This window comes from Rhagoletis zephyria, unplaced genomic scaffold (genome assembly GCF_001687245.7).
Source record: "Rhagoletis zephyria isolate East Lansing unplaced genomic scaffold, Rhagoletis_zephyria_1.1 Rzeph_scaffold_00754, whole genome shotgun sequence".
NCBI lineage: Eukaryota > Metazoa > Arthropoda > Insecta > Diptera > Tephritidae > Rhagoletis > Rhagoletis zephyria.
The window spans coordinates 118,447-186,148 of NW_016157838.1; the positions used below are offsets into that span (position 1 = coordinate 118,447).

The 67,702-nt window shown below is 35.9% G+C and overlaps 3 protein-coding genes across 3 annotated transcripts in view; 1 reads left to right on the forward strand and 2 right to left on the reverse strand.

Annotated features, from left to right (window-relative positions):
- Positions 1 to 8,319, reverse strand: part of LOC108361392 (uncharacterized) — a 37,967-nt gene extending 29,648 nt beyond the window's left edge. The window contains exons 1-6 of the mRNA XM_017614002.1: positions 7,743 to 8,319; positions 7,556 to 7,643; positions 7,359 to 7,489; positions 7,181 to 7,291; positions 6,580 to 7,128; positions 6,335 to 6,497 (exon numbers count right to left, since the gene is read on the reverse strand). Of these exons, the coding sequence (XP_017469491.1) occupies positions 6,335 to 6,497; positions 6,580 to 7,128; positions 7,181 to 7,291; positions 7,359 to 7,489; positions 7,556 to 7,643; positions 7,743 to 7,904 (1,204 nt within the window). The 5' untranslated portion in view covers positions 7,905 to 8,319. The remainder of the gene's footprint in view (positions 1 to 6,334; positions 6,498 to 6,579; positions 7,129 to 7,180; positions 7,292 to 7,358; positions 7,490 to 7,555; positions 7,644 to 7,742) is intronic.
- A 19,155-nt stretch (positions 8,320 to 27,474) lies between these two features.
- l(2)k09022 (HEAT repeat containing 1 homolog l(2)k09022) lies at positions 27,475 to 36,419 on the forward strand. Its single transcript, XM_017613998.1, has 4 exons — positions 27,475 to 28,767; positions 28,822 to 29,069; positions 29,122 to 32,976; positions 35,254 to 36,419. Exons 1-4 carry the CDS (start codon positions 27,602 to 27,604, stop codon positions 36,402 to 36,404), a joined length of 6,420 nt encoding a protein of 2,139 aa, XP_017469487.1. The 5' UTR covers positions 27,475 to 27,601; the 3' UTR covers positions 36,405 to 36,419.
- A 210-nt stretch (positions 36,420 to 36,629) lies between these two features.
- Positions 36,630 to 58,484, reverse strand: Nha1 (Na[+]/H[+] hydrogen antiporter 1). The gene is made up of 8 exons (XM_017613999.1): positions 57,968 to 58,484; positions 57,021 to 57,392; positions 53,960 to 54,098; positions 42,703 to 42,957; positions 42,445 to 42,617; positions 38,121 to 38,888; positions 37,450 to 37,804; positions 36,630 to 37,065 (listed from the first exon to the last, which is right to left on the reverse strand). The coding sequence occupies exons 1-8, from the start codon at positions 57,989 to 57,991 to the stop codon at positions 36,914 to 36,916; spliced, it is 2,238 nt and encodes a 745-aa protein (XP_017469488.1). The 5' UTR covers positions 57,992 to 58,484; the 3' UTR covers positions 36,630 to 36,913.
- Between the last annotated feature and the right edge of the window lie 9,218 nt (positions 58,485 to 67,702).

A 67,702-nucleotide genomic window follows, 5' to 3' on the forward strand; every position in this document is an offset into this window, starting at 1 on the left:
TGTTGGAAACAAAGGCAAAAAAACAGCAAGTAAATAGGCACAATGGGAAAAGTATACAAAGACACGTGTTGATTTTCGACGCAACAAAAACAACAGCAATAAAATCAAGCAAAAACAAAAAATGAGCGAAACTTAGTGAAAGCACCAATAATAAAAAAAAAGAACCGACAATAAAAAGTCAATACCCAGGACAATGAGCGCCTATGAAGAGATGCAAGTAGATACGACAAAAGCAAGCAGAATCGAAAGCAAACACCAATAGCGATGATGACTTAATTGATTAAGAGGGTAAAAAATTACCACCACACCGCCACCATTCAAGCCAATTGAGTTATATTTCAAGAGGTTTAAGGCGTTAAGGTGTGCACCGAGCTTGTGAGTGAGTACACAATTATTGCCATCGCACGGTGGCCTAAATGACCAGTCTAGCAGAACAAAAATTAATATCGCAGTTGTCCGATATGCACCGTAGCTTCAGGAACGTTAATCTATATAAAATATAATCTTTTTATATACTTGCAATGTGTCAGATAAATCAGATCACAATATAGTATAGTTCCAGTATATAGGACCTAAACCCGATCTTATAATATTTCTGTTAATTTTGATACGATTTTCATTAAAATTGTATGGACTTTTAGTATGCCGACACGTAATTAAATATCATACATTTTTTCTACCCAAAACGCGCTCTGGTTTGGAGGATCGAATAAGAACAAACATCTGGTGAACGTTCTGCTAGAGAAGAAAACGAGAACAAAGGTTTTGAGAACTTAACGTTAAGATTGGGAGAGGCGTCTGCATGTTGAGATTTAAAATCGTTTCAATTCAGATCAGGGAAGCCAACTCCCCTGGGGCAAATTCCCCGAAAATTCTGAAAAAATTTCCCTATTCTCGATCAAATTCTCCCAATATAAATTTTACTATATATTTAAGGCACTTCATGCTCATTTTTATTAAAAAAAAAACAACAAGTGTCAGTAATTGTGATATAAGTAGATATGTAATAAGGAAAGTCTTTTTAACATTTTATATATTTATAATATAAAAGGGTTGCACAGTTACAATTTTTTTAATATCCACATGGTTGCCCGAGGCAATTACGTAATGTTTCAAACCCGTGATGCAAAATGAGAGATTGTTATCACAATTTGTAATTCATAAATGCAATTTTATCCTCAATAGGAATGTTTTAATCAAAATCGTTTATATATTGAATTCCCAAAAATTTTAAGTCACTCCCCGATTCCCCTGAGAAATTCAAATTCCACCAAAATCGGGGAATTCTCTCTCGGTTGGCATCACTGGTTCAGATCATTTATCATTAGGGCGTACTGTACATTTATGAAACAATTTTTCATTTTCTGTGCAAGAAAAGTTCGTGTCTTAAGTCTTTCGTTAATTTCATTTGCATAATTATCTTTCAATTTGTTTTTGTTTAATTTTAATACTCAAACATTTCAAACTAATGGAACGCAATGAGAAAAGTGTTTTTCTCTTTCCCATTCTTCGCAAATAGTTTAGGGAAGATTTGTTCATGTTTCGTTCTCAGCCAGAAATAGTCCTTCGAGAAAAAGTTCCTTAGACTTTTGTTCCCGTTTTGTTTTTTGCCAGAACGTTTCGGAAACTTTGCTTCCCATTTTGCGCTTTTAGAAACGTTCCCGATAGTATTATTCGCATTTTGTCCTTTTTGGGTACGTTTCACAGGGTTTTGTTCTTATATAATTCCCGTTGAGAACGTTATCGACAGTTTTGTTCTCACTTGCGTTCTTGTGAAAACATTCCCGAAGGTTTTGTTCTCATTTCGGTTTGGGTTTTTAAGCGTTCATGTGAACAAAACGACAAGAACGACATTTAGTTTCGATCATACCTTTTGTTCTCGGTCCCTAATAATAACAAGCTATTTAAAAAAATTATTTTGAATATGAGCTATATATATAAAAGACTTCTAGTGCCTGCTTGGTGAAACGGTCAATTTACAGGAATCATTTATGTAAATTAATAGCTCGGCTGTTGCTTATCCGATCGTACATATGTATATATGTATATCTGCCAAGTATAGGACAAATCGGAGCATTATATATAATATTTAGTCCCAATAAATTCGATTTTCAATAATTTGACTTTTTTACGACTTTAATTGGAATATTATTTACTTAAAATTTTTTTTTTGTATTTTCGTTTTCAAACTTTCAATGCAATCATAGTAATTAACAATGCAGCATCGATTTGATGAAGATCGCGAATTTTTCCAAATTATATTGGGTCCGAATTACATTTGCAATGGCACAATACAAGCAGTAAAAATAAATTGCCAGGACAATTGTCGAAAAAGGGGACTGCCTCGAACAAAACAGGACGAATGGTCACCGTAGGTAAAAAAATGCTATTCCAATCATCAAAATTTTTAATTAATAGCAGCTAGAATGACCATTGCACCCACTGTGCATCAGCTAGGCCGCCACCCGAGCACGGGAGCAATGTGTGTAAGCACAAATGCCAATGAAGGGGGCTGAGAAATTACAACGCACACGGTTGATAGCAATCAAGCAAGCCAAAGATAAAACATTCGATTCGACAACCGACCCGCGTTTCGTAAATTAGCGAGGGAATCGTATGCGCGCCTTGGTCCGGGCGGGGAGTCGTCGGCATTGCGTTTCGTCACTCACATCTAAAGTATCATATGGCCGTTTGGGTGTTAACGTCAATTAATGTAATATTTCTCTTTTAAATCAATAGATAAAGTTCCGCTTTTTTATGCAAGTTGTATGTATGTATGTTTGTATGTATGTATGTATGTATGTATGTATGTTTAAATTACTCACATATTTATTAAAACCTTATTTTGTACGTGTAAGTCGCATAAGTGGGCATTAATACCAATTGAGGCGCGGAGATAAATGCAAATACATACATACATACATACATACGAACATACATTGTGAAATGACGTGAATGTGAAGCAAATAAAAAACGTATGCCAACAAAAATAGAGAATTACTTACAAACACAATAGTATCATGGAAATAAGTACTCGTGGGAGCGCTGAATCGGCTATGGAATGACTAAAATAAATAGTAAATATAATTTATTACTTGACCAAATAGGCTTAAAGCGCGTAAAGCAGTTTCGGATTACTAGACGGATACTATTCCCACGTACGAAAATTACTGCAGATCAAATAAATAAAATCATTTTACTCTTCTTATTGTCAAAAAAGTCGTTGGAATGCGCTTTAGAATGTGCGACATTCATTATTTTCCTTTTTAAAAATAAACTTTGCCGTCTGTAAACTCCAAGTAAGTTCAAGTCGTTTGCTTCTATTCATTGTGGAATTTTACAAAACTAGGGGAACTTAATTAGTAAAAATATTCGGTAGGTACTCATGCAAAAAGTGTACATTTCGGCTTGTGTTATAGCACATCTTTTTCATTTTATTAGAAATTTGTTTCTGGCTTGCCAACTCTTAAAACGCCTGACTTAATAAAGCCCCATCCCATTTAGTATGCTACAAAGCAGCGCAAAATTATTTTAGCGAAACAGATATCCTATGTAGGCACATCAACGGATCATCGGTATACATATCAAGAAGAAGCGTGACGAATCAGAAAGAATATGGTAGGAATATCAATGACCTCATTTAAACAGGAAAACTCTTTCATCCTGTGGAACAGCAGGATTATAGAAGAAGATTATGCACTCTCGGCAAACCTTTGAGTACTCGCAGGTGGAAATAAGAGCTCATAGCTTCGAAGGAGACTAGTGGATATACGACACGATTGATAGAATACAAAGGTTGCGCCGATCTCGGACCGCTATTCCTCTCTTAACGAATTTGACAGAATCGTTGTTTGCATGACGTCACACTGGTGCAACTTGTTTACGTTTTCCTTGCAACATTTTTGCTTCTTCTTCCGTTCTGGCATTTCTCTCTCGCAATTGCACCAGTGTGACGTCACACAAAAGTTATTCTCAAAAATCCTCTCTGATCGGCGCAATCTTGTATTCTATCATTCTTGGATATACGATATGGTATCTCAGCGCTATTATTATTGGCCCATGAGTAAGTAAAGTTCCGCTCTTCAGTCGCTACGACATAAACTTATAATTTTTACGTTACAAACCGTTTTTGCTTTTCAAAACTATTTTTGTATTGGTCAACGCAAAAGCTCTTATCAGGCGTCGCGAAGCAAGTCGAGCGTTTGAACTAAAAGCTCGTGATTAGTGTGCCAAAATACCTTATTTGGGACCTTTTCCAAATAGATTTTCTTATTTTTAGAAAAATTGTCAGCTATCAACTGTAAAACTATAAGTTTTATGGCATATTCGGATTTAGTAAAATTATTAGAATCGTAACAGTCCTTCAAAACAGTCCTGCGTAAAACATCGCCCATCCGACCATTATGTGCCGGAAGCTTTTGAGGCCTTGAAAACTTGTATTAACTTTGGGCTAACATCGTTATTTTTTGGATAACCAGGCAAGATAAGTTGTTATCATTATGACTTACTGGTGCTCCTCACCAAAATCAGGGTAGGGGATTCAAAGGAAAAAAGATTAGATGACAATTTTCATCTGATGCGAAGAATGAATAGAACAGAAAATGTTCAATTTATATCAGGCCATTGTACGGAATGTACCCTCATGTTTCATCAATCAGATACCAAATTCAAAAGCATGGTCTTCACATGTACGTTAAGTTTTTTTTTGTAGGTTTACCACCTACTAAATTACTACACTGAACCAAAAAAATACTAAAAACCGCCGTAAAGTTAACATTTTTTGTTTACAATTTGCAACTGAAGTGAAAAAATGTTAATTTTAACATTTCGACACTATCATTTTTACGTGAAATTTATGTACATGAAACACGTAAAATTAACATGGCTATCATGTATTATTGATATGATACTCATGTATAATTAACATGATATTTATGTAATACTTACGTGACAGTAACGTTAAAACTACATTCAAAAATTGTTAATTTGAAATGATACTTACGTGACAGTAACGTTAAAACTACATTTAAAAAATGTTAATTTCAAATGATACTTACGTGAGAGTAACGTTAAAAGTACATTTAAATAATTATGATTTGAAATGAAAATCACATCAAATTGAAATTATTTTCAATAAATTTATTATTTTTTTTTAAATAAATAGGCACATATTTACATATTTTTAATATGAATAAACAGGTACTAAAAATTCTTATTTCTTATAACAGGAGTTCCTTCGTAAATGTAGTACAAATGAATAGGTGGGCTTGTGAAAAACTCAACATTTTTTAATTCAATAACATTGTTTATACAACCAACTTTGTACGATTGATAGTGCTCTAAGAAACCAATAATTTCATGTTTGTGGACTAGAAAGTAAGCCTCATTATTTAAACTTATAAGTATTTCTTTTATTTCATATAGTTCAATGACTTCGTCAGTAGTTTTTGTTAAAAAGTGGCCCTTTTTATACGTCGTTCCTTTAAAGTTTACTGATTTAACTCTTAAATTATTAGCGAACAAAGATTCAAAATCTCGAAAATTCGCGATATTGTTAAAATACCTACAATCTTTAATCCGAAAATGCTCAGTTTGTTCATATTGAGTTTGGTTTGGAAACCCATCGTTATGGACCCTTATAAATGTTGTAAACTTTAAAGATGCTTTCATGCTTAGACTATAGGTTATATTTTTTCTGGAAGTAATACTTCTTGCATACATTTTTGCTTCCTTGTGCTTAGATTCGAATCGAAAAGTCCATAAGTATTTAAGAGGGCCTGATTGTTTTATGACACGCACATAATGATTTAAAAAGTGAAATTTAGGTTTAAGGGGCTTGTGAAACAATTCCAAATACTTTTCATTGTGGGATTTTATTAAAGAATCTAACTTAATTAAATAATTTGTATCAAATGAGCTGCTATTAATCATGTCAATAATTTTGAGGAGCGTTAAAAAAAATAACCAACATTCGTCGTTGTCTGGAATGCGATCTCCTATGATTAGAGGAAGGAAATGTACAAACGTCATCATTTCTCTAGCCGACATTTTGAGATTGCAACTAGAAATGTGCGTTAATTCAAAAGGAGGTGATAAATTTCCGATTTCCGTTTCACCGTAGTTAAACATCTGCTTCCTATAGTTAAATGCTTCTAAGGAAAATAATTTCTTTTCAATTATGAAGTATTTTAGAATTTCACAAATATCATATTTACAAACTCCTTCAAACAAACATATAACAAGAAAAGTATTATTTTAGTTTAAAAAGTATCTTATTTATATGTATGAACGTGTACACATAAATATGTATGTATATAATATATATGTTACTCACTGTCGTTTACACATTCGTTGCTTACTGACCCAAAAAGATCTACATATTGTTTATCCCTCAACAAATCTTTATAAAGTTGGCCAAGTTGGTTCCGCATATCTGTCCAATTATTAATTAGGTGGAAATTTTCGTCTGGGTACATTTTTTGGAAGTCAAAATCGAGCTACATACATAAATTAAAAATAAAAATATGCGCATGTAAGTGTAACTACATTAGTGTGTTTTAAAAAAGTTTAAGTACGTACAAATTTTGGTCCTGTAGCTTGTTTGTAGAATGGCCACTCTTCCAGGATTGACGTTAGGTCTTTTAAATCACGGATATGATTAACCCGGTATTTATATGTCTCGCTCCATAAGTTAATTGCATCGCTTTCGTCACCACTCATAAAATACATTTTATTCTTAAATGAAATGTAATTAGTGGAGCATAGTGTTTCCCTCTCAGATGCATTCTGTTCCTCTGACGTGTTGCTATCAAGTCTTATGCGCTTGCGATTCAAGTTATTGAAGCGATTGTATAAAATACCAGATGCATTGGTTCTCCGTGCGTCCTTGCGAGATATGTAATAGATTTCCTTATTTTCAGTAGGAAAAATTGCTACAATTTCTTCAGCCAATTTATTCATTTCATGTGGACGCGGTATTTTGTACTTTTTCGAGTTTAAATCGAAGAAGTTTACCACAATAATGTTAAGCAATCTTTTTCTATCACCTGCATCTAACTTTTGCTTCGTTTGATATAAGCTTAATAGAGATTGGCCACTTTTCGAGTTTTTCACCATGTCAATTACACTCTACAATAAAATTAAATTTAGAAAAAAAGCACCGCTTAAAAACAATCGTTACCGTGACTTCAGACGAAGTGGAATTGGTAGCTGGCGAGTCAAGAGGTTGATTTTCAATCCAATTTTTGATATTTGAGTTCATACTTAGAGTCGAAACAGATTCTTCTGGAAACTAAAAAGAAAATAGTTAATATTCAAACAAATTATACTAGTTACAACTTTATAAATAAATATATTACGTTATTGTGCTTCCAAAGCCTTATTTTTTCCCTTAGTTCTGCTCTATAACCGATATTTTCGTTCCCTGGAAATACCAACGCCAAGTCGTCACAGTTTATGTACTTCAGCCGGTCAAATGTGATTCCAGAAGCTTTAGATGGGTCAGTAAAAACATTATCCATTATGAAAGATTTTTATTAAAAAATAAAACAATCACCATAAAACTTGTCGTAAGCGGCTTCTATATTCATCTCTTTTAATAAGTCTTTTAATCGCTGATCTCCTCCTGATTGAGTTTCGACAATCTAGGAAAACAACATCGTAGTATTATGATCAGTCAATGTCGTTACAGCTTTAAGTTATACGTGTAAAAAACATGTCTATTATAGAAAATCATTTCTTACCTGTTCTAAATTTCCACTTAATATTTCATACTGAGCAGATTGCGTTATGATTTCTCCATTTCCACCAATTTCTACAGGCGTTGCTTCCAGAACGATATGCTGCCCTGCGTCATTCATAGTCAGCGAAACATTTTCGCCAAATAATAAAGAATTATCACTCATTTTCACAATCTCTATTAACTTTCTGAGTTGTTTCTTATTAAATATTCTCACAGTTTGCACTTTAAACGACTATAAAACAATTTCAATGCGATTTTCAATAGATCTAGCGTTTTTTATTCTTTGCATGCGCGAACATGAGTGTCAACTGCTGTTGTCATTTTAATATGAGAATAATATAAAAATGTGGATTTAACAGTTTTCATATCAATTTGACGTGAAACCTATTGTTTTGACCATTTTCAATGTTAATATGACATTTTTCTCTCATTAACATGTGAAATTGATATGACAATTTAATAACTGCCAATGTTGATTTAACAGTTTTCATATCAATTTGACGTGAAACCTATTGTTTTGACCATTTTCAATGTTAATATGAAATTTTTCTCTTATTAACATGAGAAATTGATATGACAACGTAATACATGCCAATGTTGATTTAACAGTTTTCATACCAATTAAACGTGAAACCTATTGTTTTGATCATTTTCAATGTTAATATGACATTTTTTGGCGGTATGTAAAATTGATAAAGCAGAAATGTTAAATTTACATGAGACTTTTCTCTGCTGTAATATTAACATGAGAAATCGATATGACAACGTAATACATGCCAATGTTGATTTAACAGTTTTCATACCAATTAAACATGAAACCTGTTGTTTCGATCATTTTCAATGTTAATATGACATTTTTTGGCGAAATGTAAAATTGATAATGCAGAAATGTTAAATTTACATGAGACTTTTCTTTCGGTGTATTTTATCCTTACATAGTATTAAGCAAAGTCAAGAGATTTTACGTTAATATCGAAAATTACTGAATGGATTTGGACGAGATTTTGTTTAATATAACCTATATCGATAGAGGTAATACCTTTAATATATAGAATTTCTGTAGGGTTGCCAACTGTCTAAAAAATTTAAAGATCCGTTCGTTGAATTACAAAAATTGAGATGTCAAACGAAAGGGTTTGGCTTCTAGATATTCAATAACGTGTTATTTTTTGAGTAGGGTTGCCACCTTTTTAAAAATCATAAGATCTTCACCGTGCGTTGGGCTAGGCAATAAACTTTTTAAGTGGGTTTTCCACCTATGTAAAAATTACCACCTTACATATAATACGGGACGGCATTTTTTGTTAATGACATCATTTGCATAGTTCATTCAATTATAAAAATGAGGTGTGCAATGCAAGAGCTTGGCCTTCAGATGTGCAATAAGATTTTTATTTTTTCGAAGACGGTTGCCACCTGTACGAAAATTTATTAAATGTGGGTGTTCGTTGGACTAAAAAGATGAGTTGTCAAATCAAAGGCCTTAGCCAATAGGTGTGCAATAAGACTTTATTTTTTTAACAGGGTTGCTCACCTGCTTTCTCCAAATGCATATATTTACATACTTATGTAAACGAAAGCTCGCGCGTACAAGGCCGGCTAGTGTATTTATAAAGTAAGAATCATACTCCTTATCTCTTTCGGTTACTTTCATCCTTTTAATGGCTTTTACCAAGTTTTGGGTTAAACAAATAATAGAATGGAATCAACCAAGTTTTGACAGTTTTAAAGAGCAAACAACTTTTATGCATGTGTCAGCGACTAAAAATACTATGCACCGCTTCCCACTTTCATCCTTTTCATTGGCGAATCTGGGCTGTTTACAGGTTTCCTAGTCCCCATTGGTGCCCTTCTTTGCACATGCATCTCCTCGTTTGTAAATGCAAATGAGTTTTCTTGGTTGATGGCTGGCCAAAAACTATTTAAATGTCAAACTCTTCAATTATATATCTCAAAATACTCATCTTAATGCATACTTAATTACTGTTCGTCCTGTACGTGTTTTGTATTTGACATTAAACTGCTCTAAATACATTCAAATGTATGCAACGTAACTAAAGCATTTGTGTTTGTGCACTTTGAAATCTCTAAATTTTACAGCAACAAATATCAATTTGTTAACTCAATAAATGAGTTTGGTTAAACAACCAAAACAACTATAATTATACACGCACTGACTAACAAAGGACACTAAGCATAAACAAATGTCCAGTCGAACGAGAATTCTAATGCGATTTTGCTCAGCAGGGATCAAATGGCCATCATCAGTGGGTGAACCATAGTGACAAACAAAACTTTATTGCTAATACAAACATGTCGTGAATTGAATTCTCTAAATTGTGGTGAAACAATTCAACTGCCGGGTTTAATGCTTAACAACCTAACTAGTTTTGTAGTTTGAAATTCAACAATGGTTAGTTGTTTATACCCGGTAATACTGTTGCTATTCTGATGTTGGTTAGTTAAAATTTTCATAGGCTCAATGGATTTAAGTAGACACTAAATATGTAGGAAGTTAGCTGGTGTTTAATGAATTACATATACATACATACACATGTAATCTATGTATGCTAATAAATATGGCACATCCGAGGATAAGACACGGATTACAAGTTTTTTTAGTTTTCTTCAAAAAAAAAAAAAACATTAGCGCCAAAGACCTGCTTCCAACAATTTTTTTTTTTCTTTAGTTATTTATGAGGCGGGCGCCATAGCCGAGTGGTTAGAGGTTCGATCCATGGTCAGAGCAACAACCAACAAAATTTTTTTTCTAATAACGGTCGCCTCTCTGCGGGCAATGGAAAACTTCTAAGTGTACTCCAGCCATTAAAAGATCAGACACCCATATTGTGGTAAATATTTCAATTACCTATTTCGATGATACTCCTTTTAACTTATTAAGAAACGTTAATTTAACTTTCTAAACAGGTGTCAGCCCTCTTCATATCCCTCAAAAATATTCTAATTTTCAAACTAAAGATTTCTTAGCGTGCGTTTGTTTGACACACGTATTGGTATTTTATATAACTTTTGTAAAAGTAAATAAAATTCGACAACTCAAACACGTGGCAACCTTCTTCAAAATATAACTATACACCTTCGCCTCGCAGAGACGAACACGTAGGTTTCCCAACCGGATGGACGTTCTCGACATCCAACAACCTGTTCGCCTTTAAGCAGAGTTTTTTTAAACTTAAATTAAGTTAAAAAATATTTTTTTTTTAACAACAAAAACTATTAAAACTATGTTTAAAAATTTGATAAAATCTAAAAATCAAAAAAATATATATATCTAAAAGAAAAAATTAAATCAAAAACGAAGGAAATAGTCATTAAAAATTAAATAAATAAAATGAAATATTTTAAAACAAAATCTTAAAATTAAACGTAAATTATATGAAATAAAAAACTATTTTTCTTTTAAAAACTGTAAAATCTAAATCCAAAATTTAAATTATACTGAAAAAATAAAAAAAATATTTAATTAAAAATATTAGAAAATAAAATACCTCTCCAAAAATTTAATACAATTAAAAAATATATATAAATTTAAAAAATATATTAAAATATCAACAAGCAAATTGATAACGTAATATAGATAATTGATAATGTAACAAGGCCATTAAATATATCGGTAACGAAAATAATTTAACGATAATAAATCTTTCATGATATCGATAACTATACCGGTTATGATATTGATAACTATATTGAAAATATGTCGATATCGATAACGGCATCGATAAGTATGCCAAATATGAATCCGAGTATTGTACAGTTACCCATAATTATATCGAAAACGATACAAAATAGTATATCAAAACGATATCGAAAATTATATCGATAACGATATCAAACAAGGACCGAAAAATAAGCGTTAAATATCAAGATTTTTATTTTTAGATCTTTGCAAAATCGTTAATTTTTGATTTTTATTTTTACGATCAAGAATAATTGTCAAATATGCAGTTTTATTTTCTCGATCAAGTTTACTCGTGATTTTGTTATTTTCCAACAGTGTAAATAAAAACAAGAATTAGGGACGTTTTCTCGACTTCCTGTTAAATTTATCTTACCGGTAAACATCGTTATCGACGTTATCGGCTGCCTTTTATATGTATGTGACAAAAAAAGACGTCGACGCATTTACCCTGAAGATAAATTTAACAGGCATTCAAGAAAATGGGACTTTATTTTCTGAATTTTGAATTGTGTTGTTATTGCAGAGACCATCGAAATGAAATGCATAAACTCTTTTAACCGGGATTTTCCATTATCCGTTATGAGCTCGGTTCCGAACATATAAAAATCAAAAAATAACGATCAAAAATTTATCGAACAAATAAAAATCCAAAAAACGATTTTTTTGATGGAAAAAAAATTTAAGTTATAAAATAAAGTAAAAATAGAAATCCAATTTGAATAGTCAAATTATGATTTTTACTATACATAAAGATCGTAACCGTTAGGGTCTCTGATATAAAAAATGTATCGATAACGATATAAAATGTAAAATAAAATATCTATAAAAATATCGAAAAATATAGCGATAACAATACCAAATAATATATCGATAACAGTATCGATAAATAAATCGATGTCGATAACAGTATCGATAAATGAATCGATGTCGATTTAAGCAAAGGTCCACTATCTACTTACTATTGCAATGCAATACAAGTTTAACAACTTAAATTTTTTCTTTAAATACGTAATGCGCCCCTCCTTGCGAAATCATGCAATTTATAAATCTTCGAAAAATATATCTACAACAAACTATACTAAGTTCGAAAGTCCCAAACAGACTGCCCAAATTTAGTTTTATGTTTAGAAGTGCAACTAACGGGTATTTCAGTTTTCCAGCGTGTGAGAGTGTTTGTGCATAATTGAATTTGAAATTCTTGCACAGCTATGATGCAAAATTTGTTTATATCCTGTTTATTTGTTTATTTAAGTTTGACAATGTTATGCATACTTAATTGCACGTAAATGTAGTACACACATACATACATATGTATGTACATGCAAAGGTGAAAACATAAAATAAATATGTATATACATACATACGAACGCTGCAAAATGGACATTGTTCGTAACAGATACAAACATATAAGATAACTTGCAATGTCCATCTGCTACATTATTATTATGAATGTTGTCTGAACAGAGATTTTAATTTGTGTTAGCGAGCATATGTATGTGTTGGTATGAATGTACATACATACATAAAAACTCAAACAACAGAAAAACATATAAACAAGCAATTTGTCGTTTTGACTGAAAATCTGAAAATCTTGCTGACAATACCCCAACAAAGCAATTTGTAGCAAATTTGTATTTTTCCTTCGTTTTGCAACAGGCATTGCATATTTTTAACTTTAAGTTATGTACATATGTATGTGTGGTATGCACACTTTGCATTTCAAGTGCTTTATTGATGCCATCAATATGCCAAAGGGAAGTGGCATCTGTTTTTTGACTTTTACGCATCGCAAAATGTTCACTTTCAACTGCTAATTGTGTAAAAATATTTTTCGTTTACTTAAATAAGTCTTGCTATTTTTAAGAAATTGGCTTACACAGTCGAGCGTATATCTATATGTGTGCGCATACTCTTATATGTGCATATGTATTCGTGCGCTTTGCGAAAAAATCACTTTCAAATTTATGCACTTGAAAACTTTTAATTGAAAACCAAGAATGAGCGCAGTTAATGTCATTTCGCAATCGCGCAAGCAAAATTCCTATTTCAAAGTTAACTGCTGCTATTTTGGCATTGAACGGCGGCGGGTGAGGTCTTGCAATGAAGCAAACACCCCATACAAAAATTTCTGCGCAGATTCCGCTTCAATCGAAAGCACACACATACACACACCTTTGCCTACACCGACTCTGCCTTTGCCTCTGTTCGCATCTGATAAGTTTCACATTTAATTTATGGCGCTCAATTAAGCTCCCCATTGAATTTACACTTACACTTTTCACCCTCCCCTTTTCCTACTGCGCTCCTACTGTGGCATCATTGAAAGCAGCAGCAGAAATATTTGAGATTTCAGAATAATACACTACCTATCTCCACCTAATCACTCTCGACTCATTACTCTTTGTCTCACAATTATTTTGCATTTTCCGCCTACATACACAGCCTGGGCTTGCTTGGCTTGCAGCTCATTGTGTCTTCCTTCAACATTGGCGCTGTCACCTAAGGGAATTTATGTGCTTAACTCCTTTAGCACTAAGCAGCCGTCAAAGAGCAGCCAGCCACCCATGCCACCCATCGAGCGACAGTTAGTAAAAGCAACTTGTCGTCGCCGTCGTCGTTGCCACAGAATTTCAGTTGGTCTCACATATCCCGTGAAGTACTTCGAACCTTCTACTCGGGCAAGTTAGATAGGCGTGTACATATGTATGTATGTATGTCAGTATTTTATGTCTACATATTTGCGTTCAAGTGCAGTTACCTGGGCAACTTACAGCCTTATAAGCAATGTTGCCATTTGGGTAACAGAAAGGCAGCTAGGAAAATCAGTAAAGCTGAAGAAGCTTTAATGGAAATTTTTATCATATAATTATCAACATTTAAAATAAATCAATTATCGGAATAGTTATCGATTAACACATACGCAAATCGGTCAATTTGCTGCCTTTAAAGGAAGTCCATTTTTGTGCTGAAATTTGAATCGATATACATATTTATTGGCACCTTTTCCAGTATAGTTATCGATATACATATATGCACTTTTCCCGACAAATTAACGATGTAGTTATTATTATCGACATATTAAACGATATGTGCATGTGGAAAGTAACTGATTAGATTGAATTAAACTTTTAAACAGGTGCCAACCTTTTTAAAATTATTTTCAAAATAAAGCCTTCGTTTCACTGTTTCATTTATTTACTTACTTACATACTGACTAAATTTAGTCTGACTTATAAACAGGTGGCAACCCTCTTTAAAGAAGTTTTCGACTCAAAGTTTTCTTAAACCTCATTTCTTTGACACCCATCTTATAATATGTACCTAATTCAACTCATTTATAAAATTTAAATTGACTTTTTAAACAGGTGGCAACCCTCTTCAAAAAATATGTTCGAAATAAGGCCTTTTTAAACATATTTTGTTTGGCTTGATCATTTCGTAATGATTTATTTTAATTACTGACTCAATTTAGTGTGGCCTTTTAAAAGGTGGCAACCCTCTTAAAAAAATGTTTCGAAGCAAGGCTTTCTTAACCTCATTCATGTAAAATTATATTTGACTTTTGAAATACGTGGCAATCCTCTTAAAAACGTTTTCGTAATAAAGAATTTAAAATCTCGTTCGTTTGGCATCCTTATTGTACAATTTCGATAAACGTATAATTTAAAGTAGAATTTAATTCTTTAAGCAGGTGGCATCCCTTTTTAAAAAATATGCTATTAGTATACCTAATACTAACCCAGGCCATAAGCTATCTAATGCCAAAATTCATACAAAGAAAGGCAAACGAACATCCTCATACTCTCACTCAGAAACTTTCATATTTATAGCCTTAGTCAAATTTTATTTAACTTGTCAACTATATTCCTAAACTGGTGGCAACCCTTGAGCAAAAATATTTTCGAACAGATACAGATTTGGTAAATCCCCTATCGTTTTCTACCCTCATTTATATATTTTATTTAACCCGTTTAATAAATTGGTTTTGAATATATAAACAAGTGACAGCACCCTTTGAAAATATGTTTTTAAATAAACCTTTCTTGAACCTTTTTCTTTTGATAGCCATATTAAAATATTTCTTTTAACTTGTCAATTAAATTGATTACATATACATAACTTATTAATTTAAACTTTTTAAGCAGGTGGCAACTCTCTTGAATATTTTCGTAATATGTACAGCGTTCTATAACCTATTTCGTTTGACATCCACATTATTGTGACACTTTAACTTTTTAATTAATCGATTTTAACTTTTTAAAAAGGTGGCACCTCCCTTAAAATATGTTCGAAATAATTCTTTTTGGAACCCCTTTCGTTTAATATCTAAACTGTTATACTATTTTGATTAACTTATTAATCAATTGCTTTAACTTTTTAAAAGTGTGGCAACACTATTCAACAAATATCCTATAGGTTAATACAGGTTGTAATCTATCTGTATGTCAAACTTCATTGAAATAAGTCCAGCCGCTTTAGCGTAAAAGCGTAACAAATGTACATATTTTAAGCAGTTTTCTCCATCCCACAAACTAATTGTTTTCCTGCAGGGTCAAATCATGCTTTCAGACTTTTGTAAACTCGAAGCTTTTGAAAATGCTTTGAAAATCCTTTAAGCCCACTAATTACATTTCTTCTTGTATGGGATTAACTAAGAAGCAAAGCCGCCTATTAGATAGCGATAATTTAAAATTCAACACTTACACGTTGACAAAGGTATACATACATCCATACATAGTATGTGCGTATGTGCGATGAAAAATTAAATTACACCAACTTGCGTATACAGGTACTCTCAGCAGAAAAGGATAAATTTTTGTCAGATTCGCATAATTAATTGCACACCTACATACACACATATTGCAAACTCAAATAAATTTTACTTATGCAAGTTTGTAAGCACAGGAATTTGCTTGACAGTTGAAGAAAGTTTGCGCAAAAACTTTGGCCAACAAACTTTGCTTCCGTACCCACCAACCAACCACTGAATCCAGCTAAAATGCTTTGATTGGTGATTTAACGACTGCGTTGCGATGGGGAGGGGGGGTCGAATTGGGCGGCAGTGGAATGCAATAATGTTGCTCGCCATTCATTTTCATTTGCTTAACAACGGTATTGGGCACACTTCCTTCCCCTGCCCCTCCCTCACAGGCGACTCCAAACCAAACTGCGCTTACCCTTCTACACGCGGATCGAATGTAGCCAACTTCAATTTAATTCATTTGTTAGTGTTTCTGTGTGCATGTGTGTCCGCGTGTGTACGTTTACCTGCCTTTTGGCATTTGTTATGCTCTGCTCTCACTTTAATTAATTGCTTTTGTCATCACTTTGAATCTTGACATTACATCGTTACCAATTTGCTTAATAGTTGTCATTATTGTTTTTGTTGCTATTTACTTCGGTGTATACAGTTACATAGTTGTATGCTGATTTTCTCTCATTTCGTGTGAGATGATTTGTAATTTATAAAGATTAATTTATTATCTTAACTCTGCCAACGGAGATGTATTATTTATTAAACATTGATTTAAGACAGTGACAGGTTGATGAAGGGCATTAATCTTCATGAAGAAAAATACAAAATGGGAGTGACTAAGTAAATATTTGATTATTTTGAACCATAGAATTGATTCCCTCATTGAGAAGAGCGGAAAGATATTAGCGCTATTTTCTTTTAGAAAATGCAAAACTTTTACAAGTGCCTGGGCAGGATGTTGTTGTGGTTTGTCGGTCAAACAAGGGTAGGTTGCAGTGGACTTGTTAAAATGTGGTTAGCATCGTGTGGGGAATCTCCACATTCCGGACATGCATTTGGTATTTATGTCAGGGTCGAGTCTGGACGGATACGAGTTCGGACGACTGCAGTATTCAGACCTTAACTGGGTCAGAGTGCCTTGGCCGGCCTTCCGTGGATGGTGGTTCGATATTAAACATGTTTGGTTTCGGTATATAAGATATTAGCATCGATAACATAAATATATCAAAATAAATATACAAACATTGATCAATATCGATGATTACACATATAACGTAATGAATTATAGCGATAACAGCGATTGTGGTTTTACAATAATTAAAAATTTACATCGATAAATCTATCGATAACTATAATATCGATAACGGTATATCGTTAAATATCGATAACTATATCAATTAATGATTTTTGATGTTTATTATTGATAACGGTACGAATTATTATTGGATAAAAACAGCGATTATGTCATTATATCGATAAACGTATCGATAACTATATCGATTATTGATTTGAGTTTTGTATCGACACAAACATACAAATCAAATCTAAATGCTTGACGGAATTATAGGCTAAAGTATGCAGCTTGAACGCTGCAAGAACCAACAGCACCAAGGGAAAAAACCGACCTAGTGGACTGCCACTCTTTCCTAGTGAAATCGCTTACATCGGGCAAAGCGTACTGGAAACCGGGAAGAGTACGTCTCAGCTCTAACTACGTAAATACTTACCTGCAGCAAAGTAAAAAGAAAAACCAAGCGCATATGGAGTTCTATGAGGACACTGCTCCACCTCTTTACAAATATCTAGCAAAATCAAAAAATTTTTGAAGATCAAGGAACCTTAGCTCTATTTATCACCCTTTTCCAAGGAACAGTGTCTTGCCTGGCTGTCAATTCGGTATGTAGTGGCATCGTTCTAGTAGTATAAATCATCGCGAGTGGTGGCATATCTTCAGTTCTTAATGGTAATCGGACTCTAGCCAACCTCATGCAGGCAAACCTATTATTCTATTTACCAAGAGGACAGGTGGACAGAGCAGGTATGAGTAAAGTAAACTCAAACAAATTTAGTGCGTAAATACTTACATAATAAGGATGGCATAGTCGAGTGTACAAATTTCGAGAAAATATTTACCTAAAGTTGATAATCAGATAAATCGAGATCCGACGAGGACACAGGGTCAGGCTTTTACGGGCATTGTTGAACCGTGCAAGGCCCTCGGGATTGATAGTATCACTCCAGAGCTTGTGAAACAGAGCAAAGAGCTTCTACTTCCACATCTTTTCGACATCATGAGGGACAGACTAGCACTGGTCCACATTCCCGAGCTGTGGCAAAGCGCCCGAGTTATCTTTATCTCGAAGTATGTAAGAGGGATTACTCTCGCGCTAAGTTATTTAGGCCGATAAGTCTCACCTCCTTCATGGTGTACAATGGTACACAGATGGCTTTAAGACCCCTGAGGGTATTGGAGCAGGCGTATATGGTCCTAGACGGAAACGTTAAGTGTCGTAACGAATATTCTCAAGCATCTTCCAAGCGGAAGTATATGCCATTAGTCTGTGCGCAGAGACTAATCTTCGTAGGAGTTATCGTAGTGAGAGAATTCTTCTCTCTCATCCTTCAAGATCAAATCTTCATTGGTTCTGAAGTGTATTGAGAAGCTTAAAACCCTTGCTGAGGAAAATGCTATTCAATTGATATGGATACCAGGGCACATGGAAGTCAAAGTCGAAAGAAATAAGGAAGCTGATCAGTTAGCCAGAAGGTCTGATGCCTCGACCACGATAGTAACTGTACGCTTCCTTGCTTTAGTTCCTAGCACGATAAAGGACGTGCTCAGAAAGGCAAACACCAAACAAAGGGAACTGCATTGGCGAAACAACACGGATCTTCGTCAAGCAAAGAGCTTACTGGGGTGATACATCCAAAGACAAACCGCCCCAAGGTGAGGGTAAGAATTATTACAGGTTTTAGATGGGTTATTGTAGGCTAAAAGGCCTCTTCCACAAGCTATACAAATTCCGCCAAAGGGTCAACATTGTACCGCTTCCTGAAGTGTGGGGTCATTCCACGTAGAAGGGAGAGGTGCACAGCACGTCTATGACCAAGAGATGAGCACTTACACGGCCTAGCACCAGGATCTATTCTGAAATTTATAGTGTCTTAGATGAAGTGTTGTAATGAGTTGAGGATGCAATAAAGCTGCTAGTCGCATCTTCATATGACTCAATAGCACATAGGGTATGAGAATACCTTAAGGAAACACAGCTCAGTACCACTAATGTGGGTCTCGGGATATAAAGGCATAGAGTAGAATACGCAGGCAGACACAACGGTGAAAGTAGTACCGCTTACTCGGCCAATAACATCAAAACACTTCCTGATCATAGCGAAGAGTTGTAAGCAGCAGAGAATGATTCCTTAGAACAGTTATAATTCACACGGGACTAATGCACCAAAGAGAGCTGTGACAGGGGCAACAAAGACTCACTCTGCGCCATCAGTGAACTGCTTAGGATCCATTAGGGCTTAGGAAAAGGCTGGGTACCGTGATGAGTTATTGTAATGGTAAGTGTAATGATAATGGTATTGGGATTGGTAGTGGTATTTGTAGTGATTATGATAATGACAATTGTAATGGTAATGATAGTAATTGTATTGGTAATGATTATGCTAATAGTAATTATATGTAAGTCGTCATGTTGATACTAATAGGAATGGTATTGATAATGGTAATGGCAATTATAANCACAGCTCAGTACCACTAATGTGGGTCTCGGGATATAAAGGCATAGAGTAGAATACGCAGGCAGACACAACGGTGAAAGTAGTACCGCTTACTCGGCCAATAACATCAAAACACTTCCTGATCATAGCGAAGAGTTGTAAGCAGCAGAGAATGATTCCTTAGAACAGTTATAATTCACACGGGACTAATGCACCAAAGAGAGCTGTGACAGGGGCAACAAAGACTCACTCTGCGCCATCAGTGAACTGCTTAGGATCCATTAGGGCTTAGGAAAAGGCTGGGTACCGTGATGAGTTATTGTAATGGTAAGTGTAATGATAATGGTATTGGGATTGGTAGTGGTATTTGTAGTGATTATGATAATGACAATTGTAATGGTAATGATAGTAATTGTATTGATAATGATTATGCTAATAGTAATTATATGTAAGTCGTCATGTTGATACTAATAGGAATGGTATTGATAATGGTAATGGTAATTATAATTGTAATGGTAATGGATATGTGTGGTGTAATGGACTGGTAATGGCAATAGTGTTAGTAATGATTATGGTAATGATAATGTATATATTAATGGTAATGGTTTTACTAAGTACTGGTAAGCGTATTTGGAATTGAAATGGTACTGGTAATGGTACTGGTAATGGAAATTGTATTGATAATGATTATGCTTATTGTAAAGGATATGCTAACGGTATTGGTAGTACTAAGTACTGGCTAAGGTAATTGTAATGGTAATAATCTATGTAGTGATAATCAATTGCAATGGTAATTGCAATTATAATGGTGTAATAATAGTAATGCTAGTTGTAATCCAATCCTAGTGAGCAACTCCCACACTCGGTTTTTAAGTAATTTTTGATTAGACTTTGTTTTTATAAAACGTAATGGCTTTATCGCATTAGCATACATAAATCAGTTACATACATAAACGCAGTAATACTTATTTGGTGATTTAGATATCTTCATTTAAAAAAAAGCCGCACACAAGCGGAAGGGCGAACAGGATTATATAACAAATGTGAAAAGTATTTACATAAATACATATATGTATGTATGTACCGAAGTATAAATATATTCATATTTAGGAGTAGTTTAAAAAAATCAAAACAAGGGTTGCCACAATACACTGTAAATCAACTAATCAAACAGCACTCGCCCGGCCACGTGTCACACGACGCACTTCAATAATAAAGCAAAGCAAAAAGCAAAAAACCAACGCCAAAACATGAAACACAAACGGAAATCACTTAAGCATGCACTCGTTATTGTAGTTCCCATACATTTACCACCAAATGCGCGCACATCCATTCTCAACATCCACCACATTTCGAAAAAGCGGAAAAAGATTTTTAAGTGTTATTATTTTTGAACAAGTGTCAGAGGCAAAATGGACCGTGCACGAAACAGGTTGATAAGCAGGCCTATTGAACTGGTGGCATAGGAAATTGTCATGGACGGGTTGGCAGCGCGGGCATGGCTAGTAAAGACCAGTGTGATTTGTGGAACGCATGTCGAGGGATTTCGAGATTGAGTTGTAGCAAGGACAAGATGATAACGGCAATTTGCGAACGCTGCTGTACGAAAGAGTATAGAATTACAGTGATAATGCAATATTTGCAATTGATTTTCGACTTTTCTCTCATTGCTGTACGTTTTGATGCTTTTATAGATGCATGAAAATGCATGAGAGCGCGGTAAGGATTTTACGCTTTTATGCGAAAACTTTCTTATATAAACCCATTTGCAAGCGCATAAAGCATCAACCACATTTCACTGTAAGTAATATCACTAAAAACTTGTAGCTGTCATAATTAAAACTATTACTAAGCCATATTTAGAGCATGAAGGGCATAGTATATAACTTGGGTACCTAGAAATCATAAAAAGACAAAGCGAGCAAGCAATTGTCAAACGCATTGTACGCAAATTAACAAAAGTTTTAAGTATAATTGTGCTAAATTAGTTGTCAGCGTCAAAATGTGCCACCAAAGGACCAAAGTTTACACTTGAATGCCTATGTATGTATGTATGTATGTATGTATGTATGTGCGTGGCATTTACCACAGCTTTAAGTTGTAAGTTGTTTACAGTGAGGCAGCCCACTCGTCATCATCGCATTGCTCAGCAGCTGCGGCTTCCAGAAGTTGGGAGTTGTGTTATACTCTGAATGACCGGCAGGGCAGAAATTGTCGACCGAAAACACAGACCATAAAATTTAAAACAAAAGTGATGTTTTAGTATGTTAGTCGGTATGAAAGTATGTGCATATGCAGTATGTGTATAGACATACAAATGTAACCACAGTTACGTGCGTGGGAATAATTCTACAGTAATTCAAAAATGGCAATGATAATGGTGATGGTAATGGCTGGATGGAAATAATAATGGTATTTGCAATGGTTATGATAATCGTGATTACAACCATAACTTTAATGGTAATGGTAATGATTATTGTAATGGTAATGATTATTGTAATGGTAATGATTATGGTAATGGTATTCAATGTTGATCGAAATTGTAATTGAAAGGCTAATGCTATTGGCGAAGGTATGTAATGGTTAAGTAATGGTAATTGTGATGGCAATTGTAATAGTAATGGTGAAAGGAATGGTATTGGTAATGATACAGCTTGGTAATGGCAATGGTAGTGTTAATGGCGTGATAATTGTTGTAGTTTACCATTACCAAGTGGCAATAATGACGGTAATAATGATGATAATGGTACTGACAATGATAATGATAAGGGCAGTGGTTATGGCAATGGAAAGTGTTATGATAGTTGTAATGACTATAGTAGTTATATTGCTAGTAGAAATCGTATGGTTAGCGGAATGATGGTAATGGTATTAATATGTATCTATAGTATTTGAACATACAAATGTACCTATAATAATAATGGTAATGCTAATGATTATCGTAATTACCATTTTGATGGTAATGGTAATGATAATTTAGTGGTAATAATACTTAGTGATAATCGAAATGGTAATTGAAAATATATCGCTATTGGTGAAATTAATGGTCAAGTAATGGTAATTGAAGTGACAATGGTAATAGTAATGGTAAAAGGAATGGTATTGGTAATGATAAATCTAGCGATCTTAGTATTGGTAATTTCAATGGAAACGGTGGTGGTAAGGATCTGATAATGGTAGTTGTACTGGTAAGGCAATGGTGTGGTAATGGTAATAGTAATAGTGACAGTGAGAGTAATAATGATGATAATGGTCATGGCGACGATAATGATAAAAGCCAGTGTTGCCAGAAAAATTTTGTTAGAAACCCCTAAAAAGGTTACGAAAACTAGAAAAATAAATCTTTTTCACCAGAAACATTTTTATTGAAAATTTTATACCAAAAAAAAAGTAAATTTCTTTATATTTTTTTTTTGTTTTCTTTACAAAACCATAACACATTTTTTTTAACAAAAATAACAAGTTCCTGAATTCATAACAGTTTAACTTAATTGTATTTTTATAACTACACTGAGAACCGACTTAAGTTACGTCAACTAAATATGTGAAAAAATGATTTCTGGGACTCAGGCTACATAGGTTGGGTTAGTTAGATTCGAGTGGCTGCCCGCGCAAAGCGCGAAGCTATCGTGGGCTGGAAAAGCCCATTGTTATACCTCTGGCCGAAGACATTTCTTTCTTTCCCTCCCTTAGTAATTGAACCACTGAGTGTGTTTTATATAGTACAAAAAGTCGAGCACGTTCGCCGAGTTCAAATCGGCTAAACAATCTAGAAAGTACTTATTGACGAATTGGTTGCGCGTTTTGGCTGCGACAGAAATCGTTGGTGGGGTATCCTAGCCTTTTTCCGTGTGTGCCTATCAGGCAGTGTCCGGTGATTATCCCGACTACTAATCTGAGAGAGGAGCGGTCCAGCCGGGTAACAGCTATGGATCGCTTTATATCAATCTTTGGTCAAATTTGTCTGGTAGTATGGCAGATGGTTTCCACAGCCCACCTTATATGTACCTCCTCAACGAGTTCCTTTAGTCTATATTTGCAGGAGGTTAGAGGTATGCCCGCATTCCGAGCAGAACTGACTTCTGATATTTCCGTCCCCCTACTTGCAAGCGCGTCGGCTAGGCAGTTGCCAGGGATGTCCCTATGTCCAGGCACCCATACAACAGTCAAGTAGCATTTTGATGCCAGCAGGTTGAGAGTCTTCCTGCATTCTATGGCTACTTTGGACGTTGGATCTCGATAGAATCGCGAGATTTGATAGCAGCCTGGCTGTCAGCATAGATAGCAACAGGCCTTCCTGAAGGGGCGGAGGTTATAAGCCACCGAGCCGCCTCCATTACGGGATTTAATTCTGCTTGTAAAACGCTACAATGGTCCGGTAAGCGAAAACTGAGGTTTAGCGCGAGTTCGTCAGATTAGATCCCGCTACCCACTATTTTGTTAAGCTTGGAACCATCTGTATATATGGCCGTAGACCCTGGGTTAAGGTCTGTGGCCCTTTCCCACTCATTCCTCTCTGGGATTCTTGTGGAGAATTTGTTGTCTAAACAGAGTAGAGGAGTGGTAGAGTTTCAAGTACTTTTACGTGTCCGAATCTGAGGTCTCTCCACGGCTGGATTGTATTTAACCTGGCCGCACTGCAGCCGTCAGGCTAGATAAGACGGATAGGAAAAAGTCTAAGTCAGTTTGGAGGCAAAAAGTACTGATACAAAAACGTTTCGTTCTTGTATGGCCGATACTCTGCTCTGTCCCGCTGTACCTTCTTAAGGAATGAGCGACTACGAAAATATATAAAGGCATACAACATACATATATCGGTTACCTCTAAAAGGTACTAACTTCATTTACTTTCAACAAAAAAGAAAAAGAAAAAATTTAAATACATATACAGTATTGGCCAATACAATAGCACCCCCATTTCAAAGTGATATTGGTTGCCACTCATGTTTATTTATTTATTTTTAAGAATTTTCAATTAAAATACAGTTCAATCTCTCACAAAACTCACATAAACTCAAGTTTAAAACTTTTTAAAAGACCGCAAAAAAGTGCAAAAAATTTTCACCCAAATTTTAAACTTTTTTCTCAGAAGCGGTAGAATTTTTTTGAGTACACAGTTTTATAGCCCATTAAATTTTAGTCTAATAATGTGCTAGTTTCAAGTGGCTAAAAATTACCGTTGATTTTTTAGACTGTGTACTCAAAAAAATTCTAGAGCTTCTGAGAAAAAAGTTTGAAATTTAAGGGAAAGTTTGTTGTACTTTTTTGCGGTCTTTTAAAAAGTTTAAAACATTGGTTTATATGGGTTTTGTTAGAGAATTAACTGTATTTTAATTGAAAATTCTTAAAAACAAATAATTAAAAATAAGTGGCAAACAATATCACTTTGAAAGGGGGGTGCTATAGATATGTCAAATACTGTATGTATGTATGTATACATGCAACCGTACATACGTACATAGTACCTATCTCTTACGTAAAACTTTGACAATATGGGTGCTTAACAATATTAAACTTTTTTATAAGCAAAACATATCGTTAACTAGCTTCCTTTAATTATAAATTATAAGCAACTTGTAAGCAGCGATATTCTTAAAATCGCGCCGAAAACCGCTTTATTGTGGTCAGCACTAAATCCAAGAAGATCCGGTAAATTTATGTATAAATCATATTTTGCTTTGTTTACAACTCATTAGTAGGGAATTATTGATAAATTTAATTAAAAATTAAAATAAAGCCATTTATTCCAGCTATTCACCGCCACCCTTCGTGCCTAATGTCACCTTTCACATCTCAACGCCGATTCAGAGTAATCCTATCGATGACAGTAAATGTAAAAATATTCATACATTAATTATTAGATCAAGGAAGACAAAAGCTGTTTAACAAGATATGTCTTTGCCAACTGCAACGTATCAGTGATAGCAACAACAACAACGGTCAACAAATCCTCCATACATATGAATAACAAAGCAAGAAGCGGCGAAAATCCCCGCAACAAATAGTTGAGCCTTGCTTATGATTCATGAAGCATACGAAACCATTGATTTTTCCTGCCATCATCATTGTGCTCGCCTACTGTATTGGTCTTGCGCTTTTGTCAGCCACAATAAAGTAGGCATGAACCCTCAAACCCCCATGCTAAATGCAAGCCAACAGCAGTAATCACAACAACCATCCATATTCATACATATGTATGTATGTACGTACATATGTATGTAGCTAAGCAGCAAAACAACTGCTGACAAAACTATCAGCACGAATACTCCTTCGTTTATGTTTTTACTTTCCTGCCACTTTCCGTAGCCCTACACATTTGACCGAAAGTGTGTACAAATCTTTTTGGCTATTGCTTGGCACAAGGGTAGTTGCAGTGGCAGATATGAATTTCCAAATCTGTACTGACATGATTTGCAGAAAGCCTTCGGAAGCAAGATAAGTACGAGTATGTACATATGTAATTTTGTTGACGTTACCAAAGCAAGCAGGCAGGTTGGTCGGCTAGTGATCAACCTCAAGAGCAAATGATAAATTATTGAGGCCATTGTTAATTTGATGACACTCAAACCGAATCCGGTTTATCTCAATGTCTGCATTCTATTCACTTGCCATTTACAAATAGCTATCAAGTGAGCTGGAGCGCACTCGACCGGCCGATGATGAGCGGAGGGTGTCGGTTGAGAACAATAGCAGATGAAAGAAGCGTTTTATTTTGATTGTTTGCGAGATTTAATATGGCAAAGTCATTTTAATTGCAATCATTATGAAATTAAGTCATATTCAATTATTGAGAAGGGTGAATAGCAAATGAAAAACAAAACTTACACGGAAAGCCTGGGGCCTCATGCGACGCACACGGCTTTTGTAAATCCCATTGCATTCACGATTTTATAGCCTCTTGCTGTTATTAATACATTAATTTACGATTTAACGGTAGAATATCTTAGTTAAAAACACTTTTTAAAATTCACATCTAATAAAGTTCTAATAAGAAATTTCCAAGGCTTCACAAATTGGCGGAAAAACTAAATTTACATATGGCAGCGGAAAAGGATGTGTTCAGAGTTGCATTTGACTCGTTAATAAAATTTAGGTTTGCTGGCGGAAGTTCATGAAATAATGCACTTTATTGGTTGTAAGTGCTTGTTTTAACTGTAAAATAAAGAAGTACTACAGCAACGATAAAAAAATATTCTATGGAAGCTAAAATCGCTGTAATTAATAAAATAAACAATTCGTATAAATCAGTTTATTGTGACGCCCTGTGACTAAATACAATATTACTGCACAATGAACACTGCCACTTGTTGAACAGCTGTGCGGAAGAAAAGTGTGGTTTCTTGCAAGTTAATACCCAGAAAGGGAACAAAATTTATTTACAATATACGCATCGTTTATGATAATTATGAACCCTTAAAGTAATTGTAAAAGATTTTTATGAGCTGACCTTCTAACTGCCTCTTCCGTTTAGAGTAAACATGCCCACTAATTCCGCAAAATCACAAATGCTAGAAACAGGGATTTTTTTGTGCCTCTGTTCCGATTACACGATGGGCTGACAACATTGCGCCAGCATGCCCAAACATTTTTCATTCCGCGTGCTTTTTTCCTGCAAATATTAAATTCTATGAGATTTGTCTTTATTTATTGTGCTTCAATATAGTGATTAAATATGACTACCTCGCTGCAAGAGCAACTACAGCGCCTGGCCGTGCCACAGACCATGGCATTGGCCGATGCGCGTTCCAAGGCTTCGGTGTTATTTGACCGCAAGGAAGCTGGCACGAAAACGCGGCGCACCATCTATGAAATTGGCATAGCCGGATTACAGGAACTCACCGCACTTAACCCAATATTTCAATCGTTTGAAGCTACGCTCTTCAATGAATCTACCTTAGATTTAGAACGTTCTGTTGAGCAGAGTGATTTGAACAAATTGCTTGACCGCAATATTAACAAATTTCTTAATCGCCTCTCTCCCTACTTCCTGCTACGCTCATCGCTTATGTGCTTGGAGTGGTTGATACGTCGTTTTCACATACAAGAATATAATCGCAATGCTTTGTTGGCATTAGCATTGCCCTATCATGAAACCAATGCATTCATGCTGGTCCTGCAGGTCATACGAATCAAGCAGTCAGATAAAGAATGGAATTGGTTGCGTCCTTTGCAAAAGCCTGGTGTACCTGTTCCCAAATCTGTATTGCTCAACCGTGCAGCCACCGACGTAGCTTTTCTTAAATTTGTCTGTCAATCTACAATGGATGCAGTGAAAGAATGGGGCACACAGGCGAACTCGCTGCAAACTCTACTTAATTTTTATGCATCAGTGGTTGTTGGCGCTTTAGAGCACGCATCCCGGGTGGAGGAATGGCATATTATCACAATACTACCTTCGTTGATTAAAGGCTTACAGTCCGATGTGTTGGACTATGCAGCAGCTGCTTTCATAGTAGCCACGCAGCTGCTGGCACGCACACAGGTAACCACAAAGTTGTGTAAAGCTTTGGTGGATCGTGCTGCAGCTGTGTCGCTGGAACGTTTACGGGCAACGGCAGTGCTATTTCTAGTCTTCTTATTTGACAATCAAAAGAAAGCTAATCCGCAATTTAGCGAGACAACTTTGCTTAACTTGGCCACTCAGAAGTGGTTCACTATGCACTTGGCAAGTTTGGCTAAGGGCAATGTGTATGTGCATTCGTTGTATGTAGCGCTGCTGCAAGATGCTTTGAAGGCCATCCAAGATGGTCATGATGAGTCAGTTTTGTTGAAAACGTTTCTTGAGCGTTTATTAGACGATATAAAACTGAATGATGAATCGGCCCAGGAGATAATTAAGTAAGTATTTTTTTTTTCGGAGCATATATCAGTTAATAAAATTGTTTTTTTTAGGGCTTTTCTTAACTCTTATAAAGAGCAGCCGAAACCATTGCCGCCACAGGACATTGAGATGATTGAGCTCAGCTCCGATGATGATGATGATAATGTTACCAGTAGCAGCTTCCAGTCATGGTACTCTGAATATTTGCGTAAATTGGAAAGGAAATATCCAGCGGCATTTGATCTAACAATAAAAGAGGGCTTAAATTCGAATAATGATGACTTGTCAAGCAAACGTAGCGTGCTCAAAATGGCTTTAGGTAACTAGTAGATAAATAATGTAGTACGTTGCCTTTAAACTATACATTACAGGTTTCCGATTAAAAACATTTGACACCAATGCCACAAATATATACGAACAGTTGTATCATCACACTGCCACTATACGCGCATTTGCGGTAAAAACACTACTCAGCAATTTAAATGATTACCGCGCTCGTCCACAAAATTTGCATCTGTTGCGCGAAAGCTTGGCCGATCGCATTGCCGATGACAGTGAATTGGTTGTCGCAGAAATATTGAAATTGCCTACTAAGGAGTTTGTGCAGGTGTTGGGTACAGATAAAGTAGCAGAAGCGCTGATTGGTATATTACATAAAGTGCAGTTGGACGCAACACACTGGGCGCCGCTAACAGCTGCGGCCGTGAAGCATTTAACTTCCGCAGAAGTTGTGGCAGACTATGATACAAACATTATATTACTCGCGCTAATGCCGCAACTATTTCCTGATGAAATTGACGATCAAAGATTTGAAGCTATATCGGAAATAATTGAGAGCCCACTAGGCGAGAAGTTTGGCTTCCTCAAGGAGCTTAAATTGCCTGCGAAGAGTGATGTTTACAATGCTGCAGGGTTTAAGTCCCAATTCCTCGAAGTAATTTCAAATTCACCACACATCCCTGGCGGTTTGAGTCTCTTCCGCAGCGCTGAATCGCATGGCGAACGCATATTCAGCAGCGCATTGCATTTCACGCATTTGTTAATGTTAGCAACCGCTTGCCTGCACAAGGATTCCATAGGGGCTGAGGCTGGTTATATATTTGCGCAGACGCGCTTCCATTATCGCCGTTTTCAAGTGCGCCAACTGGAAAACAAGCAATGGAATTTCGTAAAGAAACAAGATTGCATACCATTGCAACTTTTCTCCGATTTTATCGTAGCGTTGGCGCGTTATACACGCTTCGAACAACTCATGGAGTGGGAGCAGATGCAGGATGATTTACGCACATTCTTTGGCATTTTCAATCTTCTATCCGAAGAAGGCTTCAATCCACGCAATCCACCGCAGCAGCAAATGGAATGGTTGAAAACACTAAAAGAAGTATTTGGCATCGCTTTTGATAGCGCACAAGAGAAGCTAGAATTCCTCTCCAACTTCTATGTGTATGAAGACAACGCTGCTGTTGGCGAGGAGTATCCGCTTTTACGCTTGCGTGCCTTCAAGCTAACCAATGCCTTATTAAAAAACAAGCAAAACAAATTGCAACTAAATGCCTCGCACGTTTACCGCATCGCGACCGCATTGACTGCGCCCTCGGAGACCACACGCCTGCAGGCGCTTGAAACACTAAAGGTACTGCAGGAAAGCGTTGAAGTGAAGGCACATTTATCGCAGTTCGTCGACAGCATACTGGCGCGCAGCTACGAGTTTAGCATGGACCACGAGCAATTCCCGCTCATACTGTACACTATACTCAAACCAACGCAGAAGAAACAACAGCCACAAAGTGTGAAAATATTGCGAGAAATTCTGCAGCTAATCACGGCTGAAGACTCGCTTAATAATGCCGTATTCACAGCGCAAGTGCTGAAAACCTTGAAGCACATAAATGACGATAATTTGTTAGCTGATTTAATACCGCTGGGCGCGCGCACCTTGAAGAAAGCACGCAGAGAGGATGCACTGCTGCTGCTACCCGAGCCATATTGCACTATACTGCAGCTAATTTGCGAACGCTTTGAGAGTCACACAATCGATGCTGTGCTGTCGGACGATCCAGCGGCTTGGCAGTTCATTGAGCAAATATTTACAGCGCATAACGTATTTGTGCCGCATAATGGCAAGCTGCGTTCCGTGCCTTGCGTGCTGCTCGAGGTGCTTGACGAATACTGCTACGAGCAGATGCCGCAGAATTACAAAAGCGAGCTTGTGAAATTGATTGTGAAAACAATGGCCGCCTCAGATAATGATGCTGTCTTCCTTAGTTCCAACAAGATGCTGAAAAAGTGTACGGTTAATTGTGCGCCACTCGTCGACTTGTTGGTGCAAATGTGTCGCGTTGATGCCACGTCAGAAGCAAATGCTAAGCGTAAGTCCCTAGCCGCAGCTGCTGACAAACGCGATCAGAAAGCTGTTAGCTTATCAACGGCGAAAGTGAGCACTTTTGCATGGAAGCAGGGTGTAGCGCTGTTGGAGTTGCTCGAACACAAAAAGAAGCTCGTGCAGTCGGAGCAATTGTTGGCGCCGCTTTTCGAGCTATTGCGCTTCTGTTTGGAGCAGGAGGAGCAAACTGTGGTGGAGTATACGAAGCAATTGGCGCTTTCCATGATACTCCATTGCTGTCAACACGCGCGGTCAAGCGGCGTACAGCTAACCAACGTGCTGCCAAAGTCTACTTTCCGCATTGATTTGATCGTACAGTGCGTGCGAGGCGCGCAGAACCCGCAAACACAGAATAACGCCTTACTGTTGTTGTCTCACTGTGCAGCGCTCTTTCCGCAGCAGGTGTTGCATAGTGTAGTGGACGTGTTCACATTCATGGGCTCATCGGTAGTGCGGCACGATGATGCATTTAGCTTCCACATCATCAACAATGTGATAGAGTCTATCGTGCCGATACTGGTGCGTTCGCAGGACAGTAGTGCAAAAGGCGATGGTAATACTGCCGCATTTGTCATACCGGTGCTAAAGGTGTTCTCCGATATACTGCTGGATGTGCCCGAGCATCGCCGTTTGCCACTCTACCACAAGCTGTTGCGGACGCTCGGTGCCGAGCAATACCTATGGATTTTCCTCTGCATTGTTTTTGAGGCAATTGTGCTGGAGGATGAAAAGCAGCGATTATTGCAACGCAAGAATAAAAACGCGAAACCCACAACGTCCTCAGCATCAGGGGCAAGTGGTGGCGAGAAATTCTCGAAGCGCTTGGAAATCTGCTTGGAGTTGACCAACACTTTTGAACCACAAATTACGCTCGAGACATGTATAGAACTTCTAAGTTACATCAAGGCGCTGCCGCTCGACAAAAAAGACGGCGGAAATAGCAAGGAGAAAAACAAGCCGATGCCGCTAGCCATGGATTCTACCGAAATGAGTCTTTTCGACGTGCAATCTCGCACCGCCAAGCAACTGCGACACTACAAATATGTCATCATGCAGTTTCTCTCGACCATTTCCAATTCAACAGAGTTTTTGCGTAAAATTGCGTTACTCACCGACTCCGAACAATTGTCTATAAAATCCTATTATCAGAGTTTCATCATTAAAACACTTTCGTACGTTCCCGTCGTCAACACTGCCATTGAGGCAGCCGAGGAAGTGTCACAAACCAAGTTCTGGAAGGTCATACTACACCACCTGCACGATGTGTTGGACAATGCCATATCGCTGTTCTCCCCGGACATGTTCCTCGTCGTCATACACGGGCTCATGCGACATCAGCTACTTAGCATACGAAAGAAAGTTATTGAATTGCTGATCAGTAAACTCCAGCAACGCGATGGCTATTTTGAAAATTGTGATCCAGATAATTTCTACAATTTACTTGAGCCGCTAAGTGACATCACGTTGGGCATACTCAAGCATCAGGAACCGCCATCAACTTCGGGCACTGCATCGCCTTCTTCCTCCAATGATTTGGTATTCCTACAGCAGACCGCACTGATTGCCATCAAACTCTTATCGAAAATGTTTGCGCTTCAACATATCGAGGAGTTTAAAGAAATACTGGGGCATTTAATAAAGGTGTTAAAGCAACGTTCAAAGATCTCAAAAATTGTGCTGGCAACTGTTCTTTTGACGATTGTTGAAATTTCTTCGAACTTGAAAGCGCATTCATTGGCACTGCTGCCTAAATATATGCCGCAGATGATTGAAATTCTGCAAGATCAAGCGAAGCTGGTGCAAACGCAACCACCGGACAATGTGTGCATCGCTATTATCACAGGTGAGTAAATGTTAGATAATATTTGAAATTTAGGCCCCTATTATGGTTCACAACTCAACTTAGTTAAGTTGTATCTGAGACAACTCAACTATTTATTGACTGTAGCCAGTGAAAAAGTCGGAAATTTGATACAAATTTAGGTATTTTAATAATAATATATGTATTATTTTGATTATGTTAAAATAATTCAATGCAAAAAAAATGGAAATCAGTTACGAATTATGTTTTACCGATAATCCTGAGGATGCTGCTACCAGACAACTGACAGACAACTACGTTTTCAAAGTTGAGTTGGGTTGTGTCCCACAATACCAATTTACAACTTACAACTCAACTATCTGCAAAGTTGTGAATCATAATAGGGGCCTTACAGTGAGTGTATGCCAAGAAATTTCAACGCAACTACAAGGATATTTCTTGAGAGCCACTGTAATAAGTATAGAAATTTGAAAGTCAATGTAATAAGGGTCATCGAAANAGTTGGGTTGTGTCCCACAATACCAATTTACAACTTACAACTCAACTATCTGCAAAGTTGTGAATCATAATAGGGGCCTTACAGTGAGTGTATGCCAAGAAATTTCAAAGCAGCTACAAGGAGATTTCTTGAGTGCCACTGTAATAAGTATAGAAATTTGAGAGTAAATGTAATAAGGGTAATCGAAGAAATCGATAAACAATTAATCATTTGGACAAATGTATCGATATGAAGATCCGTTCGCCTATAGGTAATTAGTCCCCTTCCAGACACGTCAAGTCTTGAAAGCAATTTTTTTCGCATTCTCTTTAGTGTTTTCTATTCCAGGCGCGTCAAATTTTATTGCATTCAAGTGGTTCTTCTTGGTTGGTTGGTGGTGAATTCTTGGTTCTTTAAATAGAAAGCGACCAAAAGATCCAAAGAGACAAGAAAACTTGAAAACTGACTTATGTAGGTACATATCGAGCCCTAACCGCCAAAATAACGTAAGCGACATTGTTTTAAAAATTGNCGTCAAGTCTTGAAAGCAATTTTTTTCGCATTCTCTTTAGTGTTTTCTATTCCAGGCGCGTCAAATTTTATTGCATTCAAGTGGTTCTTCTTGGTTGGTTGGTGGTGAATTCTTGGTTCTTTAAATAGAAAGCGACCAAAAGATCCAAAGAGACAAGAAAACTTGAAAACTGACTTATGTAGGTACATATCGACAAAAAATAACTGTAAAATCTATCGAAAATTACATATATGAAAAAATAAATCGATAACAACGATAGCAGACAACAGGTATAAGAGCACTCATATTTTGTGACTTATCATAAAATCTCATGTATCGCTGTAACCATATCGATAACGTGGTCGATGAAAAATATGTCGAAAATCGACGATAAATGGAGCAGGAGGAAAGAAAATTATTTTTTTTTGCCGTTTTAATTCACTGGCCCGAAAACACCTAAAATAGCATAAATAAAATGTTTATTCATTGGTATATCGATAAAGAAATCGATAAATAGTGACACTAATAACTCTCGAAAGTTATGTCGAAAAATTAATCGATAACAATATGGGTAAATATATCGATAAAAATATCGATAAACCAATCGATATTTCGCTGGCTGAGTGGGAGATCAATCTATCTCGACAGCCAGTTCGAAAACACCCTATCTCAGAAAATTTTTGAACAACGCTCTATCTCAGAAAACTTTTCAAGAACGCCCTACTTCAGGATTTGACTGAAAAACGCCTTATCTCGGAATTTAGTTGAAGAACGCCCTATCTTAGCTGCCAATTTAAAATGCCCTATCTCAGCTTATTTTCAAAGTATTTTCGTTCGAGATAGGGCGTTTTTGAACTGAGTTCTGACATAAGGCGTTATTCAACCAAATTCTGAGATAGGGTGTTTTTCAATCAAATTCTGAAATAAGGTGTTTTTCAATCAAATTCTGAAGCAGGGCGTTCGTGAAAAGTTTTCTGAGATAGGGCGTTTTTGAACTGGCTGGCGAGATAGGTCGATCTTCCACTCAGCCATCGATTTATGTATATAGAAAAATGCTTTTATTCAACAGCAGCTATAAACAAATTTATTACCAATATAATCCAATATTCTATTTAATGTACATAAGTTTATTTAGAAATAATAGGCCCGATTATGGTTGTCGACAAAAATAGACCGCCCAGTCCCAGGCTAGCTACGCTGGCCACAATATTTTTACGGAAAGATGTTCCTCACAAAACTACCGGTCGATTAATTCAAAAGTTTCGTGAATTCACTCGAATAACCCTTTTTATTAAATCTCTTTTCACAGGCACCCAAAAGCTCTTCGAATCCCTGCCACTCTTCTTGGGCCCCTACATAGTGGATGTAATCACCGCGCTGAGTACGATTTCCGCCAATATTAGTGCACAACAACAAAATGAGCGCGATCAACGTACCACCACCGCATTGCATCGCATCTCCACCATCTGGTCGAAAATAGCAAGCGACGTGCCGGTTCGCATACTCGTACCCAGCTGCGAGAAGTCCTACCGCAAGCTAATGGATGCACACAATTACGCCGACATTGGTGTTTTAATGGAACTGCTACCCGAATGCATCAACAAGACAGCGAGCGCTGATCTGAGCGGTGTGCAAAGTGAGTTGAGCGCATTCTTCTTGTATGCCTTGGAATTCCGTTTGCAGGTGCAAGGCCATTGTGAGTTTGAGCGAGCTGCTAGCACCGAAAAAGTTATTATCGATGCCTTCGTCACTTGGGTCTTGAAGCTATCCGAGAGCAGTTTTCGTCCATTCTATCAGAAGGTGTATGAGTGGGCCATTAAACAACGGGCACAACGTGAAACCATTCTCACATTCTTCCTGCTCACCAACCGCATCGCCGAAGCGCTCAAATCATTATTCTTACTCTTTGCGCGCGACTTCATCGACGATGCGGCCACTTTGCTAAACGACTACAATGCGGCAAAACAAGCGATTGATACCGATGTGGAGACACTCACCGTCGATATTGTTAAAGCCATATTGAATACACTCCACACCCTCTTCCTACACGACAGCAAAGGTTTCATCAACAGCCAACGCTTTGAGGTGCTCATGCAGCCACTGGTTGATCAGCTGGAGAATCGCTTGGTGTTGGAAAACGAAGAATTGCAGCAGTCATTGCAGGCATGCCTTGCACAGTTGGCCGCAGCCGTCTCAAATGACATCATGTGGAAGCAGCTGAACTATCAAGTGCTGATGAAGACACGCACAAACGTACCTGAGGTGCGCATATTGTCCTTCAATTGCTGCGTGGAGATTGCACGCAAATTGGGTGAAGACTTTACGTCACTGCTGCCGGAAACGGTGCCTTTCGTGGCCGAGCTGTTGGAGGATGAGAATCAGCGTGTGGAGAAGAACACGCGGCAGGCTGTGCAGGAGCTCGAAAATATACTCGGCGAGTCCTTGCAGAGTTACTTATAAGTTGTGAGTGCTTTAAAATGAATGGCTAAAAGAGGGTAATAAATATTTGACAATATTCAAGAAGAAAAAAGCGAGTGGTTGCATGGCTGAAAACTTCATATTCTCTTTTAATGCAAACGCCGAATTCCTTTGGTAAATTAAAGTATAGGCACAGACTTTATTCGTCTGAATATTTAATTAATATATTTATATTTAAACATTAAATGTATAAGCAAGGAAAAAAAACAATAACACGAGAAAGTTTTTATGCTGGGCGGTAGGTTAAGTATCTGTACAATAGATAATATTATACTGCCGAGGCTTACTTAATAGTATTTCAACACACTCGTACATTCTACACAAATATGTATTATAGTAGTATATTCAGCAACAAAATCACGTAAAGCTATGCCAACAACACTATATTGGATGGACACATACATATGGATACATATATAGGTCGATTTTTTTTCTTAAAACTATCCAAAAAGTTGGTATACAAAATAGTTACAATACAAAATCCAAAGCGGCTAATGTGCGTAGCCAATGTTATTGATATGTGCATTCGATTGTGTATTATTAGCGGTAGTCTTGTCCGCCGGCAACTCGGGATCCTCACGCTCCTCCTCCTCGTCAATAATACTAATATCACGAATGGATGGACGATGACTGCGTCGCCAACCTTTAATGTAAATGAGAAAGAAACAATTAATTCATTGCTTTTAATATATGTTTGTGTGTATGTATAAATACATAAAATTCAAATGCAAATTCTTTGTAAGCGATAAAGCGATAATGTTTTACGTGTTAAAATAATTTGTGTCCGGGAAGGATATAGGAGAATTACTTTTCAATTTTTTGTTATTATTATGGGCTCTAAACTCCCAAATTACTGGACCATATCTTAATAATTGACGCGTTAAAATAACATATTTATTTGTGTCGGCGAAGGATATAGGAGATTTATGTATAGATTTTTTTGTTAAAATTATTAACTTAATGTCCACCAGGATTTCTTGTTATTATTTGCTATACTATTTATATGTGTACATATGTAAATGCTTACCCTCCAGTACTTGTGGTTGTTTGGTGCGTGTCAGCAGCCGCGGACCGGTTATAGTGATCAAAATAGCACCTAAAGGCGCTGTCAAAACAATACTTAAAACGCAAAGTGTCTGCACAATACTGGCATAGCGTTTCTCGGTGTCGCTAGCATTATTGCCCAGATTGCGCAGAGCAACTGGCGCAAGCGCCGCTTGTACAGTGGCTTTCGACATCCAGGCGATGGCAACAAAGAATTTCTCCTTGGTATTGAGGCGGTCACCAAAAGCAATGCCCGCTGTGCAAAGGATGCGTATGACCGCAGCAACCACAATGCATGTCACGCCCAAGTAGACAATGTCGCCATCCAATTCGTTAATCTGCGAAGCAAAAAAAAAACACTAGTAATTTTTAAGCGAAAAAACAAAACTGACTTCAATTCTTATATAAAAATTTAAGATTATCGTTAATTTTTTCACGATCCAATAATCGGATTTAAACCAAATTAGTATGGGACCGCCTGTGAAGTAAAAAAAAATTTATAGAAATCGTGTAACGTGGTCCCAATTTATGCGGTAACATATGTACATAAAAAAATATATATGTATACTCCGAATTGATTTTGTGAAGTCGGCTAAAAAAATTATTAATTTCAAATTTGTATTTTCAACTTTTCAACACTCATAGTACACCTACCTTAATAGTGGTGCCTGTAACGCTAAATAGTATCGGCTCGAATACCATCCAAATGATTTCGAATGCTGTGCCCACCGGATTATCCTCCACCTCCCAACCTTGTTTGCACCAGAACAAGTTCGATACAAATGCCGAAAAGACGACCGCCAACGGGCCGGCGCCCTCGTATTCAATCTTATCACTGCCATAGATGGCAACTAAGCCGCCAGCGAATAATAATATAGTACGCAGTGGCACAACATATTCATCACCCTTCTCCGGAAAGAAACGCGCCATATAACCCCAGATGACGCCAAATGCAAGACCACCAATGATACACACAGGTGCCTGCGAAATCTGGTAGCCGAGGCCACGATCCGAGAACATAACGCTGCTTATGATGCCAAAAAGTGCTACAGATAAGGCATCATCGATGCCGGAAACGGCGATAATCAAGGTGGGTATACCCTTGGCTACGCCATAACCTTTCGAACGCAATCGAAGGAGACAAGGCACAACAACAGCCGGCGATACGGCTGCAATTACTGCAGCCAATAGAAATGACCAGATCCAAGGTAAATCCAAGAGCCAGTGAGATGTAAGCGAAATGATAAGAGCCTCCATGAACCATGGAATAATGCCAAGTTTAAGTATTGTTTTGTAGACCTTACGAAAAGCCTCAGGCTCCATTTCGAGTCCAGCTCGAATAAGTATAATGGTGAGCGCAAATTTGCGCAAATGTGCTGTAACGCGCGAGAAATCTCCATCCAAATGTACCCAGCCAACATTCTGCAACAAAGAAAGAGAGACAGAGAGAGAGAGAGAGAAAATGTTGTATTCAGTTATGTTTGCTTTAGTAATTGTTTCTTAATTGTAACTTTAACCAAATACTCGCAGTTTCGTACACATCTGAATTAGAAATTTTTTCCATTTGTTTACAGAAGTACGCCTACTCACAACGGCGATTGTATTTTTATGAGAAGCTGATTTTCTCGGCGGGCACTTTTAGAGAAAAAAGTTTTTTTTTTATTTATTTATTTTTTGTTTTTTGTTAGTTTTTTTATTTTTGTTTTTTGTTAGTTTTTTTTGTTTTGTTTGTTTTTTTGTTTTGTTTTATTTTTGTTTTGTTTTATTTTTGTTTTGTTTTATTTTTGTTTTTTTTTATTTTATTTTTTTTTTTATATTTTTTTTTTATTTTTTTTTTTTTTTTTGTTGGGTTGAACCGGGCTTGATCCTTGGCCCTGCGGAATGGTAGCACGCACTGCTAACCATCACACCACAGCTGCCGCCGATCATCAATTTGGCTTCAGGAAAAAATACAGCACAATTGAACAAGTCCACAGGCTGGTTGAAAAGATTAACTCTGCCTTCGACCAAAAAAAGTATTGTACTGCTGCCTTCCCCGATATTTCACAAGCTTTCGACCGCGTTTGACACGATGAATTACTTTATGAAAATAATACCTTAAAAATCGCTACTTTTTCGTCAAGCAGGGTATTGATCCGTCCAAACCACAACAATGCTTAGCAGGCGCATCCCAAGCAAGCGTTATGGGCCCAATCCTAAATTTAGTCTACACATACTTAGAAGGAATCGCCGTCGGCACCTTTGCTGGTTAAAAGATTGGCGAATAAAGTCCAATGAGTCAAAATCTGCCCAGGTGGCATTCACCCTCAAACGATATACCTGCCCGCCCGTGTAACTCAATGGTATATATACCTGCATTAGGGTAATTCTTGATATCAAACGAACGATTTTTTTCAGTTTCACCCTCTCAATCGGAAATACCACATATAAATTTTGGCCTTGATTGGAGACTGTTAAGGGCTGTCGCACAGTGGGAAAAGTTCCTCCATAGAGACTCAAAAAATTGAAATTATTTTTATATTTTTTTTCATTTAATACCCAAAATCGAATCGATACTACCATAATCGAAGGTATCAAGGTCCCGGTTGGAGTCGGTTAAGACGTCTTCATGGTGTAATTTGAACTTTGACCCCTGTGCGACACGCCTTAACCGACTTCAATCGGAACCAAAAATTTATATGTGATATCTTCAACTGTATAAGCAACGACGTTGGGGGTTAAAGGGGTCAAAGAATATGATGTAAAAATTTACTTCCCACAATTAAGGATAATATAGGTATATCCTCCAAAGTAACGAGACTTATTCAGCCTCATTGCGAGAGTCGTGCCGAATGCCAGTCGTTTTTCGAGAGTCGAATCGTATCGAAAATTTAGCGTCATTGCCTAAAATTTCCACTCGACTAGTGTATTAAAACGGAAGAACTTGGCAGCACTGCATAGTTTTCGACAATTTTCGTCGTTTACTTATTTCAGCACGACAGTAGACAATGCTAATGTTGTCGATTCGTACAATTCAGCCTAATTTACGACTTACGCAAAGAGGCTGATTATATCTTGATATGTACCTTGATAGAAAGTTAACCTCGAGAACGGATATATTTACAAGAAGAAAGGCCCTGGGACTAAAACTCCCTAGCTGCAATCGCTTATGAATTGTCGCTCTAAATGATCTACTGACAATAACTCCTCTTATACTCTACTATTATAAAACCGTCTGGACCTACGGAATTCAGTTGCAGGAGAAAACACAAACCATGCTTTCTCTTATAATCTATAATCTTTAACTGTTTTATAAATCGAAAATTTTTATGAAAATGCTAATTTATAAAGCTTTTTGAACCTACTTTATTTTTTATGAATATACTTTTTAAACGTTTAGCTCCATTTTTCGTGAAATGAAGATTGAAATCGCTGGTATTTCCATTTTAAATGAAAAGTATTTTTAAATAAAATGCGCTTAAATAACAAATAAATATATAAAGACTTCCTATCTTTGAAAAAAATTTTTATACAATTTTTATTATCATAAAATTAATGCAAGCAAACTATTATATGTCTCACAGATGTATGGTTATCTTTTCAGCAACTTTTAGCAGAGTTTTCTTTCTGGGGTTAATCATTTTCAACAAAAAAAAAAACATCAAAAGATCTTATTCGTTGAGTATACAAGTTGTTTGCGTGGAAGTAATGTTAAACTATGTTCACATATCAATATTATCCCAATCAAAGCTCGTTTTTTAATCACCCTGTTTACACAGGCAAATCTCAGATTATTAGCCGTCAAATTTGTTGTGCTTGTTATTCTCCCATCTCAAGGAAAAGTTATGTTTCTTCTCTGTGCCACCGTGATAACGTTTTTATGCTATAATAAGCAATATAAATATATTTTAACTTAACATTTTATTAAAAATACCTTTACAAACCTCTTTTCCTTGCTAGCGTACATTTTTGTTTACTTTTACATTTGGCATTTCTCCTCTTTTTTGCAAAAACAATCGATAAAACTAGTATGGACACCGAAAACTTATCGGTTTAATCTGAGATTATTTTATAATTACAGATTAACAAGGGACGAGTTTTATATGGCTAATCTGTTGTTATAATTACAGATTAGGGTGTTAAGCTCGAAAATGAAGATAATCTACTTATATGTGAACCTAGTATTAGTGTCTTTCTCAAAAAGATTTTGAGAAGGCATCATTGTAGCCCATTCAATTTAAGTACAATAAAGTGCTAATTTGAAGTAGCTAGGACTTTCGGATATTTGGCAAAAAAAAAATTGTTAAAAATCTATGGTATCTATGGTATGCTTCTCCAAACTTTCATTTTGTTATACTCAAATTGAAAGAGCTACAAAAATACTTACTCAAAATCTTTCTAAGAAATCTAATTAAAAAGCTTGAGATGTTTAAGAAAGTTCGTTGTTTTCAGCTAGCGATCTTTTTAAAAAAAAAAAACTCTTCTACCTTGTCTGTAGATAACATATGTATGTATATGTACATATATGTATGTATATCCAGCCCTAGCAACAATGATGTTAAGCAATCCATAGTTGTTTTTCTTAGTTCCGGTGTGATAAAAACAATTCAATAACGAAAATGACATGCCAAAATATTTTCATACACTCATACATACAAACATATGTACAAATCCATATGATAGTAAAGCAATTACCATACTATAATTCGTGATCATTAATGCTAACAAAATATAGATAAAAAGAAGCCGTCAAAACCCTCATTTAAAATACAAATTAGACGCGCACTAGACTGCCGCTGATTTTATATACAAATTTACACTCGCCCACACAATCACAAATCGGTCGTAAATAATTTTAACAATTGAATGATTGTGCCTGATTACTACAAATCTATGTACATATACGNTCGTAAATAATTTTAACAATTGAATGATTGTGCCTGATTACTACAAATCTGTGTACATACATATACGGAAAGAATGAACTCATTTAGCTCACCTGAAAAATTATGCCGACGAGCAGCATACCAATGAGACGCGGCAATGTCGTCAACGATACCAGCCAACCGCCAAAATTAGCTGCCACGGCAAGTACAACCAAATTGAAAAGCTGTCCACCAGGGGCAGCTGAATCGCCGATGATGACATAGGCGGTGAACCAGATGAGCACACCTGTAATTCAAGTAGATTATAATTAATAGTTATAGTGGCCCTTGAGTCCAGTTCAGAAATTTCATCTCACTAAGTATCTACTCACCAATCAGTATGAGTACACAAAGCCGCGAGAATTGCCGAAATGAGGGACATAGCGGGTAGGGGCAAATTTTTTGCCAGTAAGGTGGCTCCCATGAGGGGCGATTTTCTTCGCCACGACATTTCAGGCAAAATGTATATATCCAAGATTCCTCCAACTTATTGCCTTGTTCATAGAGAGCTTGTTCTTGTTGATGTTGATAGATTTTTGCATTTAAATTGTCGAGCGCGGAGGATCTGTAGGGTCGGCTGTTCTCACCTGTACGAAAAGCGAAAGCGAAAGAGCAAACGAGATTTCTTAGTACCTAAGAATATAAAATTTGACGATATTGCTTTAGAAGTGTTGCATGCAAATCTGTTCGGGTTAGAACGAAAATTCGTATTAGATTGAATGCCCTATTATTATTACATAGCGTATTTACCAAGGGGTCGTATAAATTTGTACTGTGTCGGAACGCTATATAATTTCTTACAAACAAAATTATTTTAAAATTAATTTTACAAAGCCTTAATTTTACGGTATCGATAGTAGGGGTAAAATTTATATCAGTATTGGTCCATGAAAGATTTTACCCTACACCACTTTATACAAAATGTATAGCTATCTTAAAAAGCTTCTCATAGGTACCCATGAAGTGTCCAAATTTGGTCTAAATCTTACGGCCAAAACATTTTTCGCGAGAGAAGCTTTTTAAAGCTTTCATTATAGGTGAAAGCTCTCTCTGATCATCAGTGGTCTAGATCACCGATAAGCAGATTGAGCTTTCCCTCTGCAGGCATCCGAACAAAATGTATGTATGCAACGATTAAAAGAGCTTTTCCAGCGGGCGACGAGGTGCCCGCCACCGGTCTAGACTATTTATAGGTTTAGGGAAGATGACGAAATCTATATGAAGTTTTAAAAGCTTCTACTCTAGCTGATATCCAAAAAGTTTGCATCAAATGATACTAACTATTTTCACCGACTTACGTTTTTCATTAACCAGTTAATTTTTAAATGTATGCACTTTATTTTGGCATGAAACAAACCGAAAAATATCGGGAAATTTTGAAAAGTAAAACACGAAGGACGTAAAAAAGTTAAGAAAAATAAAACAACAAGGACGGTTACGAAAAAACACCGAGGAAAACCCCGAAAAAATCTCGAAAACCCCAAAAATCACAAACGTTGCAATGCCTAAACAATAGAAAAAAATTTTGTGTGGAACCCCGCCATACCGAAGTGAAACTCCTTCTTCCTGTTACCCGTAACAAGGAACATTTATTTTAATCTTAATATTAATCATAGCTTTAATATTAATTTTTATCTTTGTGTTTATCCGGGAGGCAAGCGCAGCGTTGGAAAAGATTGCGAATTCTTGTACCCTGTTTTTGCAGCTGCCACCAAATACGGTGAAGATTATTCTGAGTTATACTAGCAAGTGATAATTTGTATAAACTCTACTCTTTTGAGAACGATTGCCGTAAAGATCCAATAGGAGAGGGAGGGTGGAAGGCGCCAGGTGCCGCCTAATCAGCTGGACTAGCTTCTCTCAGCTTAGGTCTAGACAAGTCCGAAAGCTTATATTTCCTGATAAGGAATGAACAGAATTATTTAGTGCTTGGCTGATGAGTGAGCTAAGCCTGGACAAAGTGTACCTCCTTTCATTTTCCAATTTACGGAAATTTATAGGATCTTCAATATCAGGTCGGCGCTGGCTTTTCTACACCTCCCGCTTCACTCAGGCTTCCCTAGGTTCTAAGACCTAGATATGTGTTATTTAGCCTGCTCTCTTCTCCGTAGGCTTCGGTACGAGGATCGCTATACAATATTGTGATATAAATATTCGTGGTTGGGCTCTGCAGAAATATGATTCATGCCTTAACCTCCAGTATCATGGGGATCAGAGCCCTTTCCGCCATCTCAAGGCATCCGTGTCAATTCAATGTTGAATCTTTAATTTATTTAAAAGGAGCAAAGGTCTTCCAGTTTTTTCATGCATCCTCTTCATCTTGAGGCTAGCAGCCCTTCTACACATTTCCACCGTTCAGTTGTTATTGGCCATAATAATCACTGCGCTTGAGAAGCGCGTCACGGTCAGATATCTTTCAACGTCTCTGAGCAACATCCTGCACGACTGAGATGTATCATACCTAGCCTACTAGCTCAGCGCCTTACATGCTTGCCGTTACTCTTCCGAGAAGCTTTAGACGGCCTGTCGTAGTGACTATGCCGGTCCTTCTCTGTCTGCTTTACACCAGTGGTCGCCTACTAGCCCAACAGCTCGGGGTATCGTCGCGTTTTTCTCTGCCCCGCAGCTTTTGGGCGTAGACGGCCTATCATACCGGTCTTGTATCGCTTGTTCGTGGATTCCATGCATTCATGTTTCAGTGCAGGCCAAATTCTTGGGATTTTGGTCTCCACGTGTTATTTGGGTACATATGTATGTTGCTACTCGAAAAGTTTATATTGGATCAGAAATGTCAAAAATTACACAGGTTTCAAAACAAAAAAGGTTTTTGCATATTAAACCAAACCTATATATCCCTATATTATTCGCCACGCTTAATGGGAATCCGAGGTTTGTTTGCCTCCAACCATCGGCGTAGCCAGAATGAAATTTATGGGGGGGGGGGGGGCTCGAGTACCCCCCTGCCCCTACCTGGCTACGCCCATGCCTCCAAAACGTCAGGTTCACGGTCAGTTGAAGGTCAAGTAGGGCAAAATTCATTGAATAAACCTGAAAATTCAATATGTACAATTCTTGTGGATTTTAACTTGGGATGACCTTAGCACGACTTCTAGATGACGTTGAGGAATTAAGGGACCCCCATATTCGGATTCAGCGACAACAAAAACAAACAAAAATTTTGAATAAATTAAATACNTGAGGAATCAAGGGACCCCCATATTCGGATTCAGCGACAACAAAAACAAACAAAAATTTTGAATAAATTGAATAANTTTTAACTTGGGATGACCTTAGCACGACTTCTAGATGACGTTGAGGAATTAAGGGACCCCCATATTCGGATTCAGCGACAACAAAAACAAACAAAAATTTTGAATAAATTAAATACATTTTTTTAGGGATATATAGGTTTGGTTTAATATGCATACACTTTTTTTTTGTAAACCTGTGTTATCAACAAAAAATAATTGCAAGATCACTGTGATATTGTTGTGTCTACAAAATTAGCCAATAATCGTAGTTTTTTTTCTAACTTTTTGTAGGCCGGGAGATATATCAGCCACTCGTGTTGCTGCTATCAAACCGCAATTGATTGCTGATCGTTTTAACATGTGTATATATGTATTCATTAGGGTGCCTTGCCGAAAAAAGTTGTGGCAATTCCACTGGTATTATAAAATTTATTATATTTTAAGCTTGCGCCAAAATATTTTTTGAAAATATGTATTAAGATTTACGTGAGCTCGACCAAGCTGAAAATAACTCTAAAAATCTTATTTTGATTCTTANGATTGCTGATCGTTTTAACATGTGTATATATGTATTCATTAGGGTGCCTTACCGAAAAAAGTTGTGGCTATTCCACTGGTATTATAAAATTTATTATATTTTAAGACTTGCGCCAAAATATTTTTTGAAAATATGTATTAAGATTTACGTGAGCTCGACCAAGCTGAAAATAACTCCAAAAAGCTTATTTTGATTCTTTGATAAAATGTTTAAAAATTGTAAGCTTAAACTTTTCTATCAACTGAGGTGTTTTAGCCAACAAATATTTTTAAAAACTAATTTTATTTCGTAAATCTTAATGTTTTACCGAATTATTTTGGCTTACTTCATAAAATAAACAAAATTTTATAATTCCGTTAGAACAGTGCCGATTGTCTTTTGTATGTTGAGTGATGCATCCTAATGTTCATAGATATTTAGGAATGATTATAATACATATGTATGTATGCATATACATTTATATTTACAGTAAACACAACAATTTAAGTCTACCTTCTTTTATTGCGAATACACGTTGAATTTTCTGGCATATCATGCGAGGCAAAAATGTAGCGGTTTAACTTAAGAAATCATCAACAATGTAATGTATTGCCAGACCGCTCGCTTTGCGGCTGACCCTCTGGCTTTTATTTAAGAATCACTTCGATTTCTTCAAGCATTATTCAAATCGGGCATTGGCTAGTTGCTCATCAAAATCAAAGTTGACAAATTAAATGCTGCATTTAAAAAAGAGTTTGCTTTAAAAAAAAAGTTCATTGATTCATTGTATAACTCAGTTGTATATACAGTAGAGTAGTCGCACGTAGGCACCGATCGCTCATGATGAATTGACTTACGCGCAGATAAAATTATATACATACATATGTACATATGTATGGACGAGTATGTATGCGGGAATGGGTTAATCACTGATTGAGTGATCGCATTTGTCTGATTGCAAAAGCGTAAAATCGAGTGCCAATATAATTTACATACATACATACATACGTATATATGTGGGTACAAGTAAAGTAAAGTAAGTACATAAAATTGGCAATGCATTTCCAACTACAAATCCAAGACCATTTCCACAACATCCAGAACAGCCCTAATATATTGTTCACTTTCCTCTTCGCTATCGCATCAACAGGTACCACAATAAGTAGTGACCTGTCGGAATACCTTGTTCCGTTTTAATCCGAAGTGTATAGATATGCGTTCTTTTGTCGCAAGAGCGCAACGCATGCCTAGCGGATTCACAGAAGGATGCTGCTCCTACCACAAGCTGTATGTAATTTATAAGTGTCCATTGCTATGTCTACCTATAGATGCGAGCAGTGGTAATATTCCAGACCAATTCGTTGGCTTCTCTGTTATCTTCAATCGGTGCCCAGGCACCCATACGAGTTCTATTATATAATGCGGGGCCATCTCTTGTGTTGAGCTTTCAAAATTTGCTTGACTGTCATAGAAGATAAAGGCCCATATTTACTCCTTGACTCCTCTTGCCAAGTGCCAAGTGGAGTCTTGGATAGTCAGCACCTCCGCCTGGAATACCCTACAGTGGTCAAGAAATCGAAAAGACGTTAATGTGACTCAGTGATGCTAGCGATGAGCAACATTTCCGAACAAATCTTGTCTTCAGTATCTTGGATCCTAACAGAGACTTCCTAAAAAAATTCGTATAAAGCAAATAGCCTTTTTTATGGCAAATATCTCTGTCTGCAGAAACTCCAATGGTTATCTAGGCGAAAAAAAGAAAAGCACGCCATCTACTTTTTGAATCTTTGTGTGTAGATGAAAATGCCATCATTATCCGTCGATTAGGCCATCATACCACCCACCATTCCCTATCTGGAAATCGTATAATAACTCTAAAGTGGAAGTACCACAATGACGTGATGTTATCAGTGTCCGTGTCCATATCGGACTCAAGTTCGCTGCGTGCCCCACAATTTTTTATTTCCCTAAATGAAGCGCCGCTTTTGCAGCCCCGTCACGAATTCTTGTGGCGACTTCAACTGAAGGATCATATTTAGATCTTCTTGAGGTGCTCTGCTCGCACAGTCAGATATACCGAGGCATGCGAACAATTGCACTCTTCCGATTATTTTCTGATTGCTACTTTAGTCCAGTGACTTTCCACCAGACTAGAGCTTCGTAAGTTATAATGGGTTGGATGCCTTTGGTGTACATACTCTGAATGATTGTCCGAGGCGCAATGCAGGGAAACCAATTTTAAAAATTATCACTAATTATCAGGATTCCTACAAAACGCTGAACTTTTCTAATACTTGAAAATATGTACGTTCATAAGTATACATACATATCTGTAGTACGTATAAGTATGTGTGTATGTAGTTATAATATTTCGTGTAATAATTTCTTAAAAGCTTAAACCTGTCTTTCCATCGTCTGGTGCTGATCTATACAATGGTGTTATGCAGGGTAATGTATGCACATTAGGGTGGTCCAAAAACAGTAAAGTCGGAATTTTAATGTGCTCACCCCCTAGGATTGTTGTATATCGAAAAAAGTACCCCTATTTTTTTTATTTTGAAATCAAAAATTATTTAGAGGTCGCTCAAAGCGCCCAAAGTTTTCCATGTATTTTTATATGGGGAAACAACACCTTTTCGTAGAAATGGTATAGAATTCTTGAATATCAATTTTTTTTTCGATCGGAAATCTCTGGTTTTCTTCAGAAGGCTTTCAATATTAACCATTTTTGAATACTAAAGATTTTTGATTGGTTGTTTTTCCCCATATAAAATACAAGGACAACTTTGGGCGCTTCGAGCGACCTGTAAATATTTTTCTATTTCAAAATAAAAAAATAGGGGTATAATTTTCGGTACAGTCCTAGGGGGTGAGAGCATAAAAGTTCCCACTTTCCCTTGTCACATGCATTTTTGGACCACCCTAATTTGCATATGTGTCTTCTTTAATAACAATACGGTACTTTAAGCGAAAATAAATCCCCAAAATATGTTTGCAGACGCCCATGTTTACTTAATTAACAAATATTTAACTTAATTAAAGCATTAAATTAGTCACATGCATGTCATGTGAGATTCTGAGTAAATACACGCGCTTGCCTTAGTTGATAGAATAATTAACAATAAACAAAAAAAAAACAAAAACAAGGTAAAAGCAAACAAATAAAAACAAACACAAACGACGGAAAACGCCAAGTAGGCGTGTGAGTAATTTGTATTTTTGTATTGAAAAAAAAACTGAGTGCGTTGGTCCTCATTGAAAAAAATTTAGAAAGGAAAAAAATTGCAAAATATTTTCTAATATACATACATACATATGTGTAAAAAATTTCCACTATGTATATTAATTAGAGTGGTCCAAAAATGCATTCCCCCTAGGAATGTTCCGAATCGAAAAACAGATACCCAGTTTTTCTATTTCGAAATCAAAAAATATTTAGAGATCGCTCAAAGCGCTCTCTTTACATCGCTACCAAAAACCACATGCCTTTCCTCAAAGGCGAGGCAGAGACACAAAAAGTGTTCCACCGTCTCATCGTCTTCCCCATCAGGTGTTAGTGCAACGTAATTGTGGACTGGTGCGAGCCCTCTGTGGCTAAATAGTCACATGGCTCATTACCAGGTATTACCGAGCGACTTGGCACCCAGAGTAAGAAAAGTTTCTTATGTTTTTTTTTTTCAACATAATTTAGTCGAGACTTGCATTGCCGAAGTAGTTTGGAAATAGTTGGAGGGCTTGCTAATGCCTTGAGTGCAGCTTGGCTATTTATCACTCCAGACACGTAAACTCCTGTTTCTCCACCTATTTTCCACAACGTAGTTCATGGCCATGAGGATTGCTAATACCTCCGCTTGAAATACCGAGTCATGTGCCCCAAAAGTGAAGCGAAGATGGTCCCCTTTACTTTCGATATAGACTCCAGATCCCAATCTTAATCTTTGTCTGTATTTTTACATTACATTACATTTGTCTTTGTTGTTGCTTTGCCTTTGTCTTTGTATTTATATCTGTCGTTAGAGTCTGTCTGGGCCCTGTGACCAGGCTATACTCTTTGGAAGGATTGGTTTGCTCTGAATCCACTGTAAACTTTAAAAGAAAATATGTAAGTATTTGCGGCACAAAAAAATATGCAAATAATAAGGAAGTTTTCTAAAAAAAGGCAAATCTCGTAATAAAATTTAATGGCGAATATAGCTAAAAGCTGTGCTTTTTGCATGGATAGGTTTAAAAAGCTCAGTGAAAATTTTAGTTCTAATTTCTTCTCTTATTCATAATACGTCGACGAGGAAGTGGAGACTTTTGTCTTACAAAGTCTCCATTGGCTAAAATTTGATAGTTTTCGAGCAATAAGGCCTCATTTCCGCTCCATACCATTGACTTTGTGTCTTTACTTTTCCATTCTGACACTCTGAGCGCGAAATTTTCCTACAGGGTTGTGCGAAAAGATGTAGTTATATATATTTGTATGTACATTCGTGTATTTATATGATAATCGCTTTTGATTATTCGCGGGAAACAATTGGAAACTATATATGTAGTTATTTTGCAAAACTTTATCAATAATTATAGGCATTGCAAATCACGTGCTAGTCGCAAGCCACAGTTTATAGTATGCATGTAAGCAAATATAATTGCAATAATTATAGTAACGATAAACAAAATAAAGAGAAAAGGAAGAGTGGGCGCGAAAAAGATTTCACCGGCACTGATAAAATTGGGCCTAGGCACATGGGGGAATATTGTAAATTACTTCATAAAAAAAATATTAAAAGTTTATTCGATTAAAGTTAAAGAACTACTAAAGAAGACTTTACTACTCTTGTAGCCAGTTTATGAATGAGAGAGCCAATTACGATTGGGAGAGCGTATTACGTGCGTCGTCTAAAGTTGTTAATAACAACCTCGATGTCATTCAATATCGTTGTCCATATCGTTTTTCTCTCAAAAATATTCAAATATTTGAAAAGCTTAAAATTATTGTAAAAAATATATAAAACTTCATTGACTTAACATATTTAAGAGTATATTTTGGTCATTAATCGAATCTTTTATAGCGCATACTTTCAGGTTTTTCCGGCATATTTTTGCCAGCCCTGGCTATCATATTTTCCTAGCGGGCCAACACTGGAGCTTTTAAAGGCGGATTCATTGTTTTAGTTCTGAACTTAAGTTGAAGTTGAGTACGCAAGTCAAAAGCGTTCAGAACTTTTCTCAGTTGCTCGCCCAGAGAGAGAAACACAACAAAATGGAACCGCATGGAAGAAAAGACGGGAGTTGCAAAATGTCCGCAACCAAGCACACAAATGAGCAAATAATCCGCCAAATGCAAAATTTCCCGAAATAGCAAACAAAATTTAATTGCATAGAACTTACTAAATAGGGGCTTCTACTATATTTACTCACCATTAAATTTAAGGAGTAGGCTAAAATTTAACTTTGGCTTGTAATATCTATGGTATGCGTTAATTGTTATAAATAGGACGATATATCAAATTAAGGGTTATTAAATTTAGTATCTCACGTTCAGTCATAATTTTTCAATAAGTCTACACGTTTTTAAGGTATTAAGATAAAACTCACAAAAACTATAATTTTCCTTTATGAATTTTCAATTCTTCATTGCTTCAGCAACCAAGTGAAAAATTCAAAAAAGTGAGACGAGATATATTTCAAACGTTCTAATGTTTTCGGATGTTTATATAATATTAAGTGGGCCATGGGCCGATTTGGTCAGTTTTCAAGATTGTGGTGAATGAAGTCAAACATGTATTGTCAAAGATTACGAATCGTTTGATAAGTTAATAGTAGTTTCAAGTATATAAGTATTTATATACATTAACATAATACAATTAGGGTGAGAAACGCCCATTTTAAGTCCATTTATGCAGTCTTGAAAATTGTTCGCGGTCTCTAATTCTGCCGTTATATGAAAGTAGGGGACGTGCAATAAGTGTTTAGATATACATAAATATTTTAGTTAATTCCATGATGTGAAAAAGTGACTGTAGGTAAATGCAATAGTATTTAACATATCCTGGGAAATCCTTTTGAGGACTCTCCAATTGGACGATATTGCTTTGCATTTAGCTTGAACGAAAAAAGTCACTCCCTGACACCCTTTTCCGTAATCCGGCTCTTTCATTTAAAAGTTATTTATACAATTTAAGAGAAATTTTTTTAGAAAAAAGCTGGAGATCCACTTAAATTTTTCCATATAAATTTGGTAAATGTTACTCGATCGGTGNAGCTAGAGATCCACTTAAATTTTTCCATATAACTTTGGTAAATGTTACTCGATCGGTGCTTAATAATTACCAAATTGAAGGCGAGACTTAATGCTACCGATTTTTGATAATAATATGATTAAAATCGCTCAGATTATAAACAAATTATTTTAAAACAAAAAAAAATTTTGAACAAAGTTTTGTGTTATTTTCTTATATTTGCAATTTTTATATTGTATGCATAAATATAAGTAAACCAATTAGTGATTCTAGAGGTTGTGCCTGTCCAGTGTTTCCAGACCCATTTGCATAAACAAAATTTTTCCACGATGATGGAAAATAATGGCTTTTCTATTAGAGTTACCGAAATTGTCCCNTTTAAGACGTCCACCAAAATATTTCGGAAAAATATTAAGATTTAAGTGAGCTGGACCGATTTGAAAATACCTCTAAAAATGGAAGTTTATATGAATAAAAATAGTATCTTAAAAATTTTTTTTGAAAAAAAAAAACCTCAAATGTCAAAACGGTTTTAGCTTAAAAAAATTGCATAAAAATATTTAATAAAAATTTAAAAAAAATTTTAACGGAATCGTAATAATGAGATTTTTGATGCTGTTTTTGAACTTTTTTCAAAGATTCGTATAAGAAAAATTTTAATAACACAGCCTAAACTCTTCCGATTTAGACTTAAGAAAGGTTTTTTCTCATCGTTTTTATTTCTTTGCTAATAAACTCCTTCAAAGGATGACAGATAAAGGTAGGATGAACGAACGTTATTCAAAGTTGAATTAAGATGTGTTGGTATTTGAAAAAAAAAAATTGGGATACGAATGATGTTTTTTGGACAGAAATAAAAACAGTGTGAAAATACCTTTTCACTGAGATCCCTTAAGTCTAAATCAGAATAGTTTTGGCCCAGTTATTCAAGGTTTTCGTAAATCAATCTTTGAAAAAAGTAAAAAAACAGCATCAAAAATCTCGTTCTTACGATTCCGTTGAAAAGATTTTTAAATATTTGTATGCAGATTTTTTAAGCTTTTTTTTTTGAGGTGTTTTCTTCTTAATATTTTTCCGAAATATTTTGGTGGACTTCTTAAAATATAACAAATTTTGTAATCCCGGCGGAAAAACTGCAACTTTTTTTGGTGATGCAGTCTAATGTACATACATATGTAAGTAACAAGAAAGAAAGAGTTAATTATTCGCAATGCTCATGTGGCTTATTGAACTACTGAATTCTGTAAAAAAGTGGAGATAATTTCGTTCACAATAACGTAATTTGAAAAACACGAATGTCACTGACCCCAACGCAAATGTACTTAATTGAATTTAGTAACTTGAGTTCGCAGAGAATTCATCAAGTGGCTTGCTGGCAGATCACTGATCCCAACAGTGAATAATGGCAAATGATTTATGAAATGCTATTTTCTTTTTTATATTTTTTTTCCAAAAATCTGGATTTTAGACCTTCACGTGAAGTGAGGATTTGCAAAAAATTAGCACCAAGCAATATAAGTGTAAACAATATTTCGCAAAACAAAAACGCTAATTGTATTATTTGGTTAATGACAAATGACTCTGCGCCAACACTCACCATAACTGTGTAAAGATCCTCGATCTGATTCATTGTCATGTCCAATTGGTAGTGGTAATGGTGTTGCACTGGCTGTTGAATTAACCAGAATACTCTTTTTTCGAGTAGGTCCAATTTCCGTATGAGAATGTGTAGAAGTCTGAAATATAATTTAGAAAAAAATTAGAATGAGAACCATATGTGGTATATATTAATACGCTAACATAAATTTTGTTTAGCCTTCGTTTGGCGATTCTACCGAACCGATTTCAAGAACTCCTTTGCAAGGGGATTTTTCTGTAGATGAGGAGAGTTTTTACGGTTCGGCCAAAATCGTAGTTTAAAATGTTTGTCTTTATGTATAGTTGTTGTTGCAACTTGTTTAATTTGATTTGTTTTTGCATTTTGTTTTACTTCGGATTTGAATTGCAACTTTGTAATAAGAATAAATGTGAAGATGAAGAAAAAAATGACGAAGGTAAAATTTGAAGATGAAAACAATGAGAATACATAAATAACATATGAACATAGGAATTAAGGTAACTGAAAGGGTAAGCAATGCATTGTAATATTTCGATAAGAATCAATATGTATACAGTCATCAGAAATTTAGTTATCGAAAGCCATCAAGTTTCCTATCACCGTAGTTAATAGACATCGAAATTTATCGGATCGTATTGAAATTGATCAGTGTTAATTGAGTTATCGAAATTTATCGAGACGCAAAAACTTAGTTGTCAAAAAGTACCGATAATTATCGAGTTATAAAAATGTATCGGTTTATCGAAAATTTATCAAGTTAATGATTATTTTTTAGGATACTTATTGAATAATCAATATTTATCGAGCATTATTATTATTTATCGAAATTTATCGAGTTAACGAAATTTATCGAGTTGCTGTAATGTACAGAGTTCTTTAAAATTTTCGAGTTATCGTTGTTTATTGCTTCATCGAACTTTTTTGGTTGTTATCGAAATTTGTCGGTTTATCGATTCAAAGTTTTATGGTATTTTCAAAACTTATCGAGTTATCTAAATTTAAAGGTTATATACGTTTATCGAGTTATCACTGCTTATCGAATTTTAGCGTGTTACCGGAGTGTAAAGAGTTATCGAAATTTGTCGATAGCTCCTGAAAAATATGTATCAATTAAAACTAATCACGTTATCGAAATTTATTATTCAAAGTTTATCAAGTTATCCATGTACCTTTATTTATCAGATATATAAATGTTTGAATTATCGAAATTAGTCAAGTTATCGAATTTTAAAAATTTAAATTATTTAAAAAATATTAATCACTTTTCAGTTCCAAAGCAGGAGATTTCTCGGTAAGTAATTTTGTACCTTAAAAGTTAAACGATGTGCCAAGTTAGAAAACCTCTCCAAGAGTCTTAAAAAATAGAGAAACGGTCGAATTCCGACAGTAATTGGCACTCCTAGTCTGATATAAACACAAAGAAGTATGTACTTCTGTTTTTTCTGTGTTTAGGTTAAAACTAAGCTAATTTTCAAATAATTAAATGTAAGAAAATTAAGTAGTTTGTTATAAAAAATAGAAATTCAATTCAATTCTCATATAAAAATTTAAGATTATCTTTAATTTCTTCATGACCATGATCTAAACCAAATTAGTATAGGACCACCCCTGGCGTAACGCTTTTCCTCTAAAAAAAAAAAATAATTATAGTAATCGGTTAACTTGGTCCAAAATTATGCGGTAACATACATAAAAAACAAAAAAAAAATATTCCGAGAAATTGATAACCTTCTCCGGTTTTGAAGTCGATTAAAAATAAAGCTAGTCATAAAAAACACACTTCTTCTACGCGTAGGAACTACATGCACTCAGTTTTTTTATTCTATGTTGTTCACTCTCTTCAAAGTCACTAAGGGAATAAAAAAAAATCGTATTTATACGGTGTTACAACAGGCGATTTTACGGGCAACTTTTTTTTTTAAAGCAACAATCGCCTGGTGTGAACGGTCTTTCTAATAATCGCCTCCAATGAAGTTGGCGGGCAGTCAACTTTTGAACCAACTAATCGCCTCTAAAATTGCCTATAAAATGGTCGTCAAGGAAAACACTCTAAAGAAGAATGGAAACTCCAGGGTCAAGATTCCACTACGAGCACGCTACCTTCTAGGTCCGTCAGAATGGGTACTTGTATGTCAATAACGGAAAAGTATGCGAAGGAAGTGGCGTACGTACCGTGCAGATACGCCACAATCAAGGTGTTGCGTCTGCAAATAAAAATCAGCTGTTCCTTATCGCCGCGTACTTGGGGTTTACACAAGTCAATTTTTCAGATACAATAGCAAAACATTCACATTTCTTTACTAATTTATTCCCACTTCTCTTGATGTATTCATCACTGTCTCTTGCTTTTCGAAGAGAGTTTATTGTCTGGATGCCTACTTTACTCAAACAATGCGTAAATTAAGTGCATATTCTCATTGGTCTTGTCTTGTGTAAACGCGGGGTTATACAACTATCAGCAGTGACGGATTTACGTGCGTCAAAAGTTGAGTGTTGGCCAACGTTCGTTGGGTCCGTCGACGCAAGGGTTGCCAATCTGACGCTCTCTATGCAAACACACACAGTCTATCAACTGTCAGTTTCATCCTTGAGCGGAACGTACGCAAAGTACCCATTCTGACGGGGCCATTCCATTCCTCCGTCCCTACCTCCGTCACGTGGTTTACTAAATTCAAAGTTAGTGCGAAGCTATAGCAGCTTATCTAACACCTCGAATGAGTAGGTACAAAAAAAAAATCCAAATCTATAATAAAGTAATAACAGCTAATCTTTTCGTTAGTGAAGCTTTGATTTACAATGTTTGCCAAGTGATTTGCAACCAACAAAAAATAGCCGCTAATCATATTTGGACATTCCCGCGCGCCCAACAACCACACAGTGGACCGAATAAAATGCTTATTAGCGTGTTGACGGCATATTGACTTAGCATTGGGCTATGGAATTTTATTAGCTAATTTATATGATTATAAATCTTTTCGTGTATTAATGTATTTAAGGTAGTTAGTTCGACAGATTGTTAAATAAAAAAATTTACACTCACCTGTGATATTTTACGTTGTGGATTTTGTTCAAATACTGGATTGTCGTAAGCACCTGTGCTACGCACCTCGCTCGCCGGCTCAGAGGCAATGCTAACCTTACGTTTCGGTTGACTATCGATAACGATGGTATTCTTGAAAGAGCCACCATTGCCAAAATGATTGCCCTGATTGGGCGCCATTGGTATCGGCACTGAAATGCCTGTATTGCTATGATTAACACTTGCAAGACTATTGCTCTTGTTGAGTGTGGGTACGCCAGCATGCCCATCGCTTGCTGCTGCTGCTGTTGATAATACGACAGTGCCATTCACTTGGCCATTGACCAGGACATCTGGCACCGTTTCGGCGCGTTCATTCATACTTTTGGGATTCTGTAAGACACAGAACGTGGTAAAAGTTAAAATAAAGCCGAATAATTTTTTGGAATTTTTTTTTCGTAATCTATTCGAAACTAACTCAAATTACTCCAACGAATGTAAGTATGTATGTATGTATTTTAACCGTTTAGCGTGACGCGTCATGAATACCAAAATCGTGCACAGTTCACAAAATTCTTTTTTTTTTCATTGCAGCAAATTTATGAGTTCTTTCACTTGCAAAAAATCTGAAAAACCTAGTTCTANTTCATTGCAGCAAATTTATGAGTTCTTTCACTTGCAAAAAATCTGAAAAATGTAGTTCTGNATTTTTTTTTCGTAATCTATTCGAAACTAACTCAAATTACTCCAACGAATGTAAGTATGTATGTATGTATTTTAACCGTTTAGCGTGACGCGTCATGAATACCAAAATCGTGCACAGTTCACAAAATTCTTTTTTTTTTCATTGCAGCAAATTTATGAGTTCTTTCACTTGCAAAAAATCTGAAAAATGTAGTTCTGTTTTTTAACAATCACGCAGTTTTTGTATTTTTTTTTAACATTTTTAGCCATCCACGTTCACTTACGATGTGATAAATATCCGAACGCATTGCTCTTAATCCCTTTTATAAGTACTTATTTAGTATGAAGATTGCCGTTGCTGTCACTGGTTGATCGGTCAAACGTTGATTGATCTTATGATCCGTTGTGTTCACCGTTTAATAGCGAAATGTCATAGGCTGTAAGCAGTGCTACTCAAAGTACATAACTTCACATTTGCGTTGGAATTACTAAAGTACTGCAAAGTATTTTCTAGTTATTTAGCACTTCTATTTGATATTGTTGGTACTCGTACTCGTATGTGTCTGGTTTGATTACGAAAAGTGCTAGCATTAATTAGCTTCAATTTGTGTGTGAATATTTGTATATCTCGCAATATCGAGTAAGAGTTTTGTACTTATTCGCTGCTCATCTGATTTGATCGCATTTTTTTTTTCTGTCCACCATAGCTTGTCTCATTGCAAATTAACGGCTTTGACGTTTTCTCATTGGGCCTTTAAGGCGCTTGCTCACACCGCTGCACAGTGGTCAATAAATGTTCATAATTCACTGGAGCCTTCATTTCTCAAGAAATTTGTTTTTTATTTTATTTTTTTTTTTTTTTATAAAAGCTAATAAAATTTGCAAGAGACTATTTGAGCCCAATTTTTGATTTTTTATTTGTTTATATCAAATTTTTTAGTGCAAAATGCAGAAAAAGTGCAAATTTTGAAGAAGATTGATTCTCCTGCTCCAGTTAAGAAATGTTACATAATAATAAAAACTAGTTGAAAAGAATTGTGTGGTTCTCCTAAAACGGGAAAAAAATAAAAAAATTATAATTTGAAATGTTCTAAAAAATTGTTACCAAAGTTTTTTTTGGTTTTGGTTTTTATACAAACTTTGGGTATTCAGTTTTATAGATCATTAAATTTTAGTGCAATAAAGTGCAAGTTGCAAGTGGCTAAGAGTTCGCGTTGATTTTTAATAATTTTTTTGCTAACATTTCGAGCACATCAGCATGCTAAATGGGAAATAAAAGCGTTTGTTGTATTATTAAAAATCAACGCGAACCCTCAGCCTCTTGCAATTTGCACTTTGCTATACTAAAATTTATTGGTCTATAAAACTGCATACCCAAAATTTAAATAAAAACCAAACACAAAAAAAAAACGTTGGTAAAAATTTTTTATCACATTTAAAATTAATTTCTTTTTATTTTTCTTTCATTTTGTGAGAACCCTACAATTGTTTTCGACTAGCTTTTATTATGTAACATTTATTAACTGGAACAGGAGAATCGATCTTCTTCAAAATTGGCACTTTTTCTGCACGTTGCACTAAAAAATTTAATAGAAACAAATAAAAAATCAATAATTGGGCTCAACTAGTCTCTTGCAAATTTTATTAGCTTTCATTAAAAAAATAATAATTAATCGAATTGGTTAAGAAATGAAGGCTCCAGTGAATTATGAACATTAAATTCAATTAATTGCCCACTGTGCGCTGCTGCTGCTATAACTCTTTGCCACTCTATTTCTTATGCTCTCCTAAGGCTCATCTCTCGCTCGATTTTGTCATTCTGATTAAACGATTTTGCAGTTAATTTTATTTAATTGCCGATTTTTTATTGTTTATATTTTGCCTGTCTTTCTCAACGCAGTTTAAACTACTCTTTTTATTAGTTTTCTTCTTAGTTTTAATTTCTCCTCGCTTTTTTCCCACTTTTGTTTCGTTTATTTTATATGTATTTTCTTTTTTTTTTGTGCTTGTTTTCTTTCTTCTTTTGTACTCTGCGTAGCAAAAAATATTGTCACGTGCGTAAAATTCCATCGTCTCATTAACGCTGTTGCTCCTGCCTTTGTAGGACAGTTTCAACTGAATATTAATTATGTTAATTCAGCTGAAAATTAACTTTGTTTATACTCGTAAGATTGTTTTTTGAGTATATCTGTACGCTGGAAATTTGTGTTAATTAATATACAATTTTTACAATATCCAAAAAATACCCTCGACTGTAAATAAAAACAGATATTAAAATTTTTCTTTTTTGATGCGGAAATGCATCCAGCTGCTACAGGAGTATTGCTGCACAAAAAAAAAAATCATTTACGTTAGTTTCGAGGTTCTCTAGGAGAGAAAACTACGAAACGAGTACATTTCTTATTTAAGGGTTTTTATCTTGAATTTGGACAGTCCACACAGAGTTTCGCGGCTTTCGACAATTTTCTAGTTTAAGGGAATACCCCTACTGTCGAGATTTAGGTATTGCAAAATTTATCAAAGCCGGAAAGGAAAGGTATCAGAGAAAATACAGTTTGGGGGTCTACGTCTTTTGAGACGCTAATTAGGTGCGGAAATCTTTTCCCTGTTATACCAAAAAGTCTTTGCATGGCGTAGTTCTACCGAGCCGTGCCAGTTAAGGCCTCCAATACGTTTCTCTTCGTCCTAGGTACCTCCTTGATAGTATTGGGACATACGACTAGGAAGGGCTCGGCGCCAATTGAGTGATGGCTGCTTTATCTCTTGCGAGACAGTCCGCTGTCTCATTACCCTCTATTCTCTTGTGGCCAGGTACTCATGCTAACTGGGTGTTGTTGTTCCTACCAATGAAGTTGCTCAATGCACTCAATAACTAACGGTGATTTTATATAATATGATAAGACAACATTGAGCGCTTTGGCAAAGCCAACCTGTCCTTTCCCAAATCCTTATCTACCAAAGCTCATTAGAGCTCTTTTGGATACCAAATTTATGTTTATATAAAGAAGCTCGGATTCGAGGACTACTTTCAGTTGTAGCTTGGTGAGCGACTGTGTTATTTACTGTAGTCTGCTACTCTTACCTCGGGAAGACAGTAGCTCATTAGGACTTTCCTGCCAGATATTTCTACATCATTAAAGCTTTCGTGGCCCTAGAGGTGGTCGCTTCCACATGTGTCTTCCACAGAAGTATGATCTCTACGATTAGTCCCAAATTATTCACATCGCTGGCGACTGAACAGCGGATACCATTGTCAGGGGGAAGCTGAAGGAGTTCATCTACTACTAAGGTACACAGAAGAGGATATAGAACCCCTCCTTGAAGGCATACCTTTATTCTGATTTTTTTCTATATTCACCATTGCCTTCAACATAAAAAAAGAGGTGAAACTTATAGGTCGGAAAGTCGTTCCGCAGATTTCTATTGCACGAATCTCCGCTTTGGTGGCGTGGCTACCCATTGGTGTATATTTTTTAAAATTCGGCCCAAATATGTCAGCCCCAGTTTTCCCATTTTCCCGGCTTGGATCCATCTGTGTACCAGATCTTCACATTTGGCTGGTTATAGCTTCCCTGCATTCCTGAGAGCTCGATCTTCAAGAAGGGCCTGAAATTTCCTAGAGATTTCTAGTTTTCGAACAATTTCATCAAAAAACCGAACGTTATGCAAAATTCCAAAAATTTCACAATTTATAGTTACGAAAATGGTTCTGAACTCGTTTCAAAAGTTATTCGAGTATACAAAGAAACAGAAAGAAAGAGCTACAAAGAAAATATATAAAAAAAAAAATCAAAATTAAAAACAAAGTTTTAATTAACTTAAAACTTATAAAAATGTTTCGTTAATTTTTTTTTATACAAAATCCTGCAACGATTTTGAAAATCCTGAAATTCTCAAGAAAATGATTTTTTTAAAGATATCAAATGAGATATTTTAGTAACTACTGAAACGTTTTTACTTAAAATTCATATTTACAATGATCTTTAGGCGGAAAATAAGAATATTATAAATTTTTGTAAAATGGGCGTAGCTCCGCCCACTTAATATTGCAAAATTGATGTTTGCAATAATTCTTTAGCAAAAAATACGTTTATGACAAAATTTTGTAAAATGGGCGTGGGCCCACTTATGACCACATACATATCGTCGTTTAAAGTGCAAAACCGCGTATCAACAAAATGCAAAACCGCGTATCAGCAAAATGCAAAACCGCGTATGTGAAGTTGTAGAAATTATTTTCTTGAGCGTAAAAACGTCCATATTTCAAAATGGTTCTCTTTTTTTTTTTTATAAAGCAATCGCATTTCTGGCAAGTATATTTCAGGACGAATGGATAAGGATGGAGCCAAGAACTTGTGTGAGCAGACCCAATTTTTGGCAGCCAATGTCAGTTACGCGGTTTTGCAGAATGACGATGCGCGGTTTTGTACTTTAAACGACGATATGTGTACCCCGATAGCCGTTCGATCAATTTGAATCAAATCGGTATGATAATAGCGGTATGATATGCTAAAGTGTGGGGGAGGCAGGCTTATGTGGGCTCTATAAGAGCGCTTAGGACCTCTCTGGCATTTGGCCACGTTCCCACTCTTTGGACAAAAATCAGGGTAGTATTCATTCCCAAACCAGGAAAAGACTATGCGCTTGCAGAAGCTTCAGGCCCATCAGCCTGACATCCTTCTTGCTGAAAAGTCTAGAGCTCACGGTCGAGAAGTACATTCGATCAAGGATTTTGGCGAATAGCCCTGGAAGCAGGTGAGTGGACAATGGGAGTCTTTGCCGATATTGAGGAGGCGTTTGGCAACACCGCTTCTGACTCTACGTGCTTTGCGTCCAGACACCCGACTTGTGGTGTTTGGTAGTGGACTCCCTACTATTGGAAATGCAAGACTTCGTTCACATGCAAACTAACGCGGATGATGTTTGTGCACGGTGATCAGGTAAATCTCCCAGGGAGGTTTGTGTTAAGACACAGAGAACCCTGAGTAAGACTGATGAATGGTGCATTCTGCAGGGTCTTGCAGTCAATCCCAGCTAGACAACCCTAGTCTCGTTTACGCGGAAAAGAAGGTCCCAACCTTCCAGTGCTAAGAGGCGTAAACCCAACTCTTACCGTGGATATGAAATATCTCTAAATACGAAGCTGACATGGAAAGCTCACGTCGAGCTGAAGATAAATCAAGCGCTGAAAGTTTTTGGAGCGTGTCGAAGAACCCTTAGCAAGACCTGGGCTCTGAGACCGGCTATGGTATTTTGGGTATACATAGCTTAAGTCAGGCCAATCGTCACGTACTCTGCTTTGGTATGGTGGCGCAGAAGCATGGTCAAGACAACGATTTCTGTGTTAAGCGGGCTGTCATTAGATTTCCCAGAAGGGAACCATGGAGACATCCTGACACTCTTTTGGGAAGTTCGGTGAAAGCTTTCTATACCGTAGGCTCAAGGCTCAACGACTGAAAACGGAACTGGAGCTGAATGGCATCTGGACGGTAACTTCAGATGCTTTACCGCTTTGGGTGCAATACCCTGTAGGGAAAACATGAACTAGTGAACCAGATTTCTATTTCAGTACTAGTTCTTTTTCGCCAAAAACGAACCAGGCCGATAGTAACTAGTTCCGCACCAGTCCAAAAGCAATGAAATGTGCTACTTTCACTAAACTATTTTATTTTAAATTTTAAAAGCAGGGAAGGTAATCATTATGAGGAAAATAATTTAAATCAGCATTTAATCATTATTTTATGAATTATTATTGAGTTTTATTTTTTCGCTCAAACGGAAATAATTATTATTTGATTTTTATTTTTGGGATTACAAATAATGATTATTTTATGATTTTTATTTTTTCGCGCAGAGATTATCATTAATTTAAAGCTTTATTTTTCCACTTAAAAATAATGATAATTTATAAAATTGAAAAGACCATACAGACGCAACCTACTGAAAATTTGACCTGAAAAGTTTGGGTCTTATTCCTTTTATAAGGGTGCGGCTACCTCTCATAAGGATACGTCGGTAACCACGCTGTTATAGTTTTTGAATTGCTCAATAATCATTATACTTAGAGATTCCATAAACAAAGGCCAAGATCCTGAAGGACAATTGAGAAAGGCAATGCAGTTGCCGAAAAAGAGTCATTAAAAAAGTGTCAAAATAATTACCACTTTCTCACTAAATTTATTTAAAAATGTAAGCCACCACAGCTTTTTTTTTTTTAAGAAAAGGCAAATTATTTTTTTTATGCAATCCAGCACAACTACCTTAATATAGTCAGTCAATAAAGTTTAGGTACAACGATTTTTTTACAGTACGGGCAACTATTTTTAAAATATTTTAGTTTTCGGTAATTTTTTTATAAAAATATGGTCAATTCTACCACAAAATCCCCAAAAATCAGAGTTCCAAACCTTGTGCAAAATTTAGAAAATTCTGCAAAATTTCATTAAAATGATTCACTTTCTATTTACGCTCTCTAGAAAAAAGTTGAGTTTGCAGTTTTTCAGCCCATTTAATTTTGGTACAATGAAGTGCAAGTATGAGGAAGCTAGAACTTACCAAACAACAAAAAAAAAATTGCTAAATATTAATGGTGTAAATTGCAATATTTGGTTGGAAATTTGCAGAGTTTTCTTTAATTTTGCATAAGGTTTGGAACTATGATTTTTGGTGTAGAATTAACCATATTTTTATAAAAAATTAGGGGAAAAATAAAATATTTAAACAATAGTTGCCGGTATTGTAAAAACTTCGCTGTACCTAAACTTTATTGACTGACTGTATATCTTATTTACATTAAGTACGACAAAAACTTTCAAAGTACTTCATATACATATAAGCTTAAAAAGAACTGAATTTACTTAAAAATCAATATGCTTAAATTTAGACAAGTAAGACAAAGTGAACTAATATTTTTACTTTTAAGCAGAAAGCACTCTCGTTTTTTACTTACTACTTAAGTTTAATACTACTACTACTACTAATGTGGTTTATAAATTTTTAATAAATGCGTTTAAACATTTGTGATGGTATTGTCCTTCCTTCAACCGATCGAATTTAATACAGGAATTTATAACAGGTTGGGAACTATAAAAAATGGATGCAGATCGAACTAGATCTCATCTGTCGAATTTGGAACTGGTTTAGAACTCAAGAAAAGGGGATGCAGATCGAACTAGATCACATCTGTCGAATTTGAAACTGGCTCGGAACTATAGAAAAACGGGGTGCAAAACGAACTAGATCTTATCTGTCGAATTTGGAACTGGTTCGGAACTAGGACCAAAGGGATACAACGGGGGACAATTGACACTTCCTAGGACATCGCAATGTTAAATTCGCCAGTCGCTAGCATGCAAAAGAGAATTAACGCTTACTAGTCATGGTTCCAAACGCACTAGAACCGTACCAGTTCCGCACTAGTTCGTTTCCCTACAGGGTAGCAACGGTCTTTCAATCGGAAGTCTTTGCAATATTGATATTCATAGACTGGATAATTGGCGAAAGGCGGCGCGGACATAAAATCAGGATCTGCAGTGACAGCCAAGCTGCTCTAAAAACTCTGGAAACCGCTCGCTCCTCTTCAAAGTTAGTCCAGGAATTTAAGTTGCGGCTAAACTCTGAACTCTGTTACAATATAGAATGAGCTAGAACTTGTATAGATGCCAGGATACTACGGTGTTCAAGTAACGAACTGAACGAACGAGCAATGAATTCCCACTCCTATCTATTGGCCTTAAGTACAAAGGGCAATACTGCCTGGGTGCTTGGAAAAATTTGTTTTTGGGTTTTTCGGCCGCCAACAATTTCATTCCATTCCATTCCAATAGAATTACAATTCTGTCGTGTGTACAATCCGAAACCGCTGTAAATTCTGTGAACGAAATTATTTATATGTACTTGTTTTTATTTTCTATAAATTGGCATTTCTCGCTCGCTAAAACAGTAACACCAAATCTACCCTAGCCTCCTTGAGCAAAAAGTGCTATTCACAGCGTAAAAGATTTCACTGACAACAAACTTGACAGCTGACTGGCGGATGTGACATATTTTCAACGCCTCTCGCATGAAAAGACGCTCAACATTCCGGCTTAGCTGTAGATGTTCGCATTTGTTATTGTTATTATTATTTTTTTCCTTAATTGATATTCAACAAATGTTTATCGCTTTATTGTTAAGTTATGGCAATCTTATAAGTTGTATTGTCTACTTTGGTACTTTGTTTGTTGCAGCTGTGAGCGCGTAAAAACGTCACTTCAAGTGATTTAAATAATTTACTTATACAAAATTTATATCAACTGAAATAAGTTATTGTTATTATTATTATTATTATTATTATTATTATTATTATTATTATTTGTGTGTGTTTCGAAAATGTACGAGCTACTACGTCTTTACAAGTGGCAATTAAGTTTTAGTAATGTTAATTTTTATGTACATATTTATGTCATTCTCACTTAATTTTACTCCACTACTTAACAATTGTTTTTGTTTTAACAACCCCCTAAATTAGCATGTCTGTCAACTCAAATATAAGTTTTACAATTAACTGTCGGTCTTGTAGATAAATATTCGTAAATATTTAAACTGTATACTTGTCAGTAAATTAATTGTCAAAGGGACGAATGTACTTGAAAACAAATGTACAGATGTATGTACATACATATGTACGTACTTGTGTCTGTAAAATTAACACACTGACAATCCCTGTCAAGCCGATATTATTAAAATTAACTTCATACAACAAGTAGTTAGCGGACTGACTACCCTGCAGGAAATTGAATTAGTTTGAAAGTAATTTATAAACCACTTTATTTTCAATGATAACTAATTGAAATTCCCACTATTTGACCTGCAACAAACTCATTTATTTAACATGGCGATGTCCTAGGAAGCAGTCGGTTGCCTTTTCCCGCATGTATTTTCAACTACTTTAAAATGAAATTCGCTTAAACAACTTCAAAGTCAGTATGTTTCGTTTGAATACGCTTGCGTTCTGGACTACACAGATGCTTTTTCATACTTCCAAGACACACATTTTATTTTATTTTTTTTTTTTTTAGCAAAAAGAGTATAAAAATTCGAAATATTTACTCATTGCATTTGTTTTAAAAAGAAGTCTTTCAATTAGTTGATTAAAAAAAAAATCACTTATTTCCGTCAGGGTACTTACAGCCCAACTAGTGAAGCGAACAATGTAAATGCTGAGTATGAAGTAGGTACATATTTATGTACATAAAATCATACATATGTATGCATGTAAGTACAGTGCCAGATTTTTATCGAGTCTTTTGCCATAAATTTGTAAGCGTGGCACGTAAGCCATATTTTCGCCCTTCTCGCCTTCGAGCCTGTGGCCATAGCCGTTTTTGGTGCTTTCACAACCTTGCCTAAAAGCGAGTAAAAATCTATTTTTATTTAACTTACGTAACTCGTGGGACTTTATTTGATAGGTTTTTTTTTTACTCTCGATTTTTGCATTACGTTTTCAATTTAATATTACAAATTTTCGTAAAAAATCGCTATTTTGCATTTTTACGATGTTCCTCGTAAATTGTTACGAATCCATTTTTCACTTTTCATTTTTTTTTTTCGCAGAGTTAGTGTTTTATATACTTCACATATGTATCTATGTCCCATATTAGGGTGCATCACAAACAAAAAACACTTGCGGTTTTTTCACCGGAATTATACAATCAATTATATTTTAAGACTTTGGCGGAAGAATATTAAGAGTTATGTAAGCTACACCGATTGGAAAATCATTAAAAAATCATATTCTTTTATGCAGATCTTTTAAGCTCAAATCTTCTATCGTCTGAGGTGATTTCTTCCAAAATTGTTTTTTAAAAATCTAATGTTATTTATAAAAAAAAAGTTGGTATTTGCAGATGTGTGTTTTAAATAGGTCCAGCTCACTAAAAATTTAATATTTTTCTGAAATATTTTGGCGAAAGTTTTAAATTTGCAAAAATATTAATATTTCCGATGGAAAAACATCACGGATTTTTATATATATATAT

Coding starts and splice junctions, on each gene's coding strand:
- Nha1 (XM_017613999.1), bottom strand. CDS start 57,991: ATGCGTTCGGATATTTATCACATC. Junction 42,618..42,702: donor TTGTGTACTCATACTGATTG/GTGAGTAGATAC, acceptor CTTGAATTACAG/GTGTGCTCATCTGGTTCACC. Junction 38,889..42,444: donor TCGTCGGCATAATTTTTCAG/GTGAGCTAAATG, acceptor TCTTTGTTGCAG/AATGTTGGCTGGGTACATTT.